The sequence below is a fragment of the Vombatus ursinus genome, unplaced genomic scaffold (assembly GCF_900497805.2).
Source record: "Vombatus ursinus unplaced genomic scaffold, bare-nosed wombat genome assembly UNPS02014813.1, whole genome shotgun sequence".
Lineage (NCBI taxonomy): Eukaryota > Metazoa > Chordata > Mammalia > Diprotodontia > Vombatidae > Vombatus > Vombatus ursinus.
Window position 1 is genome coordinate 17,674,756 of NW_020954591.1, and position 72,089 is coordinate 17,746,844.

Below are 72,089 nucleotides of genomic sequence, written 5' to 3' on the forward strand. Positions count from 1 at the left end.
ATTGACAATTAGGCTTATATGATGGATAAGGTTTAACATATTTTTTTCAAAGGGGCACTTATTTTTTACTAAGGTGTGCGTTGGTGGGGACAGGGGGGAGGAAGGTAACAAGTATTTATTATGTAACTATTATATGCCAGGAATTGTGTTAAATGCATTACAAATCTTATCTCAACTGATTCTCACAAAAACCCTGTGAAGTAGGTGATGTTATTAAGTCAAAAGAGTAAATCTCTAATTATGTACCATTAGGCAAACTGTTTCCCTTTCAAGTTGTCAGCAAACAATTGTTCAGTGCATACTACATGCACTTGCTCACATATTACTGATTGATGCTGGAGAAAATCATAAAACCACGCTGGTTGTGTCCACTACAAATTTGTTACATGATCCCAATTGGGCTCTAAGTAGAGTCATTCAGTTAATAAATATTTAGTAAGCTTTTACTCTGTGCCAACTACTGTGCTAAATTCTGGGGTTAAAATATGAAGAAAATGATCCAAGCCCCCCGTGAGCTTACAATCTATTAAGAACAACACACACACACACACACACACACACACACACACACACACACACACATAAAGTTGGGGGGCTTTGGAAATGGATACCAAGGGAGTGATGAATAAGTATAAAAGAAAGAAGCTTACAGACTTTTGAGGAAATTGAAGATATGGCTGACCTGAGCAGCTCTCCTTAAATGCCAGCTTTAGGAGGATTCTCTTTGCTTCAACCTCCTGAGGAGCAGAGGAAACTGATGAAGTTTGAACACGAAGCCTGTGTCAAACTAGTAGAAAGGTAAGGTTTGGGCAGGCAATCTTTTTACTCCTCCATAATTGATTCAAGAAGTATGGCAAGTAGCATTTCCATTACCGCAACTAGTAAGTTGGAGGAAATGAGTGAAAGTTCAACTAATAGTGAAAAAGGGTGACTAGGGAAGGTATGTTAAAGGGTATCATTTCTCAGTATACATAAGACTATAGAAGGAATGACTAAGGAAAAAAAGTTAAAGATGAAAACAAGTTTGTTACCTATAGATGAGATATCACAGAAAGCAAAGTGGAAGGTGTGGGTAGCTTTAGATTGGGATATTGATGGAGTAGAGTTGAGAATGATGGGAGACCCTTCAGTAGGATACAGAGAACAGGATTATAATATGACAGCTGGGGTTCAGAATACCTGGGATGGGGAGGGTAAGATGGGTGTGAGTATTTTAATCAATGAAAAAATGAGTTCAAGTGGGTTATCACTATTCCCAGTGGTTCAGGCTCAGAGTAATATCTTCCCAGGGCATCAGATAGCCATGTGTAATGAGAAAGGATGAAGGAGTTACCAGCAACATAGGCAGTAGATTCAGACAAGGCATATGGTAGAGGAAGTTATAAGAATGAGCAAAGGTTGCAGGGACAGAACTCAATGGAATGACTGGCCCAGGAAGGCTATGGTTATGAAGATTATTTTTTTTTTAGACAGAGAGGCCTTCAGGCAGCCATTTATTCTGTCTTTAGGTAATCCTGATCTTATCTACTAATGACCAATTGATAGGAAACCAAACAACCTCAGTATTTATAGCCACCTAAGAGATTAATCTAGGTCAACAGTTACCTTAATAAGGATCTTGTTTGGGAATCTCAGCTAAAAAATTTCCTAGGAGCCACACTCAGGAGTTTGACAAGTAGTTATTCAACTTTTTTTTTAGGTAATTCCAGTAATAGGAAGCTCAACTATCTCCCAAATTGATCCATTACACCTTGGGACAACTTTATTTACTAGGAAATTTTTCCTAATATGCAGTCTGAATTTGCCTTCTATCACTCACTAATCCTAGGATCTCTGCTGGAGCAATGGTTAGAGGTGGGTGGGTGTAAACAAGTAGATCATGTCTAATCCTTCTTTTACCCCACAGCCCTCCAAATACATAAATAATGTTATCAATTCCCTCTCCTTCCCCAAGTCTTCTCTTCTTTGGGCAAAACATCCCTAGTTTCTCCTAGATTTCAGATAACCCAGCTTTAGCCTTTACACTAGGAAACTAGAAACATATTGGCCAACCTAAACCATCTACATCAGTGACAAAATGCTCCATCTACCAAGCCCGTCACAGTTCTGATCTCTACCCATCCAAAACCCAACTCCTCCTTTTCCAGTAAAGTTGACTGGCAATATGGAGAAGCTCTGAACTGGAATCATATCTAGAGATATATTTTTAATTCAATTAAACACCTGATGGTTTCAGAAAAAAACTGGGAAGACATTAATTGATGCAGAATGAAGTGAGCAGAATCATTGTATATAGTAAAAAAATTGTAATGATGATCAACTATGAAAGACTTGACTACTCTGATCACTATGATGATATAACAGAATTCTGAAGGACTCATGAAAAAAATTGCTATCCACCTCTAGGAGAGAACTGATGAACTCTTGGTGCAAATTGAAATATGATTTTATTTTTATCTTTTTTGCCACATGGCTAATATGGAAATATTTTGCATGATTTCACATGTATAACTGATACCATTTTTGCTTGCGTTTTCAGTGGGGAGGGGAGGCAGGAAGATAATTTGGAATTCAAAATTTAAAAAGAAAATAAAGTTATAAGTAAATAAATAATTAATTAATAGGGAAAAAAGAGCCAGTAAGCAGTACAGTTTGACTAGAACAGACAATAAGTAAGAAGTAATTTTCAAGTAACAAAATAGAAACTATAAGATTAAAAAATATGAATTGTGGTCAGATTATGGAAGGCCTTTAATACCAGAGTAAGGAGTATCAAAAATTGAAATAGAGAAGAAAGGGGGAAAATGACAAAAAATCAAATAACTTTCAATTAACTATGACTAAGAAGGATAATACTTTTTTTAAAATCATGTACTTTAAAGCATATTGAATAAATGGATGAGGAAATTAATGAATAAAAATAATTTATTAAGTACTTACTATGTCCAAAGCACTATTTTGAGTACTGGGACATGAGTAGAAAATTAAACCTGAAATAAAATAGAAAAGTGAGACATTCCCTACTCCCAAGGAGCTCACATTCAAATGAGGAGAAAACACAGAGAGTTTCTCCTGCAAGTCAAATTGAAAGGTCTCACCATCATTAGAGTGACATAGAAAAACACATGATAATATCTTATTTTAATGCACTTTTACATTTTAATATCAAGTTAATTCCACTAATAAAATCATATCAGTTTATGATGAAACATTTAAACAGTGCCAAGGACTTTGGTAGTAAGAACTTTCTCTTCTAAGCCATCAGTTGCTATCTCTGCAGCACCCAAAAAAGTAGTTGACATGGGGGTTTTCTTACAGGGGTGATGATTGTAGGGTTTAGGTTCAAAGAATAACAGCATGGTGATAGAAGGTGGTATGAGACTTTGGGCCTACCTGTCAATCAGTGGCAGTTGTTGGCAATAGTGGTATGGGCAAGGAAGGTAGATTTCTTCTCCAAACTTTAAAATCGTAAAGTACTACATAAATGCTACCTAAGATTAGTATTCTTACGGTAAATTTAGTTTCCTCTCCTGTCAAACCTTTCCCTACACTTGGCAACAAGAATTCCATCCCTTGTCAATCCCTGAACAATAAAAGAAAAAGAAAGGGTAAGGAAAATCCATAAATTGGATAACTAGTCTCTGAATACCTGGAAGATAGTTATAAAAAAATTCAATTCAACAGACATTTATTACGACTCTACTATGCTTGTTGCATAAAGTTAAATTGCATTGACTTCATTTGAAATTTCATTTTTTATTCCAAATTTAACTAACACCCCCAAAATCATTTACATTTACAAAGTATTACAAAATAGAGTCCCGTTTTTGATGATTCAGTGAAACATGGATCTTTATCATGTATTGCTTACTTAAAAAAGTATTTAATAAATTCAACATGTAATTTTCAAAGCTCTCCTGCTTGTCTGTATTTCCTTCTTAACTTTCCTTTGTTTTCTATCAAATACTTAAAGTGGTTCAATGATTCTCTCTCCTTGATTTCTCTGTTCTTTTTTTTCTACTTTCTTTCCAACTTGTCTTTGTAGTTTCATAACATTTAGAATTTCAAACATAAATTTTTACATCTTTTCACATTGTGTCAATTCATTTGTCTAACTATAACAGGAAATTATCCTTCTTTTGATTAGGATATGGTGTTCTCTCTAAAAATATAGTTGTGATCAGACAAACTGTTCTTCTGGTTCTGCTCACTTCACTTTGCATCAATTAATACAAGCCTTTCCAGGTTTTTCTGAAACCATACCCTGCGTTATTTCTTACAACACAATAATATTCCATTGTATGTATATGCCATAACTTGTTTAGCCATTCCTCAATTGATGAGTATACTCTGTTTCCAATTCCTTATTACCACTGATAGATGCACTTTCATTCGTTCATGCAGTCATTCATTCATTATCCATCATCCTTTCTTTCTCTAGTCTTTTCCCTTTCCTCTTGCTTTCTGAGACAGAACATTAGTTAGAATTTCTTTTCCTTTAATTTTTTATTTCTCTAGTGTCTAGAGGAGGTATAAGGGAGGGAATCAGAGCAAAACCAGTTTTCTTTATTTGGAAATTTGGAAAGTACAGGTTTCTGTTCCTTCAGATCAGGATTTGGAAAAAAATAATAAATCCTAAATAGGCCACTTGTCATAATACTAAAAACCGTGATCTATACACCATAAGTTGTTTCTTAAAACAAAATAAAAAATCTGCTGTCTGCCTATTGTTACAGACAGCCTGATTGATTCTTTGAAGGGGCAATGACTGGGCCTGGAGGGACACGTACCACTTCCGGGGTCAGGTTACTTGAAAAAAAGTGAGGCATAAAAGAGATTTATTTTTAAGAGAAATTGAATAGATAAATAAAAGGAGGTTTAGGGCCTCTGGGTTAAAACTCCATATCATTTTTTGACATCAAGGACTTTTAAAATAAGAGTAGGACACTTGATGGGTCTGACAGAGATTTAGCATTAACCTTTCTTAACAAAGATTAATATTATTACCAAGGCACTGTCATTAGGTTAGAATCATGAATTTTGTTTCACAATCTATAGCCTTGCAGAATTTCCCTGTCCCTCCATTAAGCACCACTGAGGTATCATCAATGAACACCACTAAAATCTGATTTTCTCTAATGGGATTTCAGAGTCAATGATAGTGCATCTGTGTAATTCCTTAGGAAATAAATGTTGGCTTAAACTCATTATTGTCAAGGACTATTGACCAATTAGCTCCAATTCAATCTAATTGTGTAACACAGAAACTTAAGCTTTCCTAGATTGATAATGAACTAAGGCTCTTCATGGGATACAAGAGCAAATCAGAACCCAGCTGGCTATTTACAAGCTCAAGCCAATTTTCAGATATGAAGAGAGACTTTAGCCATAGCAGCTGGCTGTGTCTTGAAGGAAAACTTTTTCCTCATTCCACCTTTGGACAGCTCTAATTGTGAAGAAGTTTTCTTTGTATTGAGGCATAGTTGCTACTTAGTGACTTTAGTACTTTAATTCTATTTTTAAAGGCTCTGCCCAAATTTTGTGTTAAGTATATCCAAATAAAAAATGGGAAACTTTTAAACAGACAACAATATTTCTATTTTACATGCCAGAAATTCAATCACATAATTTTCTTTCTTTTTTCTCTTCTTTCCTTCCTTCCTTCTTTTGTTCTTTCCCTTCTTCCTTCCTTTTTTGCCTTTAAGACAGTAGTAGGAAGTTAAGTTTTGGAATTTAAATATTAATAATAATTTGGTATCAAATTTAGATTTAATCCATTCCTAAACCATGTTAAGGGCAGCTAGGAGGCACAGTGAACAGAGTGCTGGACCTGGAGTCAGAAAGACCCATCTTCCTGAGTTAAAATCAGGCCTCAGACACTTACCAGCTGTGTGACCATGGGCAAATAACCCCTTTTGCCTCAGTTTCCTCATCTGTAAAATGATCTGGAGAAAGAAATAGCAAACTGTTCTAGCCCTTTTGTGAAGAAAACCCCAAATGAAGTCATATAGAGTCAAACACAATTGAAGCAAAGAGTTGGACACAACTACAACTGAACTAACTCAACAACAACAAATGACTAGCTCCCAAGCTGATAAGCCTATAATGACCCTATTAAGACAAGGTAAAGTGAGTCAGAATTTCACAAAAAACAACAATATGATGAATGACTATTGTACTTTGAAGGAAAGTGAAACAAAATTATCCTGCAACAGAGATAGTGATACAATAAATTATAAAGTTTCCCTAGAGATCATGGAACAAAATTCCAGTAAGAAACTCCAAAACAGGTCAAAAGAGAAATAAAACCCTTAAAAGATGAAATCGTTGTGAGAATTATGTTGAAAATTAGAGTTCTTAAAACAGATTTAAATGAGATAAACAAAAGAGTAGACTTAAGAACACGATAGGTAATCTTTCTGAAGTAGTGGAGAATAACAAATAGAAGAAACTGATCATTTGACCGAAGAAAGGGAAATACAATAGCTTTGAAAAAAACAAAGCAATTTTCTTCAAACAAAAGCCTAAGAATATGCTTGTAGAGAAAATTTGAAGATCAGCAATCTCCAGGATAAATAAAGAAGTATGAATAATTAAAAGACCTGAACATTGTACTGCAGGAAAAAAAATGTTCCTCACCCCTAATATCTTGTAGTTTTAATGACAGATCACAAATTACTAATGTCAACAGTTCATTCATATATTGATAATAGAGGGAAACACAAGGCAGAGAGGGGTTAGATTTTAATGTTAAACAATGTATTTTTTTTCCCTAAGCACCCAGGAGAATCTCCTTCAGCAAAGAGAGAGCCAGTTTGAACATGACAGGGTTACTCTGAAGAAATGAGCAGTAAAGAGATCAGAATCTACTACTACTACTACTACTACTACTACTACTACTACTACTACTACTACTTTTACTCCTCCTCCTCCTCCTCCTACTCCTACTACTACTACTTACTAATGTTTATATCACACTTACCATGTGCCAGGCATCACTGTGCTGAGCACTTTATGATTAATATCTCTTTGATCCTCACAACAACTCTGGGAGTTAAGTGCCAATATTATCCCCATTTTACAGAGGAAACTGAGGCAAAGACCAGTTGAGTGATTTGCTCAGGGTCATACAACTAGTAAGGATCTGAGGGTGGCTTTGAACTCAGGTCTTCCTGATATGTTAGGCCCATGCTCTATCCACTGCACTACCTACATGCCCCATGATATTCCAAAGGACAAAGGAATTGGAGACTCTTCATAGAATAACACATCCTGCTCATCTTAACAGGTAGGTGGTACAGATGCCCCATGCCTCTGAGAAACATGATAAGATTTGAAGTAACTGATACAGAAGGAAAAAAGTACATCCAAAGAATAATACCCACATTGACCACAATAGTGTAATTGAAAAGAACATCAAAATAAAGCTGGATGTTTTATACTTGTACTGGCCAATCTTGTCCCTGGAGAAAATGAACCTTCCTTGTTCCTCTAATTTAATCATTAACTTTCAAATCTACAGACAGAGGAAAATAGCATGACAAAACAAAAGACAGAGAAGATCATGGGAGATAAAATAGACCATTTTAATGACATAAACTTGAAATGAATTTGCATGAACAAAATGAATGCAGTCAAAATGAGACAGGATGCAGCTAATTGAAGGCAAAATAATTACGGAAGTTTCACTGAAAATAGGTTTATTTTCAAATATATAAATAATTAATTCAAATTTATAAGAACTAAGAGCTATTCACCAATTAATAAATGGTGAGCAATTATAATGCTCCAATTTTGTTTGTTTTTATTTTTGAAAACAGTGTTTTTTTAAGTAGTATTCATATTGTTCCTTTGTCTGTCTTGGCAAGTAGGCTCACAAATCTTTTACATATTTTGCAGTTATTTTAAACAGGATTTTTCTTTTCTCTCTCTCTCATGCTGAGTTTTGTTGGTAATCTACCTGAATACACAGGATTTACATGCATTCATTTTATATCCTGAAATGTTGCTGAAGTTATTGTTTTAATTAATTTTAGTTAACTCCCTAGGGTTCTCTAAGTATAACATCACATCATCTACAAAAATGTTGTAATTTTGATTCTGTGTGGTATGGGTATATTCCTTCAATTTTTTTCCCATTTCTTATTGCTATAGCTAGCATTTTTTACCACTATATCAAAAAATAATGGTGATAATGGGCATCTTTGCTTTACCTCTTATCATACTGAAAAGGTCTCTAACTCTAATTTTATATAGTGCTGGCTCTTAATTTTAGAACTATACTATTTACTGTTTTAAAGAAAGGTTATTTACTCATATGTCTTTTAGTGACAATAACAGAAATGGCTATATATTTTAAAAAATCCTTTTATGAGCCTATTAATATACTCATACTATTTTTTTGTTTTTCTTGTTATTTATATGATCTATTATATTTATATTTTCCTAAGATGGAATCAGTCTTGTGTTGCTGACATAATTCCTATATACCCATAGTATATAATCTTTGTCATATGTTGCTGCATCCTCTTTGCTCTTATATTACTTAACATTTTTGCATTGATATCTATTATGGATGTTGGTCTGTGATTTTCCTCCTGTTATTTGACTCTCCATGTTTTAAGTATCAAAACCATATTAATATAAAAGAAGGAATTTATCTGAATCCATTATCTTTCTTTTCTTGTAGTTTATATAATAATTATATAATGACTGTAATTAATTATCCTTAGAACTTTTGATGAAACTTGCTGCTAGTCCCAGTTTCTTTTATTCTTTGGGAGTTTATTTCTTCCTGATCCTCCATCATAGTATTGTCTTTCCACCGAGATTAGCTCCAGTTTATCCTCTCTATATCATTTTCCTATAGATATTTGCAAGTTTGTACTTGGTTGTTTGTATTCTATTTCTACCATAAGACTCTCTCCTCCTTTTTATGTACTCAGAATTTATCAATTTGTCTGACATATACTAGGTGGTTAATAAATGCTTATTGACTTGGCTTGTTGATTTAATTTGCGGCTTGTTCAATTTCTCTCTTTTTGAGATTGGGTTATCTAAATTTTTTATTTCTTATTCCATTAATATAAATAAATTCATAATTTTTATAAATATCTATTAATTTAAGTTGTTATTTATATTGTCATATAGTTGGGAAAAAGTTTTGAATAATTTCTTTCATTTCTTATTCATTTGTAGTGAATTCTCCATTTTAATTTTTGACATTAGTAATTTTATTTTCCTATCTTTTAAAAATCCCAGCAGCTATCAATATATTTTATTAATTTTTCTTAAAAGCTCTTAGTTATATTTATTAATTATATGTTCTTTGCTTTCAATTATATCAATTTTTTTATTTTTATAATTTCTATTTTAGTCAGAATCTATTGGTAGGAATCTATTGGTTTTCTAGGTTTTTTTTAAAATTGTAAATCTAATTCATTGATCTTTTTCTCCTTTGTTAATGCATTTATGGATACAAATTTCCCCCTAAGGATTGTTTTGGTTGCATCTCACAAATTTTGATGTGGTGTCTCACTGTTGTAATTATCTTTTAGAACATTGCTTCTATTTTTTATAATTCATCATTTGACTCATTGATTCTACAGGATTAAGTAATGTATTTAGTCTCCTTTTTAAATCCTTTCTTCAATGATCCTTAATTTAATCCAATAATTTTGTTCCTTTGTTGTCAATAAAGGATAGGTTTAACATTTCTGCATTTGTTTGCAAGATTTTATTCCTTAATACATGGTCAATTTATTGTAAGATGACATAGTGCTGAGGAATATGCATGGTAGTTACTATTCTTATTTATAATCACTATAAAAATCTTATGTAGCTTTTCAGAAATTTTATTTAATTACTTAACATTTTTTGGTTAGAGTTTTTCCATGTCTACAAAGAACAAATAAAAGAGACTAATTATTGTAGTTTTATAATATACTCCTCATGGTAAATCATTTATCTTTTCCTTCAAGAATTTTGTTGCTATGATTTCAGTTCATATGTTTTAAAAATTAATAAAAATTCATTTTCTATGGTATTTATGCATAATGTAGATTTGCTGTTTACCTCTTTTAATCAAATCTTTTTTTCATGTTGCTTTGTCTAAGATCATAATTGCTATGTTGACTGTTCATGTTCTACCCAAGGATAAGAGATTTTGCTTTAGCTCCTCGTTTCAATTGTGTAAACTATGCTTCAGTTATCTTTCTTGTAAATAGCATATTTTTGGATTTTACTTTTGAATCCATTCTGCTACCATCTTCCATTTTATGGGTGAGTTCAACTCATTCATGTTCAGAGTTATGATCATTAATTGTGTATTTCCCTCCAACCCCTCCTATACACTCCCCCCCCCATCAACACTTTGTTATCTTTTTTTATCATATTTTTCCAGGTGCACGTCAGCAAAATTTTTAGATTAATTTTTACAAGATTTTGAGTTCCAAACTTTTCTTCCTCTCTTCCTTCCCTCTGTTCTTCCTAAAATGGTAGGCAATTTGATATAGGTTATGCATGTACTAACATATGAAACATTTCCATATTAGTCACAGTTGTGAAAGAAGGAAAAAAATAAAATAAGTGAAAAAAGTATGCTTCCATATGAATTCAGAGTCCATGAGTTCTTTATTTGGATGTGAAGAGCATTTTCCCTTGTAAGTCCTTTGTACTTATCTTGGATCATCATGTTGCTGAGAAGAGCTGTCATTCATAATTGATCAACACACAATATTGCTGATACTGTGTATAATGTTTTCCTGGTTCTGCTCATTTAACTTTGCATCAGTTTGTATCAGCTTGTTCATCATTTCTTATTGCACAATAGCATTTCACTACATTTATATACCACAGCTTGTTCAGCCATTCCCCAATTGATCAATATTCCCTCAATTTCCAATATTTTGCCATCCTGAAAAGAGCTGCTATTAATATTTTTTGCTCATGTAGGTCCTTTCCCCTTTTTTGTGATATCTTTGGAATACAGACCTAGTAATGGTATTGCTGGATCAAAGGGTATGCACAGTTTGATTGTCCTTTGGGCATAATTACAAATTGCTCTCCAGAATGGTTGGATCAGTTTACAACTTTACCAGCATTGCCTTAGTTATCATTTTCCTTTTTTTGTCATACTAGCCAATTAGAAAGGTATGAGGTGGTATCTCAGAGTTGTTTTAATTTGCATTTCTCTAATCAAAAGTGATTTAGAGCACTTCTTCACATACTTATTGATAGCTTTCATTTTTTCCTCTGAAAACTTACTGTTCATATCATTTGACCATGCATCAATTGGGGAATAGCTTGTATATTTATAGATTTGACTCAATTCTCTATATATTTGAGAAATTAGGCCTTTGTCAGAGACACTTGCTGTAAAGATTATTTTGCAGCTTTCTGATTTCCTTCTAATCCTGGTTGCATTGGTTTTGTTTGTGCATAAGCTTTTTAATTTAATACAGTAAATTGATCTATTTTACATTTTGTAATTCTCTCTAGCTCTTGTTTGGTCATAAACCTGCAATTCATTTAGCTCCTCCCTTAAGAATTTGGATGCTATACCACTTGGTGCATACATGTTTCATATTGATATTATTTCATTCTCTATGGTACCTTTTAGCAAGATGCAGTCTCCTTTCTTATCTCTTTCAATTAGATCTATTTTTGTTTTTACTTTGTCTGAAATCAGGATTGCTTTTATTTCCACTTCAGCTGAAGCCTAATAGATTCTGCTCTAGCCACTTACCTTTACTCTCTGTGTGTCTCTCTACTTCAAGTGTGTGTGTCTTTTTTTTTTTTTTTTGGTAAACAACATATTATAGTATTCTGGTTTTGGGTCCTCTCTGTTATCCATTTATTTTTTATGAGGGATTTCATCCCATTCACATTCACAGTTATGATTACTATGTATTTCCTTCCATCCTATTTTTCTTCTTGTTTGTCCTTTCTCTCCTTTCACCCTTTCCCTCTTCAACCACCTCCCTTGGTCTGCCCTCCCTTCTGTCAGTTAATTTCCTCTCCTCCTACTTCCTTGTTGGGTAAAGTAAATTTCTGGATTCCACTGATCGTATTTATTATTCCCTCTTTGAGCCAATACTGATGAGACTAAGGTTAAAGTGATGCCCATCACCTACCCTCTCATCTTTCTCTCCACTGTAATAGTTTTTTTGGGTATCTATTCATGTGAAATAATTTAACTCATTCTACCTCTCCCTTCCTTTTGCACCCAGTGTATTCCTCTTTCTCATCCCTTAATTACTTTTATGTCATTCCATCAAATTCACTGCATACCCTCTCTCTATGTATATTCCTTCTAGCTGTACTATTAATGACACAATTTTTTAAGAATTACAAGTATCATCTTCCAATGTAGGGGTGTAAACAGGTCAGCTCTATTGAATCCCTTATGTATCTTTTCTCCCTTTTCCACTTTTTAGGCTTCTCTTGGGTCCTGATATTGGAGATCAATTTTTTGTTCAATGCTGGTCTTTTCCTTATCAAAGCTTGACACCCTTCTATTTCATCAAATGATTACTCTTTCCCTTGGAGTATTATGTTTAATTTCACCAGGTAGGTGATTCTTGATGGTAGTTCTATCTCCTTTGCCTTCCTGAAAAATCATGTTCCATGACATCTGATGCTTTAATGTTACAGCTTCTAAGTCCTATATAATCCTGATTGTGATTCTCTAATATTTGAATTTTTTTTCTGGCCACTTGTAGTATTTTTTTCTTGACCTGACAGGTCTAAGAATCTGAGCAGTGGCTAGATTTTAGTAATCAGAGCATCTTAATGGAGACAAGATGGATCTTATATGCAGAAAGACTGTGGGAGGTATCTAGGAGTGGCCAAGTAGTTTGGGGTGACTGGAGGAGGGGTCTAAGGAGATCTGGATGGGAGTGGCCAGAAAACTGGGGTGAATATAACTCCTGGGAGCTAGGCAATGGAGCCTAACTAGGATTAAGTGTGGGAATCATTATCATTAAGGGAGAGGAGCAGAAAGGAGAGGGAAGGGAAGGGAATGGGAAGAAAGGAAGAAAAGTTGTAATATAATCCTTGACTTCAAGGAGGTTATATTCCACTGGGGGAATAAAAATGTAAAGAAACAAGTATGCACATGATAATTTGAAGACAGAAAGAACTAACAACTTAGGGATTCATGGAAGGATTCCAATTAAGAAATAGCACGTAAACTAAACTTTGTAGGAAATTGGGAATTCTAAGAGCCAGGATAAGGAAAACATGCATATGAGAGGCAGGAAACAGACTGTGAAGGCACAGAGGCAGGAGTGATATAGTTAGATTATTTTGGCAAGGATCGATTGATTGTAGAGAAGATAGACTAGAAGTAGGGCGTCCAATTAGAAAACTGATCCAGTTAAGTAGAGATGAGAAGTCTGATAGTTAATTTTCATTTTTTTTAATTCCAAACACCCCAAAAAGAGTATTTCCATGTACATGGCAGAACATAAAAAGAGAATTGTTAATACAACCAGAAATCTTTATTTTGTATTACTTGCTTTTATTCAAAGTGTATAATAAATTCCAGTATTACTTTCAAAATTATCTTGCTTTTTTGTGTTTCCTTTTTAACTTCCTTCTATTTTCTTTTTCGGCATTTTAAATAATATTTCAATGACATTTTTGCATCAATATTGCCAATTCCAGACTTTCTTTCTCAATCTCACAACTCCAAATTAAAAAAAAAGAGACAGAAAAGAAAAAAAAAAAACCTTTTTTTTTTTTTTTAGCAGTCACATAGTGACCATACTAAAAGAATGTTTCTGCATTCTAAGACAATTATCTTCCTGTCAGGAGGTAGATAACATTTTTAGTTATAGTTCTTCTGGAGACATAATTTTTTAAAAAATGTTTTGGTGGTATCTGCCTGTAAAACATATCACAAATACCTGGAGATTTGAATTTACAACAGGTTTCTTTTGCACCAGCAGTTTAGCAACTGCTAAAAAAAGATGATACATCTTAGGCTTCATGGATAAATAAATACATTTATTTATTATGTAAATGATAAATGAATATATTTTTATTAAGTCATTTATAAATCGTTCTGTTCTCTTCACTTTGTTACTTCATACTAACCAAGAATCTCTGTATTCATTTTTTTCATCATTTGTTAGTAGAAAATAATATTGCATTACATCCATTCCATATACCACAATTTGTTCAGCCACCTTTCAATTGATAGGCATCTCCTCAGAGAAATAAGTACACAGCAATGTACAATGAAGAGCTAAGTAGAATGTAATGAAGTGCCAAAATTCAGGCAGTAATTACTACAGATAGTGAGGAAAGGGAGTGATCAGTGTTGATTGAAGTAGCTACTGTCAGCTTCATTGAAGGAGCAAGATTTAAGAGGGAAGGAAGATTGGAGCTAAACAGCATCTTAGTCCTTCCAAAAATGACCACTGCTTATGGGATATGTCTAATGAATTGAAAGGTTTCAAACTGATAAATTGAACACATAACTCCAGGTGTTGTCTGACTAGAAGAAAGTAAGGGATGATTATTTCTCCTCATCCTAAGCTCTGTATTTTGATTCATGAAGCCTAAGATGACATGGGGCAGATAGGTGGTGAAGTGGATTGAGTGCTGGGCCTAGAGTCAAGAAAACTCATCTTCCTGAATTAAAATCTGGCCTCAGACATTTACTAGCTGTGTGACCCTGGACAAGTCACTTAACCCTGTTTGCCTGTTTCTTCATCTGGAAAATGATCTGGGAAAGGAAATGGCAAACCACTCCAGTATCTCTGCCAAGAAAAATCCCACACAGAGCCATGAAGAATAGGACATGACTAAAGAACAAGATGACATCTGTCTACAATGCTGGTGCAAGAGAAACCTGTTATGAAGTCAGACCTTCACGTATTTATGGCATGTACTGCAGTTAAATCAGATCCTCTCTGATCTTGTCTAATTCCTTTTAGAAATGACAGGGAAAACTGTACATTCATTCTTGGTAAACTAAATCTTGTTTTCTATCCCTTATTTCATTAGGAAAAAATTAAATATTGATTGTTGCCTATGATATTGTGTATCCCACTCAGTTTTGTTTTGTCTCACATTCCTGGAATGCTCTGCCCCTTCACTTCTCCTTTTTAAATTTCTCTGGCTTCTTTCAAATCTCAGCTAAATGCTACTTTCTTTAGGAGTTTTCCCTGACATCTCCAAACCAGCCCCTCACAGTTGCTAGAACCTTCCCTTCTCAGATTGCTTGCAACTCTATATCTTGTATCTAAAGTATTTACATGCATGTTGTCTCCTCTATTAAGATTTAAGCCCATTCTGATATGCATCTTGGAAGAGACTGATTTGAATTTCAAAGGATGAATAGAGGCCTTTGGGAAAATTCATGAAGTTCTCAAATATTTTTGCCATGATGAAACTATTTATAACTGTGCTGTGTAAGCCAAATGTGAGGTAAAAGAAGTTATATCGTGCTAGCACATAATTTTGTTCAAAACTTATTCCCAGAAAACATGATTCCTTTTTAACAGTTTTAATGCATAGTTTTAATTAAAATCTATATTTTCTTAAATATAAAATGAATATACTTAATTTAACAAATTTAGTTCAATTTTTAAGATAAAACAGGATTTTAGTCTAGCTTTTTTTCTCTCATTATTTATTATGAAATGCTGGTGCCCATTTTAATTGGTTCACTTTAAGTAGACTTTTTCTAATACCAATTATCCTTGGATAATAGACTTCTTGTTTTTCATAGAAAATAATAATATGAAATATAAATGTATGAGATTTATAGAGAGAAGGAACCTTAGAGAAGTTCTAGTCCAGTTTTTTCTTTCTATAGATGAGAAAACTGAGGGGCAAATTCCATGACTTACCCAAAGTCACATAGATAGCAGCCAAACTGTGAATTGAACTTAGGTCTTCTGATTTTAAATCTAGTTCTCTTTATAGTATGCTAGAATACCGTATTTGTTGTTGTTCAGTTGTTTCAGTTGTATCTGACTCTTCATGGCCTCATTTCTTGGCAAAAATAATTGGAGTGTTTTGCCATTTCCTTCTCTAGAACACTTTATAGATACAGAACTGAGGCAAACAGGGTTAAATGACTTGCCCAGGGTCACACAGCTAGTAAGTATCTGAGGTTAAATTTGGGCTCAGGAAGATGAGTCTTCCTGACTCTAGGCCTGGCACCCTATCCACTGTACCACTTAGCTGTCCCAGCCTACCCTATTTGGGCTTGATTAAAGTTTTCCTTTCTTTTCAAATTTCAGATTAGTAGTTTAAGTAAGTTTGATTTAGGAGAAGAAGGAATAGACAGTACCTTTCTTTGTCTCCCTATGAAAACTATGAGGTTCATTGGAGAAAAAGAAGGAGAGAAAGGCCTGAAGCCCTAGGGATGAAAGAGAAAGGTAGTGGAAGGATTTTTGATAAATTGTCTCCTGCTCTGCCACAGGCAAGTAGCTGTTCATACTTTTAATTTAACTCTCAGGCTATCTCGGCTGAACAATTTCTTTAGAGAAATTTCTGCCATAGGAATAATTGCTCTGTCTTAGTAGGAAGAAAAAAATAAATAAAAATGAGTCATGAAGAAAAGGATTTATGTGAAGAAAATATTTTTCTTTATTTTCTTCTAAAAGGATTATAGAGAGGGACCATGTGGAGAGAGGAGGACATATTTGAGTAAATAAAGTATAGTTAATTGTCTTAGATCCAAGAAGCAGCCAAACAGTCATGAGTAGAAGTGTACATTAGCCTTGATAATCTCTAAATCACTGAGAAATCAAATTCAATTGATAATGTCAGGGAAATGAAGCCAACTAGAGTCACTGTAGGGAAATAAAGTTTAATTAAATGCCGTATTAAAGTGAACATGTACTGTACTGAAAATCTGTCCCTGAATAAATGCCACACAACATTTGCTCCTGGCTATGTTCAAACATTTTATTTTTGAAAGAAGACAAGTTAACCTGGGAGGATTCTGGGATAAAATGAAAGTTCATGGCCTCTTGGCTGCTTTGAGTTCTTTTCAGGTTAAATCTAACACTCTTAATCCTCTCTGCTTTCAGACCTGCAAAAAGGATGAGTGTTAGTCACTCTGAACTTCTTAGTTAGAGATGGTGTGTTTCTATATCAGAATATTTCTTAGAATAGTGCTTAGAAAACAATTTCTTTTCCCACTGTCTGTTATAATTGCTAATACTCTTGAACTACCTAAGGAGACCCAGTGAGATATGAAGGAAAGAATTCTGGATTTGGAGTCAGGACACCTCAGCTTGAATTTCAGCTCTGATACTTAGTAGTTGTGTGGACGAATGACTCTACCACTCTGTGCCTTGGTTTTCTCACCTGTGAAATGGGAATGAAAATAATATCAACCCTACCTCATAAGGTTGCTGAGAGAAAAGTACATTATAAAACTGCAAGGTACTATATCATTATGAGCCATCATGGTGCAATGGACAAATTAGGAGGCAGAGAACTGTGATTTGAATCATGGCTCTGTGTGACATGGAGCAAATCATTGAACCTCTTTGGGCTTTCACTTCCTCATCTGTCAAGTGAGAAAGGTGGAAGCCAAATTCTAAGGGTTGCTCTACCTCCTTCCCAGATCCCATTATCGAATGATTAAAAGAAATCATGATTTAACTTCACCACCATGACATATATGAGCATGTTACTTCTGTGCCAAATTATGTTCTCTTAGTGTTCAGAGAGATAGGCTAACAGGACATGCCAATTTGCTTACAGCAGCCATAGTCACTGTTTTCCTTACAAATTCCCAAGGAAATTAAGTCCATTAAAGCTTGGAGCAAAGAGAAATGGAGGATTCTTGAGTTCTACATACTCATTTACATTAGGTCAGCTTGGATAATATTAACAATAATAACAATAATAAAAATAACAACAATATTTAAGGTTACGAGGCTTTCCTAAAAAGAAACCTGTAAAGTAGATACAACAAGCGTTACTATTTCCATTTACACATAAGGAGATCAGGGACTGTGCTTTGTTTTTTTTCCTTTCTTTGTATCCCTAGTGCTTAGCACAGGGCATGGCACATAGGTGCTTAATAAATACTAGTTGACTGGTTAACTGAAGGAAACTGAGGCTCTGGGAAATAAAAAGATTTACTTACAGTCACATAGCCAGTAAATTTCACAGCTGAGAGTTGAACCCTTGTTTCCTGATACTAAACAGTTCTTTTTGTGGTTGTTTTAATCACTGCCCTATGCCTGCTTTCAGAATAGGTATTTGGGGTCCTGGTGAACCTCTGCTTCTGGGAGCCTAGATGGTGGAGTAAAAAGTAAGTCCCTCTCACCCTCCTGTATCAACCTCTGAAAGCCCAGAAAATATTACCCTAGGAAAAACCTTGAAACAGCTGAACTAGAAGAAAGGTGGAATGTGGCAGACCAGTAGCCCAGGTAGCTTGAGGGATTAACAGAGAAGGCCCCTTTTGCCCAGGGGTGAAGGTGAGAAGTACAGAATGGGAGGCATCCCAGCAAGCTAGCAGAAAGCCCCACCTCAGCATACCAAGAGGAGATCTTGAATCTCAGGTGGTAGAACAGGCAAACACCAACACCTAGACCCCCAAGTGCCTCAGTGAGGGGAGGGGGACAAGTGGAAACCAGCTCAGAAAACCACCAGGTGCCTCAGCATTCTACAGCAGTCTCCCAGTGCCTCAGCAAAAATCTGTGAAGCTCTCCAAGGGGCCCCAGGCAGAAAAACATCCCACAACATCCACCTGAAAGGAGCTGAAGAAAATGAAAGGAAAGGAAGAGCATGAAACATCCATGGGTCAGACTGCCCAATCCTACCCTTAGAGTTCTAGTGTTGCTGATTTCAGCCCAACACCAGGCAAGCTGCCGGAACCCTACAGCCTCCAATTGCCAACATTGGAGGCCCCAGAACACAAAGCCAGTGACCAGGCCCAAGGCTCCCAACATAAGAAACTTGGATCAGTGCCCTCTGTTCCCCAGCAGGAGAGCTCAATCTCTTTAAAGGTCAGGAAATAAGCAAACACCATGAGTAAAAAGAAATGTACTGTAGATTGATATTATGAGAACAGTGAGGATCAAGGCAGAAAGTCTGAAGAGGACAACATTGTCAATAAACCCACATCTGGAACCTCAGAAAGGAATATGAACTGGTCTGAAGCCCCAAAAGTCTTCTTAGAAGAGCTCAAGAAGGATTTTAAAAGTCAAATGATAGAGGTAGAAGAGTCCTTAAAAAATACAATTGACTAACCGGAAAAAAAAAGTACACTGAAGAAAACAAGTCCCTAAAAAATAAAAATGAGGAAGGAGGTACAAAATCTAATAGAAGAAAACACTTTGTTAAAAATTAGAATCGGGCAAATGGAAGCTAACGACTCTATGAGAGAGCAAGAATCAGTCAAATAAAAACAAAAAAAAATGAAAAAAATAGATGAAAATGTAAAATACCTCATTGGTAAAACAACTGACCTGGAAAATTGATCCAGGAGAGACAATTTAAAAATTATTGGTCTACCTGAAAATCACGATGAAAAAAAGAGCCTGGACAGTATCTTTCAGGAAATCATAAAGGAAAACTGCCCTGAGGTCCTAGAACCAGAGGGTAAAATAGCCATAGAAAGAATCCACCAATCACCTCCTGAAAGAGATCCCAAAATGAAAATTCCAAGGAATATAGTAGTCAAATTCCAAAATTACAAAGTCAAAGAGAAAATATTGCAAGCAGCAAGAAAGAAACAATTTAAATATCATGGAACCACAGTTATTGGACTTTGCAAAGGACCTTGCAGCTTCTACATTAAAAGACTGTAGGGTATGGAACATGATATTCCATAAGACAAAGGAGCTTGTATTACAACCAAGGATCAACTACCCAGCAAAAATGAGTATGATATTTTAGGGGAGGAGATGGATATTCAATGAAATAGGGGACTTCCAAACCTTCCTGATAAAAGACCAGAGCTCAAAAGAAAATTTGATCTTCAAATACAAGACTTGAGAGATATAAAAAGGTAAATGGGACAGAAAGCTACAATATACTTTTAATGAGGGTAAACTGTTTACAAGGGAAGATGACACTTGTAACTTGAGAACTGTATTGTTATTACACCATGTTAAAGGGATATACATAAAGGGGGTGGATTTTGATGTAATGCCAATAAATTTGACAATCTTAGTGAAAAGGATACCTATTTGAAAAAATATAAATTACCCAGATTAACAGAAGAGGAAGTAAAATACTTAACCCCATCTCAGAAACAGAAATTGAACAAGCCATTGATGAACTCCCTAGGAAAAAATCTCCAGGGCCAAGTGGATTTACAAGCGAATTCTATCAAACATTTAAAGAACAATTAATTCCAATACTATGTAGATTCTTTGGGAAAATAGGTGAAGAAGATAGGTCTTACCAAATTCTTTTTCTGTTACAAATATGGTGCTGATCTCTAAACCTGGAAGACTCAAAACAGAGAAAGAAAATTATAGACCAATTTCTCTAATGAGTATAATTGCAAAAATTTTAAATAAAATATTAGCAAATAGATTACAGCAACTTATCACAAGAATAATACACTATAACCAGGTAGGATTTATACCAGGAATGCAAGGCTGGTTCAATATTAGGAAAACTATCAACATAATTGATCAAATCAACACCAAAACTAACAGAAACTACATGATCATCTCAGTAGATGCAGAATAAGCTTTTGACAAAATACAACCCCCATTCCTATTAAAAACACTAGAGAGCATAGAAATAAATGAAGTCTTCCTTAAAACAATAAATAACATCTTCCTAAAACCTTTAGCAAGCATCATATGTAGTGGGGACAAGCTAGAAGCATTTCCAATAAGATCAGGGGTGAATCAAGGATGTCCATTATCACCACTGTTGTTCAACACCGTACTGGAAATGTTAGCATTAGCAGTAAGTGAAGAAAAAGAAATTGAAGGTATTAGAATATGCAAAGAAGAAACAAAGCTATCACTCTTTGCAGATGATAAGATGATATACTTAGAGAATCCTAGAGAATTAAGTAAGAAAGTACTTGAAATAATAAAAAAACCTCAGCAAAGTTGCAGGCTATAAAATAAACCCACATAAATCATTGGCATTCCTATATATAACCAGCAAAGCCCAACAGCAAGAGATAGAAAGTGAAATTCCATTTAAACTTAATGTAGACATTATAAAATATTTAGGAGTCTACCCACTGAAACAAACCCAGGAACTATATGAACACAAATGCAAGACACTTCTCACACAAATAAAGTCAGATCTAAATAATTGGAAAAAAACAACAGTTGCTTGTGGGTAGGCCGAGCTAACATAATAAAAATGACAATTCTACCTAAGCTAATTTACTTATTCAGTGTCATACCAACAAAACTACCAAAAAGTTATTTTATAGAGTTAGAAAAAATATTAACAAGATTCACTTGGAAGAACAAAAGTTCTAGAATATCAAGGGAACTAATGAAAAGAAATTCAGGAGAAGGTGGCTTAGCCATTCCAGATCTTAAATTGTATTATAAAGCAGAAATTATCAAAACTACTTGGTACTGGCTAAGAAATAGAGTGGTGGATCAGTGGAATAGTTTAAATATGCAAGACACAGTAGTCAATGACTACAATAATCTATTATTTGATAAACCCAAAGACCCCAGCTTCTGGGATAAGAACTCACTCTCTGACAAAAACTGTTGGGAAAACTGGAAAAGAGTATGGCAGAAACCAGGCATAAATCAGAATCTCACACCATATACCAAAATAATGTCAAAATGTGTTCATGATTTAGATATAAAGGCTGATATTGTAAGCAAACTGGGAGAGCAAGGAATAGTTTACCTGTCAGATCTATGGAGAATAGAAGAATTCATGACTAAAGAGGAGATAGAGAACATTACGAAAAGCAAAATGGATCACTTTGATTATATTAAATTGAAAAGTTTTTGCACAAACAAGGCCAATGCTACCAAGATTAGAAGGAAAGTAGAAAAATAGGAAATAACTTTTACAACCAGTCTCTCTGATAAGGGCCTCATTTCTAAAATATATAGAGAATTAAGTCAAATTTATAAGAATACAAGTCATTCCCCAATTGATAAATGGTCGAAGGATATGAGTAGGCAGTTTTCAAGTGAAGAAATTAAAGCCATCTATAGTTATATGAATAAATGTTCTAAATCACTATTGATTAGAGAAATGCAAATGAAAACAGCTCTGTGATACCACAACACACCTATCAGATTGGTCAACATGACAAAACAGGAAAATAATAAATGTTGGAGAAGATGTGGGAAAATTGAAACCCTAATGCATTGTTGGTGCAGTTGTGAAATGATCCAAACACTTTGGGGAGCAATTTGGAGCTATGCCCAAAGGGCTATAAAAATGTGCATACCCTTTGACCCAGCAATAGCACTTCTAGGACTATATCCCAGAGAGATGATACAAATGGGAAGAGGACACACATGTACAAAAATATTTATAGCAGCTCTTTTTGTGGTGGCAAAGAATTAGAAATTGAGAGTAGGCCCATCAATTGGGGAATGGCTGAACAAGTTGTGGTATATGAATGTAATGGATTACTATTGTGCTGTAAGAAATGATAAACAGGTTGACTTCAGAAAAACCTGGAAAGACTTGTATGGTCTGATGCAGAGTGAAATAAGCAGAACCAGGAGAACCTTGTGCACAGTAACAGCCACATTGTGCGATGACTAATATTGATAGACTTAACCCTTCTCAGCAATACAAGGATCTAAGACGTCTCCAAAGGCCTCGTGATGGAAAATGCTATCCACAAAGTAGAAAGAACTATCGAGTTTGAATTCAGATCAAAGCCTACTATTTGCTATTTTATTTTCTTTTGTTGTGTTTTGTTTCCTCTTTTTGGTGGTTCCTCCTATTGGTTCTAATTCTTACTTACAACATCACTGATGTGAAAATATGTTTAATAGGAATGTATATGTATAGCCTATATCAGATTGGTGGGATGTCTAAGGAGGGAGATGCGGAGGGAGGAGGAGAAAAATTTAGAATTCCAAAGCATATGGAAGGGATTGTCAAAATAAATTAATAAAAAAAAAAAGAATAGGTAGTTGGGATTTGCATGACAGCCTACAAGTATTTTTTTCTATAGGCTGTAAGGAGTCTTCCTCAGCATTTCTTAATGTTTTTAATTAGCCATCTTTTGAAATGCAAATTAATTTACATGTGTCTGTCTATCCAGTTTTCAGGAAATCAGTTATACTGGCTTTAATGTACAAGAAAATAGACACTTATGGTAAATGATACAAAAGCTGTATCTAGTGTACTAAATGTAATAATCAATGATTTAATAAGCCAAGTATTTTGGGTTATTTTAATGACAAGCAGATCATTACATTGATCCATATGATACATGTACACACACATACGCATACATATGTATGTATATATATATATGTGTGTGTGTGTGTATATGTATATATATACATACATCTCCATACTCAGTTAAATATTGAGCTTTTAGTGTATGACTTAGAATACATAGATATTGTCTAATAACATTTCTGAATAAATGCATTTATTTTTCTCTTTTTCATTTTTAATATATTTATTTAATATTTTATTTTCCCCCAATTACATGTAAAAACAATTTTAACACTTTAAAGAATTGAGTTCTAGGGGTAGCTAGGTGATGCAGTGGATAGAGCGCCGGGCTTACAGTCAGAGGACCTGAGTTCAAATCCTGCCTCAGACACATAACACTCACTAGTTGTGTGATTCTGGGCAAGTCACTTAACTCCAATTGCCTCACCTAAAAAAAAAAGAATTGAATTTTAAATTCCCTCCTTTCCTCTGCCTTGCATTGAGAGGACAAGCAATTTGTTACGGTTATACATTTGCAGTCATACCAGACATTTCCATTTTAGTCTTTTTGTGAAAGAAAACACAGACCGCCCCCCAAAAAACAACATCCCAAAACAAACACAAAAAAATAAGAAAATAAAAAAAATCCTTCAATCTGCATTCAGATTCCATCAGTTCTTTCTCAGGAGATGAATAGCACTTTTCCTCATAAGTCCTCTGGATTTCTTGTGGATCATTGCGTTGCCGAGAATAGTTAAGTCATTTACTGTTGATCATCACACAATATTGCTGTTACTATGTGCAATGTTCTGGTTCTGCTCATTTCAGTTTGCATCAGTTCATGTAAGTCTTTCTGTGTTTTTTCTGAGAGTATCCTGCTTGTTATTTTTCATAGTACAATAATATTCTATCACAATTATAAACCACAACATTTTCAGGTATTACCCAATTGATGGGCATCCCTTAATTTCTAATTCTTTGCTACCACTAAAATTGCTGCTATAAATATTTTTGTACATATAGGTCCATTTACTTTTTGTTTTTTTTTTAATCTTTTTTGACTTGAATGTAGTAATGGTACTACTGGGTCAAAGGGATATTAATGATTTTTTAGCCCTTTGGACATAGTTACAAATTGTTCTGTAAGATGGCCGAATCACTTCACAAGTCTGCTAACCATTCATTAGTGTATCAATTTTTTATGCATTCCCTCCAACATTTATCATTTTCTTTTTCTGTTCATATTAGCCAATCTGATAGATATGGGGTAATACCTCAGAGTTGTTTTAATTTGCATTTCTCTAATCAATAATGATTTAGAGCTAACTTAATTTCTTTTTTAAATAATATTTCCCCCCAATTACATGTTAAAACAGTTTTTAACATTTATTCTTTTAAAGTTTTGAGTTCAAACTTCTATCCTTTCCTTCTTCTCTTCCCTCACTATTCCCTGAGACAGTAAACAATCTGATATAGGGTATATATATGCAATCATGTAAAACCTTCCCATAGCTAACTGCATTCTTAAAAAAAAAAAGGTTTATTGATGTCTTTTATTTTCATATCACAGACATCTCTACTTATAAGTAAACCATTTCTCCTGCCAAAGTTATTTCTTTCTATAGTTGAACCTGCTTGTGTAACAAATATAGATAGTTTATTAAAAAGAAAAGAAATCAGGATAATGACTGCGCTTGACAATGTGTGCAACAGTCTGCCTCTGTAGTCCTTCATCTTTCAGCTGTATTTAATTTTCTATTTTTTTAATGACTCAGAATTTAGTTTCTTTTTAATGTTCATTTTATTTACATTGCTGTAGTCATTGTACATATTGTTTTTCAAGTCCTATTAATGTCATTCTTCATCTGATTATATAAATCTTCCCATCTCCTCCTAATTAATCATATTCATCATTTATTATAATACAATAATCTCTCTTTTCATTCATATACCACTTTTCCCAAACCATCTTGATTCAGAAGAAACTCTCTTTGTTTCATATCATTTGCTATTGCAAAAGAGCCTACTACAAATATTTATTTATTTTTATCTTTTGGAACTTTCTGTTGTCCACATGCTTGGGGTATATTTTGGATAATGGAATGACTAGGTAATAGGTTATGAAAAGATTAGTATCTTTCTTCCCATTGTTATAAAATGTCCAAATTGACTAAACTAATTCAGGGGCTCCTCCAAAATAGATGATGATAATTAATAATAATAATAATAATGATGATGATGATGATGATGATAATAATTCCAAACATTTAAATAGTGCTTACTGTCTGTCAACTACTGTGATAAGTGTTTTAAAAATATTATCTCATTTGATCATCACAAGAAACCTGGGAGGTTAGTTTACCCATCTCTCCACAGGTACTCCAACATGACTTTGCATTTTTTGTTGTTGTTGTTCATTTAGGAGGTGTGAGAAGTAATGGAAAATTATGGAATTTTTCATCATCATTTCTCTATCTTACCTAATCATTTGGAACATGTGTTCATATGGTTATTGATAGTTGGCAAACCTTTTTAAAACTCAAAATCATTTAACCACTTAAAAAGCCTCTTAGTCCAACTAATTTCTGCCAATTTTCCTTGCCTTAGAAAACAGTGATATTTGAGGCAAAAAAATTCCCTGCTCAACAGTTTTCTTTTCTTATTCTAATGATATTTTTATTCATCATCATATTTTTAAATTTTACATAGTTAAAATTGTTTATTATGTTTATAATGATTTTCTACCTCCAATTGTTAAGAACTCTCTTTTCTACCTAGGAAGTCTTCTTATTATTTTTGTTATGATTTTTTACATTCAGATCCCATATTTATTTAACACTTATTATCAAATATAAAATATTGGTTTCATCCTATTTTCTGCTAAACTGCTTTCCAATTTTCTCAGTGGTTCTTGTTATAGAGTCCTTACCACAGTAATTTATGTTCTTGTCTTCAGTGTCAAATACTAGCTATTCTTTTTGTTTGTCTCTATTTCTTTCTTAACTGGTCTGTTCTACTTAACTATTTTTCTATTTTTTAACCAGTAACAAATAATTTTAGAATATTACTGTTTTATTAAAGCAATATATTAAAACAATATAGGTAAAGCAGTACCCCATTCATTCCAAATATTCTCCATTATTTCCCTAGAGATTCTAGACATTTTGTTCTTTCAAATTAATGTTGATTTTTTTCTAATAGTATAAGGTTTAACCTTGTTGGGTTTGATTTTTACAATATAAAATCTGTAATTTAGAAAGTATGCTTATTTTTATTATATTGGAATGGCCCAGCCACAAGCACTTAATAAGTGTCTAATTATTTTTTATATTTTATTTCTAAAAACAGTACTTTCTAGATGTCATAGAAATACCATGTGTGTTCTCAGATATTAACATCAAGATATTCTATATATTTTCTGGTTCTTTTGCTTGTAGTTTCTCTTGATATCTCTTTTTATTGTTACTATATAGACATACTTATGACTTTTTTTTATTTTTACCATAAGATATTAAAAAGGTATTAACCATTTTAGTTTCTTCACTGATTCTTTGTAATTTTCTAAATAATCCATTACGTTGCCTCTAAATTAAGATAATTTTGTTCCCTCTTCGCTAATATTCATGTTCTAATTTCTTTCTCTAAGCTTAATGTTAGAGGTAGCATTTCTAGAATTAGAAGATGATGGGTACAGAATGTATCCTTGTTTTACTTCTGTTTCTACTAGTAAAGTTTCCAATTTTTCTCAATTATAAACTGTAAGAGCTCATATATATATAATATTCATATTAAACATCTTATATATTAAATACATATATATAATGTATATTCATATTTAAAAGGCCTTCCATTCTTTCTTTCCTTCTTTTTTTCTTTTTCTTTTTTTCTTTCTTTCTTTCTTTTTTTTTTTTTTTGGTGATGCAATTGGGATTATGTGACTTGCCCAGGGTTACACAGGTAGTAAGTGTCAAGTGCCTGGTCTGAGGTCAGATTTGAACTCAGATCCTTCTGACTCCAGGGTTCTGACTCTATCCACTGTGCCACCTAGCTGCTCCTCTTCCTTCCTTTCATGTGAATGAATAAATACTACATCTAGTTAAAGTTTTTTTTAATTTTTTTCTTTTTAGAAATAGCAATCATGTGGTTTTGGGGTATTTCTTTTCTATCTTATTAATTATGTTGACTATTTTTCCTAATATTTAAGTGTTCTTGTATCCATTGAATGAATGTCATGTGCTTATAGTGAGTTAGTTTTTCACATACTGCTGAAGACTCTTTTTTTGAATACTATTTAATATTTTTGCATCAATATCCACTAGTGTAGAGGTTTACTTTTTTATGTCCTCCTTTACATTTTCCATAGAGATCTCCTCAATATATTAGTGGTCTTCCTCTGAACTTTTTCACATTTGCTGGTCACCAATGTTACATGTGATCCAGCTTCTATTTCTCTTCATATACTATCACCCACTCTCTTTTCCCCACATTAAACACATTCTGAATCATAGCCATTATGCTACTTCATGCTTGTTGGTAATATGCTATTGACTAAGAGTACCCATCATAGTCTCTCTATTGCCCTTTGGTTTACCTGAAATTTTGATTCCTCAGAGATTGTAGTATTCCATAACTTGTAACCAAATAACAACAGAAAGAGAATATTGTTTTTTTTTAAAAAAAGTGTGCATGTGTGTGTATGTGTAGAAGAAGGAGCATCTTGGGATTGTTAAATGCCCTGTGAATTTTTCCAAAGTAATTCAGAAATCACACTATATGTCAAAATCATATAGTCTGAAATTTCATTATTAGAAAATAATTTCTTTTGGATAAGGCATTTTGTAAATCACTCTATTATAAGATAAAATATTTTGTATACCATTGTATACCATTAATTTGCCCAGTGTTAATTAATGCCATAGGAGTTGGAAGAGAAAAAAAAACTTTTTGGGAAATAGAATAGTCAGGTTTTATGGGAAGCTTGAGGAGCAGAGGGAGAGATTAAGAACATGAGGTACTGCTTACGAAGATCTGAATGATGCATTGCAATTAGTGTTCCTACACAACATAGAGTGTGCATGACAATAGGAGAGTGTGTCTAAGAGGTTTAAGGATGTTGAACAGGAAATTGGGACATTTCACTGACCTCATGACTTTATCTAGGCCTGCCTTGCTCAGATGAAACAGAAAATACCTCCAAATGAGAACAATAAAAACAAACCAAAACAAATAAGTAGAAAAATAAAGAATTTAGCCTTTAGGTCACTCAATGACCCAGGTGATCAGTGAAGAAGTGACTCTGTGATGATGAAGGAATGGACAAATATGTTGGAAAAAAGACATAGGAAGGAATTGATAGACATAGGGATCATTGAATGTCAATGATAAAAAAGCATTATAAAAATGGAAAGGATTAATGAAAAAATGGATAAAGAGTAAAACTGTGATGTGTAGATAAAAGTATATCACTACAGAAGAACTGGTTCTAGTTCCAATGTGAGCATTGGATGCCACTTAATCTCAGGGTCTCAGATGTCAGGATTTATGAGATTATCTCTATGGTCTCTGAAAACACCAACTTTCTATGATTCTATAGGTAGTCTTCTGATGTGCTACCTTTTCATTCAGGTTCTGGCAACACAATAATGAAAAATAATGGATTTAATACAAAAGAAAGAGAAAAATTACACTTACTCATCCAAATGCATAATGCTTTTGTTTGATAAATTTAATGATGGAAAAATGAACAAAAGAACAAAAAGATTGAGTAGGCAAGGGGGGAAGAATGGAACACTCTACTGTAATTATATCTTCCACTGAAAGAGAGCAGATGTTTGTTGAGAAGCCCCTAAGGTCCATGCTACTTACTATGCTGTGGCTCATAACATGACAGCATGCATTCCCTTTCAGAATTGAACTCTTGTGCAAAGAGATGGCAGTCATCAATTTTTCTGTGATTATTGTGACTAGAATCCACTAGAAGTGCCATGAGGGGTATAGACAGAAGATTCCTTTAAAAGACTTTTTCCATTCTTGACCTAGGAATCACATTTCACTCTAGAGATGATTCTGCATGATTTTAAATTTGGATGCCAGTTATACTACCTAGAGGCTCCTAAACATGCCCATCAGCTTTCATACAATGTTCTTGAGACATTGGCACACAGCATGTTTTGTGAGTCGTGCAAATGTTGAAGACTCAGGGGAGTTCCAAAAAGTAATACAGCCAGGCTTTAGGTTTTAGAAGGAAAGCGAAACAGGAGTCAGACAAATGGTACATTTTCCTTTTAAAACCAATAACCAAAAAGTCTATTTTATGGAAAGTAAGAAATATTGTTGTTCTGCATGAATAAAATCCATAATACTCTTTATTTGTACACAAAAGAAAAGAGATTACTTACTATAGAATGGAGGTGATGTGAGACTCCGGAATTGCTTCAGGGTAAATGTGAAGTTTAAAAAAAATTATTCAAACAAGAATCTGTAATGAAGACACATAAAAAATTGAAAAGGGGATAAACAGAAAATGGAAACAGTGTCAAACAAGCCCCAGGTCCCTCTGGTACTGAATAAAAACAATGTGCTAATCCAGAAAAGAGAGCTAGGGTATCTATACCACACAGAGCTCACAAAACTTACTATGGAAAGGGAGCAGGGATGTCCTTGAAGAAACAATGGATCAAAGCAGGGAAAGACATAGTTGTAAGATTTGCTCACCTATATTGCAGAGACCTATACCATCAAAAAGCAACCTTCATGGGAGGAACATGGCACTTCATATTGGTTCTAAAGAGAGTCAGACTCTGGACTAAATCAGGGTGATGACCTCATTTTCATGACTAGTGTAAATCTCATAACTCACTCTCTAACATGGGTGTAAAAGAGAAATGCAAAACATTTTTAGGCTCCTATCAGTTCAATAAAAAAGTGGGCTGCCCAACTTTCGGAATATATAGTGAAGATTATTCCCTTTGATCCATGAAGTTTTACCAGAAATGAATCTTACTGGTATAGTAGAAACGTGTCTCCTTGGTTTCCACCTGTCATGTCCCAACATCATATTTAAATAAAACTGCATGCATTCATTCATTCATTCAACAATTGTCAAGACCCTTAGTTTACTCATAGAAGAAGCACTGGACTTGAAATCAGGTGGTCCTGGGTTTGAGTCCCAGCACTAGTCTTGTAAACTTTATGGGCTAATCACATAAATCCTCTAAGCCTTAATTTACCCATTTGTAAAATGGGGATAATAATACATGCACTATCTTCCTCAAAGAGTTGCAGTGAATAAAGCAATTTGCAGATCTATGAGGCCTATGTATTTCTGAGTTGTTATTAATAAATAGTAATTAAGTACTAACTATGAATACATAATGTACTACGCTAGACACTGGGAAAAAATTAAAACAGTATTATTTTCTCTTTGCCTTGTAGACCTTGAAATCTAGTAGAGGATTGAGGAACATAAACATGTATATATGATACAAATTAATTTTTCTATGCAAATTCATGCAATAAAAACCACAGGGTTTATGGCTTATGGGGAAAATAGATTTACAGACATAACACTCAAAAATTTCATCTATGACATGTAGAAAGACAGGACACTAATGAAAATGGTAACACAGTTTCACACATGTTAAATGGTTAAGAAATACATAAATACTACAATAGAAATAGTGTCCTTGGCGTTGGGCTGCTGCTCGCCTAGTTCCCACAGGGCAGAGGTTGGCAAAATCTAGTCATAGCTGAGGAAGGGCTGCCACAGCAGATTTTAAGTCATCGTGGAATGTCAGAGAGGGAGTAAGAACAGATCAGCCCCACTCAGTCCACAGCTCCTTCTGCAACAGGAGATGTACAATAAATATGGCACATTTTTCCTTCATCTTAAATCTATTTCTCTCCCACTCCTTCCATCTACTCACTCTTATTGAAACCTGGCTTTCCCCTGATGACACAGCTTCTCATGATCACCCTTCTGAGAATTCACTGCACCTTTAATCATCCTTGGCTCACTGGTTGAGGCAGGGGAGTTGGAATATTCTTTCTTCCCTCTTGTCACTTCTAGGTTCTTCTCCCTTTCTCCTTTATTCAATAACCTCTCTTCTTTTTCATGCTATTCATATCTACCACCCAATCAAAATTCTGGTAGCTGTTATATATAGACACCCAGGGCACTTTACTTCATTCCTTAGTGAGTTAAGTATCTGGCTTATAATTTTCCTTTCCTCCCCAACTCCTGCCCTCATACAACAGGACTTTGTACATGTTGATTCTTTCAAATACCTTAACCACTCAGTTTCTCAAATTACTCACCTCTCATACAGCAAGATGGTCAAACCTTTGATCTTGCCATCACCCACAAATGTACCACCTTAGTGTTCAAGAATTCTGAAATTCTCTTATCCAACCATAATCTATTGTCCTTTCACCTCTCCCTCTGCTTTCCCCTACATAAGCCACTCTTCATCCTCACCATGGCCTCCAATTCCTCCGATTCTCCCATTCCATCTCTCCTTAATTAGCCACTCTTTCCTCTTCTCATCATATTGACTTCTTGGTAAACCAACTCACCTCTATACTGTCCAACTTTCTTGAATTCCTGTCCCCCTCATCATATCACCATTTACCCTTAGTCAAGCCTCAACCTTGGATTATTCCCACCATTTGTCACCTTCATACCTACATATGTGCTGATGAATGGAGGTTCTTACTAGATCCACTACAAATTTATATTACATAACCTCAACTGGGTCTTCACTGCTTCTAGGTAATCCTACCATATATTCCTTATCAACTCACTATCCCACTCCTCACAGTGGTTCTTTCAAACCTTTTCATTCCTCCTCAAACTCCCCATGTTTCCCTACCTCCACTCTCTTAGTGAAGAAGTTTACCTCATATTTTATAGGAAAAAATTGAAACCATTCACCATGAACTTCCTCTTCTCCCTCCTTCCTCATCTCCTGGCTAGGGGTAATTGGTGATATCATAAGGGGGATAGGAATTCAAGAGAGTTGGACAGTATGTTCAATGAATTAGTTTCCAAAGGAGTCAAGATGAGGAGAACAGGAAAGAGTGGAAGGGGAGATGGCATGGGAGAATTGAGGAGTAAAGGAAATGGAAGTCATTAACATTATTTTCCTAAAACTCAGGTGTGATCATGTCACCCTCCTACATAATAAACTCCAGTGGCTTCCTATTTCTTCAGGAACAAATAAAAAAAAAATTGCTCTGTTTGGCCTTCAAAGCCCTTCAATACTTAGCCCCCCCCCCTTCAGTCTTTTTGAACCTTACTCAACATGTGACACTGACCTCCTGCCTGTTACACTAACAAAACACTCTACCTCTGTTCTGGGCATTTTCTGTGTCAGTCCTCTAGGCTTGGAACACTCTACTTTCTCCACTCTGCACACTGACCTCCCTGGCATATTTTAAGTTTTAATTAAAATTCCACTTCCTAACTTCTGGGAGCCAAGATGGCAGAGTAAGCAGTAACTCTCCACTGATCACCTCAGGAAAGAGATCTCAACTCTCTCATATTCAGCTCCAAACAAACATAAAATAGCTTCCCAATCCTTCCAAATCCTGGAACTGCAAAACCAGCAAAAAGATGGGGTAAAACAAGGTTTGAGCTCAAGACACTTGGAAGATCAGCAGGAAAGGTCTGTTACAGTCGGGTAAAAGGGGAGTGCAGTCCAAAACAGTAACTATCACAGCAAGCCAGCAGCAAGCCCCACCTCAGCAAACTGGTGGTAGGAAGCCAACATCAAGAACCCCCATTCCTCAGCATAGCCAGGGCAATGGTCAGACTTTAGCTCTGAGAATCACTATGTGTTTCAGCATAGCCCTGAGCAAACATGTAGCTGCCAGTGGCTAGATCTCTATGTGCTTCAGTGTTTCCATGGGGAAATGCAGAGAAACCCCACTGGCCACATTACATGCTAGACACCACCACTAGAACTCCAGTTAAGCACTAGATAAGCTGCCAGACCTCTACAGCCTCCAGAAGCACCACTACACTCCTTTAGCATAGTATCAGATAAGAGGGCAACATCAGTGCAGCACCAGGTAAATAGCCAAGGCCTGTAGTCCCTGGAACAAGAAGACTAAGACAGTGTCCCTTCCACCCCAGGAAAAGAGCTCACATTTAGAAGAAAGAAAAAATGCCAAAAAAGATGAGTAAAAAGTAACAAAAAAGAATCTGATCATAGAAAGTTATTATGGAGATAGGGAAGATCAAGACACAAACTCAGAAGAGGCCAACAATATCAAAACACCTATGGACAAAACCCCAGAGAAAAATGGGAAGAGATTTATAGTCCAGAAAGAACTTATGGAAGAGCTCAAAAAGAAGCTTAAAATAATAAAAAAGAGATAGAACAAAAATGGGAAAAGAAATGAGAATGATGCAAAAGAATTATGAAAAAAAGTCAACAGCTTGGAAAAAGAAAACAATTGCTTAAATAGTAGAATAAGCCAAATGGAAAATGAGATACAAAAAATCCACTGAAAAAAATACTCCTTAAAAAGTACAGTTGGCCAAATAGAAAAGAAAGTACAAAAGCTAATTGACTAACATGATAAGAAAAGGAAAATGATAAATGCTGGAGAAGATGTGGGAAAATTAGGACACTAATGCAATGTTGGTAGAGTTATGAATTTGGAACTATGCCCAAAGGGCAACCAAACTGTGCATACCCTCTGATCCTGGGATACCAATACTGGGTCCATATCCCAAAGAGATCATAAAAAGGGAAAAGGGCCTATATATGCAAAAATATTTATAGCAGCTCTTTTAATGGTGGCAAAATATTGGAAACTGAGGGGATTCCCATCAATTGGGGAGTGACTGAACAAACTGGTATATGAATGTAATGGAATACTATTGTACTATAAGAAATGATGAAGAGGCAATTTTTAGAAAAACCTGGAAAGACTTGCATGAACTGAAACAAAGTGAAATGAGCAGAACCAGGAAAACATTGCACATAGTATCAGCAACATTGTGTGATGTTCAACTATAAATTACTCAGGTCTTCTCAGAAATACAATGATCCAAGACAAGTACAAGGGACTCACAAAGGAAAATACTATCAACATCTAGATAAAGGACTGATGGACTCTGAATGTAGATAGAAGCATACTTTTACCACTTTATTTTTTGTGATATTTTTCCTTTTGTTTTGTTTCTTTTTTCACAATCGTGAATAATATGGAAATATATTTTACATGATAGCATGTGCATAACCTATATGAAATTATCTACAGGCAGAAAAGTTTGGAACTTGAAATCTTGTAAAAAAGAATACTAAAAATTGTCTTGACATATGATTGGGAAAAATAAAATGCTATGGTAAAATAAAGTCTATTTTGTTTCTGAAAATAAAAAAAAAACCCCAACAATCCCATGCCCTATAGGAAGCTTTCCCTTACTTGTCTTAATACCAGTGTTTTCTTTCTTTTACTTTTTTCCCATTTATCCTGTCCATAGCTTGCTTTTCACATATTTGTTTGCATATTCTCTCCCCAATTAAACTGTAATCTGCTTAAGGGTAGGGACTATCCTTTACCCCTTTTTATATCCCCTGTCTGTAGCCAAGTGCCTAGAACTTATTAGGTTCTTCATGAATGTTTATTAAATGAATGAATCTTGAAAAAGTATCTGAAGTTTGCTTGTGGATGAAAGTATCAGAAACTTGTGTTATTGTGAAATGGTGCATTTTTCTGTCTTCTCTCACTTTTTGTCATGGAGGAAATTGTGGATAAGCAAACACAAAATTTGAGTTATACTCAAATTATTCCCAAATATAGCAATCAAATTGAAATGAATTTATATTTTAAAAATAAGTGTTATAGGAAAACTTACTTGTGCAAACAAATAAAATGGAATGGTCTCTGTCCTCAAGGAGTTTACATTCTTATAGAGGAAGACAATTCATAAACAGAGCTAGAGTTGAAAAGAAGGAGTATCCAAGATATGCAAAGCATGGCATAATTTGGCCAGGAAGTCACAGTAGTGGCTTGCCTTACTGAAAAGGTAAGGCTCACTTCTCAGAACCCAGGGTTGCAGGAACAAAAAGTTCCAGTGGGAGAAAGAGGAGTGCTAGAGCACAGGTGTCATGGTTTCTAAGGTCTCCCACTTCATCCTGGGCCATCTCCAGTCATTTTGAAACATATCTGGCCATTGGACCCAGATGGCTCTGGAGTGGAAAGTGAGGCTGGTCACTTTGCACAGCCCTCTCTCACTCAAATCCAATTCAGCTGCAAGTCATGTCATCATCTCCCTGATGTCATGGTCCTCTTTGAAAACGAAGGACAAACCACAACCTGTGAATAGTCCGAGCTGCCTGAAAGGGCACCCTGCTGAGCAGTTCCAGTTGGGCAACTCGTCTGTCCTCTGCTCTCCTCTCCTGGGGTATCATGACCTTACCTGAGGCTGCTCTGCCCAAAAGAAGGTAAATGTTGATGATAGAAAACTACTTAGTTAACTTGGGGCTTACTGGCTAGATTTCTTTCCCAAAGTCCATGCCTTAAATCCAATTCACTCTGGTTCTCATTGACTGGACAACAATAGTTCCCTGCCCAAGCACCACATATTGCTTATTTTGGGGGCTCTTCTGGCTCAGAGTGAATGTAAATTAGTAACTGTTTCTCTTTTGGCCAGCAACCCTGAGGATCTTCCCCTCCCAGTTTGATTTTTTTTTTTATTGAAGGGGCCATCCCTTGGCTTAAAGAGGCCTATTCACTAAATGAGCATTGCCTCACTCAAAATTAAAAGCTGAGAAGACCTTTGTTCTTATGATCCAGGATAGAATATACAATACTGTGGTAGATCTCAGGCTGGGTAGGGTAAGATGAAGTGAAGAACACAAGTCGAGAATTGATGGTAGAGACACATAATGCCTAAGGAATATAGGTAAAATTACTTCATAATTATTTATGATATTATTTGCATTTGGGCCAGGAACTAGGTCACAAGAAAATGTTCTGGGGCAAGAGCAATAGACTTGTCCAAGGTATAGTTATGAAGTCAGTACTATATTAACATCAGAGGGATTAGAAACAAAGGTACTCTCTGTGTAACATAGTCAGTTAAGGAAATTGTGATCAAAGGGTAGAATTTGAATTCAATACTAAAATCAAAGCAAATTAAAGTTATTTGAGATTAAAGTAATTTTCTTCTTGGAAGAAAATGAAGATAGAGAGAAAATTCTGCGTGGCCATCTAATATCCAGGAGATAATAGATTTAGCTCTTTCCATTGGAATGCATGTTGTCTATTAATTTGGGGAATTCAAAGCTATTTCATCTTTCTAATCCACTTCACTTCGAATAACCAATTGTGTTAGAATTCCTCACCTAAATTATGCCATGGGAGTGATAAGGAAGGCCATTGAAATAGAGATAAAATTGATAGGACTTGGCAATTGCTTCAGTATTGGATGAAGGAATTTGAGTAGTCAGAGATGACAATAAAGCTATTAATATAGATTAATGGGAGAACAGCAAAATCACTGAGACTCAAGTTAGGAAGAGTTTTTTTTTTTTTAAGTGATGAGTTCAGCTTTACTTATATTGAGTTTGGAATGATGGGACATACATGTAGAGATGCTTTTCTATTCCGGCTATCACCTCCACTTCCTCCGCAATAGTAACCTGTACTGTAGCCCAGGAATCTAGTTTCCAATAGCCTGGTTTTTGGTCCTGTGCCTTTGTAATGCAAAGACAAAAAATAGTTTCTGCCTTCAAAGAGCATACATTCTACTGTAGGGCTATTTGTTGTCTAGTCATTTTTCAGTCATGTCCAACTCTTCATGACCCTTTTTGGTGTTTCTTGGCAAAGGTACCATAGTGGTTTTCCATTTCCTTCTCCAGCTCATTTTGCAGATGAGGAACCTGAGGCAAATAGCATCAAGTGACTTGCCCAGGGTCACATAGCTAGTAACTGTCTGAGGCCATCAGGAAGATGAATCTTCTTGACTCTAGGCCCAAGACTCTATCCACTGTGCCATCTAGCTGCCAGTAGGGAGATAGATAGATGGATAGATATATACATGTACATACACACGTCTATATGTACATATGCATACACATATTTCAAATACAAGGTAATTTGAGAAGAGAGAACAATTGTGTGTAGGCAGAGATAAAGGAGTAATTAATGTGAGATATCTTGTGCACAGAGATAGGAGTAAAAGTTTCAAATTTAATGAAGACCTAATGGTTCAGTTTTCAAGGAAGGTAGACTGCATGAAGACGGAGAATGTGAAATAAGGCTGAAAGGCAAATCAATGACAAAATGTAGAGGGCATCGAATGATAGGCTAAGGGATTTGTATTTTATGTTCGAGGACATAGGATTTTGCACAGGGGAGTAATGTTGTCAGATCTATGCCTTAGGAAACTTTCAGCAGCAGGGTGGAAGATGGATGGGGAAAGTGGGACTAAAGGCAGGGAGACCCATTTGGATGCTTTTAAAATAATCTAGGAGTAAGGCAATAAGGAACAGAATCAGTAATGTGACTATATGAATAGAGAGAAAGCAAGGTAGGCAACAGCTTTGGTGTTAAATTGAAAGGGCTTAGAAGCTGATTGGATTTGGGCATGAGGGATATGGAACAGTCAAAGATAATATTGAGGTTAGGAACTTGGGTGACTGTAAGCATGGTAGCATCCTTGATAGAAATAGTTCTAACACCTCTTCTTCCATAAGGTCCCAGAAAAGTTACTCCAGGTTACACGTACTGAGTGGATCACCATTCACTAAAAACTATATATCTCATGATCTACCATGGATATGTTGAATTTTATTGGCCTTACAATAGATACAGAAGTTCATAATAAAAGGCATTTGGCTACATGGCAACACCTCCCCCACACTCATACACACGAGTTACAGTCTTTTACAGAAGAGCACAACAGCAAGGGGAAAGGGCACAAAGAAAAAATATCAAGGACCAGGAAATATGGAAGGCTCATATATAGGGAACGTATACAGCCAGTTAACATATATTAAAAGGGCACTTCTTAGGAATCCATGTGGCAAATACACATACATGGAAACAAATACATAGTCACTGGGAAAATGAATAACGGTCACTTCTAATGATGAAAAGCCATCCATATCCTCTGATAGTATCATCACTATATTCCCCATTTCTCTCTCCTGGGTATGTTGTCTTTCTTGGTCATTTCTGTGCATACTGTGGTCTCTGAGTTTATATCTGCTAACCTCTTTGGGGTTTTAGCTATTCAGTATTTGCTGCTGTGGGGACAACGAACTTATTCCTGATAAAGACAATATGGGCTTGCAGTCCTATGTGGATTCATTAACTTGTAAACAAACAAACAAACAAACAAAAACACCTATATCAGACTTGCCAGCTCCCCTGATCACAAGGGGACCTGTGATTAGCCTTGGAGTGAGGCATAGTCAGATGCTGAATTTCCCAAATAACTTCAGAAAGTAAGTCCAAGAATGATCATTTCAGGAGAGAGCCTCTAGCCCTTGTATTTAAAAATTATTTGTATATTTCTCAAGAACTTTAAATTTGGCTGCTGCAAATTGGGTCACAATATTTGCTTCTTCTTGTCCTTATTGCTTCTGTTTCTCAACAACCTGAATTCAATTCATTTCAGCAAATGTATTGAGCATCTGCTTGAAAACAACACTGAAGCCATATTAAAAAAAATACAGAATCAGGAGTATCTGGAGATTGTGAGAAAAACATGTAAAATGTGTGTGCAAAGTTATCAGGCTTTGAGAAAAAAATGTCTATTGATTGAAGTCTATTACTTTCTTTTTAAAAGTATTTTTTTTCTACAAACCAACAAACCTAGGTGAACAAAAGCTAGCTAGAGGGTTCCCAGGTTGTGATTGTTTACTCTTTCTCCTCTTTTCATTACCTTCATCTTTTAACTCTTTGTTTTCCCCAGGTTTCACTTGGCTGGCTTCCTCTTATTAAGCAGCATATAGCCCTCTCTTTCTTGGACCACTGTAGTTGTTCTTTAATGTTTCGTATTTCCCCATTAGTTTGTGAGTTCTTTGAGATGCAGGACTGTCTTCTGCTTTCGTTGTATTCACAGTACTTAGTACAGTACCTGGTACATAGTAGGCATGTTATAAATGTTTATTGATTGATTACCTGTGTCTGGTGCTGATTCAGTCAGTCAATCAATTAAAAAAACAAACAAACAATTAATAGCTGTGTGACCCTGGGCAAGTCACTTAACCCCAATTGCCTAAAACAACAACAACAAGAACAAGAAAAACAAAAAATACCACAAACAAACATTAATGTGTCTGGCACAGTGTTAAACACTGGAGATACAAAGAACAGTTCTTGTCCTTAAGGAGCTTACATTCTGATGACCATAATAAACACCTTCAGTTTCCTCAGCTGATTCTCATAGCTTGAGGTCAAGGTCCTTCACCATTCTGGTTTTTCTCCTCTGGAAGCTATCCAGTTCATCAATTCCATCAATTCCATTATCCTGACAACTATCTGACCTGGTTAGAAAATTCCTTGTAATTCCTATTTAATCCTTAAAGGGCATCCTGTTTAACTCCATTAAAACAAACACACATATTTTAAGGACTCTAATACCCCAACACCTCAAACCTGATGAAAAGAAGCTTTGTATTGATTTGGGCAATGAAGCCCAGTTTAAAGCCAAGATCATCTTTATTCGGCATACAAATAACGAAGAGCAAAAACTAAGCAAAGAAGATATGGTCATTGTTTTCCAAAGGCCTGGCCCACAATCCTGACTTTATTATATATAGTTATCAGTAACAATAACAACAAATATGGCTTTTGTGCAGTTTTGGGGCCAACATATAAATTAATTATCTCCTTACTCTAGGAAGTTTGGAGGAAGTGAAGCTGGTGCCTGAGAAAGAGCAATCATACTCAAGTAGGGGAAAAAAATCAGGAAAGGGCCATGTACTGGAAATCAAAAGAGGTCAGAATATCAAGTAGGAGATGGTGGTAAGTGCTATTGAAGAGACTAAGAGAGATCAAGGCAGAGATCTAAGAGGCAGATTTAGGATTTTTACATCTATCATTTCGTTTTATCTTGTTAAGGATTAGTATGAAAATATTTCTTTATTATACATATTTAACATTATTTTTTCACCATAAAACCAACAAAATTTCCACAAAACTACTATCAATATCTTATTAAATATAATATATTCAAATGGTTATTACTTTGTTTTTTCTGATCCTCTTCCTCCTTTTTTTTTGGAACTACATAATAAATACTACATGTTATTTTAAAATATTTCCTGTTTGTGCTTTCTTCTGAACACTTTTTTGTCTGTTTCATATAAGAATAAGGTTCATCTGAAGCTCATTTCCTCCACCCCTACTTCCTTTACTCTCCTTCCTCCATTTTAGGATCAGGAAATTTATTTTTCTTTCAGCTATTCCCTATCAGATATTCTATTTCAGATAAGAGTGAATTTCATCTGAGGTTTACTCTCATTACCTCTCTTTCTCTCTCTTTCTCTCTGAATATGTGCACACACACACACAAATACACACATGCACACACTTCTCCTGTGTGTCAATTTTGAGAAATAGCATATAAGTTATTTCCTTACTACTGTAAACCTTTTCCTCTTCTTCTTTGTCTTCTTCTTTAATGCTTACCATTCCATCTTATGATCTGTTTTTTTTTTTTTTAAACTCCCTCAAATACCCTTTGGAGACATTGAAATTCTGAAGGAACCCTTATTTCTTCTACATTACAATGTTAGCCCTACACCATTATATTGATTAATCCAGTTGCTGAAATAAACTTACCTTTCATTGTATTTTAAAATTCCAAAGAAGCTCTTATACTTTTCATCAGAAAGTTATTAAAAGGCTCAGTCCCACTAAATGTCCATTTCTCCCTCATAGGATTATACTTCAGCTCTGCCAGATAAGTTATTATTGGTTATATATCTATCTCTTTTGCTTTTTGGAATATTATATTCTAAGATATTCCTGTTATTTTTGGTTTAGTCCTGAGCTGTCCAGGTCTGAACCTGTTCACTTCTGTGCTGGGCTCTAAGATAGCTGGTAATGCTTCGTCACTTCCCAAGTCCCTACTTAGGGGCTTTCTAATCAGCCTTATCAAAGCACTGCCCTACTCTTGTCTCAGGACACATAGCCTAGCAAGCTACTTGTGTCTTTGGCAGTCTCTGGTCAAGGTGGGAACCATTGACTTCTCTCTCTCTCTCTCTCTCTCTCTCTCTCTCTCTCTCTCTCTCTCTCTCTCTCTCTCTCTCTCTCTCTTTTTCTCTCTCTCTCTTTCTCTCCCTCTTTCCCTCCTTCCCTCTGTCTCTCTCTCTCTCTCTCTCTTTCTCTCCCTCTTTCCCTCCTTCCCTCTGTCTCTCTCTCTCTCTCTCTGTCCCTCTCTCCCTCTCCCTCTCTCCCTCCTCCTTCCTTCCTTCCTTCCTTCCTTCCTCCCTCAGATTTTCGGCTAGATTTTGTGTAGTTCTGGGGTTAAAAAAAGTCATTGTGCTTTCTCAGGTGAAAGATATATGTGTGCGTGTGTGTGTCTACGTATATATGTATATATATATGTATGTATGTGTGTATACATGTATTTGATCATCATTCAGTCTAATGTGAAAAACAGGGTATTTCTTTTTTTTTTTAATATGTGGGAGCTGGCCAGTTTGCCTCTTGTTCAAGCCTCATGCTCTTGTCAGGATGCCCCTCTCCGCTTTACTCACTTTCACTAATAGTGACTCAACTGCTAATCTTCATATTTCTTAGACCTATATAACTAATCTGTTCCTCACCCCAATCACCATACAACCTTTCTATCTACCTTCTGTATTATGTCCTACCATCATGTCAGACATGATTACCACTTTCAAGATGATATTTGGTAATTACTTTACCACTTCAGGAATAATCAACAATTTTAGGCAGTCTCCTTTCATATATGATTATTTGTTTTTCAAGCCTGGAATCCACAGAATCTAATATTCTGAGCCTAGTTTCATTATCTATGAATGAGGTGGCTAGGCTACATTATCACTAAGGTCATTTCCAGCTTTGAATTTTATGAGAAGGATTGTTATTTATGTATGTTAGAAGATCGAAAGATAAATGAGTCAGCCATGTGCTGCGATGGCCCCCCACCCCCAAAAAAGGAAGCTTATGAGAACTTAGGCTTCTTTAACAGAAGTTAAGAAGAGGTAAAATGTTTATTTTTTCTATTCAGATTTCATAATTTTAAAACTAATCTATACTCATCCTAATTCATTTTTCAGATTGCAAGATTGATCTTGATCTCTAAAGACTATATACTTCTGCTTTTCCCCTAAAGCATTTTTGCATTCTTTAAACTTCTTACAACATTCTTGAAAGAGTAACAGATTTTTTTCCCCTTGTTCTGTGCTTAGCTCAGTGAATGACACATATTAGATACTTAATAAATACTTGTTGATAACTTGATTTGATGACTATTTTATCATACTCTTCATGTCTTCTTTTTCTAATAGGAATTTCCTCATCCTCCTCATGCCATTAGTAATTTTGAGAAATAAAATTTAGCTATTATTATTGCATGATCAAAAAAGTAGCAGCTTTCACTTTATACCCCACAACTTCTCATATCTTACATGTTAGCCTTATAAGTTCTACTGGACCATTTCTCTCTGGGCATTTTCTCTGGCTGTCCCCCAGGCCTCAAATACCCTCCCTAGCTTCCTTTAAGTCCCAACCAAAATCCCACCTTCTACAAGAAGCCTTCTCCAAACCCTCTTAATTTCAGTGCTTTACTTCTTTGGATTATTTCTTATTTATCCTGTACATAGCTTGTTATGTATATATTTGTTTGCATGTTGTGTCCTCCATTAGATTGTAATCTCCCAGAGGGCAGGGACTGTCTTTTTGTATCCCCAGTGCTTAGCCTCGTGCCTGGCCCACAGTAGGCATGTCAGTGTTTATTGAATGAATGAATGGGAAACAAGGGCCTAATTATATTCTCGACAACAAACACATATATAAGGATCCTTTAATCCTTTTTTTCTTACATATTAATCCTGAGTATTTGACTTCACAGATGACATTCCATTCTAGTCTATTTTTCTGAGATGCAGTTGAAATCTCTCAAAAAAATCACTCTTCTTATTGTATACCTAGAAAATTGGATACAATTGAATATTTTAAAATTGTCGTATTTACTTTGTTGAAAAGCAAATGCATTCTCTAGTATGTTCTTTTTTGTTCCTGAGTTTAGACTCATGATTATACGTCTTTTGACCTGGAGATAAATTTTTCAAAATATGTATGTTCTGTTAATCAAAACTTCCACCAATGTATGTCTCTCTTTTCCTAATAGCCAAGCTTTAGAGTATCAAACTCAGTCCCTTCGTGAATAATGTTACCCTCTTGTTCTTGATCTATGGTACAATATCATTCTTTCTTTTCTCAGCATTACATAGGCTCTGCTAGCTTGTTGTTAATTTTTATACTATTCATAACTAATGACCTTACTTCAAGCTATTTTATTCATGTGTGTGATTTTAATTGTTTTTAATGTTTCCTTCCCCTTTTTCACTAACTTCCCTCTCTTTCATCTTCTTCTCTTTGTTGCAGACTGCATTATTTCCTCTTTTCTTTATTTCTACTTTTTGGACTTTAGTTCCAATTACAGTGGGCCCCATTCTATTTCCCTTATTTTTTTTTTCTATTTTTCTATCGACCTAAGACAAAGAGATTTTTCCTGATCCAACACTATACCATCTCCATTCCTCAGCAAGAACTATTTTCTCCTCCTCATTTTCTGTTTAACTTTTACTTGTTTTCCAACACTAGGTATAACCTCCATTTTTGCTTCTATCTACTTAAATAAACATCTTCAGTTTTCTCAGCTGATTCTTATAGCTTGAGGTCAAAGACCTTTACCATTCTGGTTGTTCTCCTCTGCATATTAACCAGTTCATCAATGCCCTTCCTAAAATGTGATACCCAGTTACTATTCTAAGATCCTTTTTTTGCTTTCTTTTGTCCAAGAATTCTAGCTTCTTTATTTTCCCTAATCTTTTCTAAAGATCTCATTCATTTGCTTCCCTTTCTTCATGTTATGGGTTGTACTAATTGAGGGGCTCTTAACTTTTTTTGTGTCGTAGGCCCTTTGGTAATAATTTAGTGAAGCCCATGGACTTCATCTTGAAATACTTTTTAAACCATCATAATTGAAGGAAAGAATAAATTTCAGTTAGAGTTTAGTGAAAATAAGTTAATTTTACCCATAACATTTCACAGACCCCTCTGAAATCTATTCATGGTCTCTTTGCTCTGTTTAAAATATTTTTATTGTTATCTTTTTTTTTTTACATCCCATATAAAAATAAAGAAAAAAAGAAAGAAAATAAGAAAAAAGAGAAAAAAGTTGTAAAATTGATCAAAATATCAAGGAAGTCTGAAAATAAGTGCAATGTATCATTCCCATAAACCTCCTACCTCTACAAAGGAATGGGGTAAGAGTCTCTTCTCATGTCTTCTTTGGGACTATGATTGTTCCTTTGAATTCTGAAAGATTCATTGTTGATCGTTTTGCTGTTCTTTCCTTTTATATAGTTGTTGTCATTTACATTGTTTCCTTGGCTCTATTTACTTCACTCTACATCAGATCATGAAAATCTTTCCATGACACTCTCTCTGTAGGCATCATATGCATTATTTCTTACTACACAGTCATATTGCCTTATATTCATCTACCATAATGTTCCATGGATTCTTTGCTAAAGACCCCCAGGATGAGATAGACTCAGAAAGGCCTTTCCAAGTGATATTTTATTATTTCTTAGCACGTTTGTTTCCGTATTTATTTTGGGTTCATAAGACTCAACTTTACAACTTCCATTCTATTCTGGTTCTTTGAAGCTGCTCCAGCTATGCCTGGCTCCATTTTGCTCTAACATTCTCTTAGTTTTCACAGGTATATCTTTTTTGCCAAAATGGTAAGCACAGTTCTTCCTCACTTTTACTTATTTATTTTTATAGAAGGCATATCAATGTTTTTCTCCTACACACCTGAAACATTGTCCTTGAGACACATCATACTCTAATAATTTCTTGGGTTACATCTATCACATGTCTTTGGTTGTTCCCTGTACCAGCAATAATGAAAACCACATGGAAGATAATTAAAATTTCAAGGGTATCTGCCCCTTTTAACACATTACTAACTGCTAATACATGACAAAGTCTCGAACCTGGTTATTATTTCTCTTATTGCTTCTGTTTCATTCCTGAATAGAATGAAAAATGAATAGGGTCTTTGGTCCACTTGGGTTAAGTGGAATTACTCAAAGAATTCCTCCAGCAGTTCTGCCCCCTGTTCTCTGGATGCTTTCTGCCAAATAAATTCAATTTATCTGTTACTCTGAAGCTCCTATCCAAGTCTTTACTTCCAGGGTTTTGAATGACTGCAAACACTTGCTTTAGGATCATCTCAAGTGAAAAGACAATTAGAGTCTCCATTTCATCTTCCAAGGCTGGGCAGCAGTTATATTCATTCTACCTTTTTGGAGCAGATCCTAGCCACTAATGCTCTTTTGAAAGGATACTTCCATTGTCTTTATTACCCTATAGAGGCAATACATGTTCTTTTCTCCATTATATTTTCCTGACCTGTGTACCTAATGTGGAAAAAATAGCAAACCAGCCTTAACTGCTTTCTTTTCTTATTATGTTTCAGTCTTCATTCTTTCTCCCCATCCTCCATTTTGTTTCTTTCTCTATCAGTCGGTCAACAAATATTTATTAAGCACTTACTATGTGCCAAGTACTGGAGATACAAAGAAAGGGAAAAATGAAGTCCCTGCTCTTAGGGAGCTCACATTCTAGTGGAGGACACCACATGCAAACAGCTATGAATATACAAGGTACAGCTTAAATGAAAGGTAATCTCAGAGGGAAGATACTAGTACTATGCGTGTCTGTGTCTGTCTGTATATGTGCAATGGGAATTGGAGGGGGGAGGGTTGGTGGAGTGAGGTGGGAACAAAAATACAAAAAAGGCCTGGGATTTTGGCTGAGTCCTGAATGAAGCCGGAAGACAGAGATAATGAAGAAGAATATTCTTGGTATGGCAAACAGTCAGTGAAAAAGCTTGGAGTTGGGGTAATGGAGTATTTTGTGTGGGGAACAGGAGCCCGCAGAAGGTCAGTGCTGCTGATTCATGGAATACAATGAGGAAAAGAAGGTTTAAGATGAGTGGAAAGGAGTCAGGCCCTTTCAAAGTTCCGATTTGCAGCTGAGACCTAGTATTCTGCTGATCCAGCTATATCCTTCAATCATAGGACTGCTCTCAGGGCCCCCAGGCAAATATTCTGTGCAAGCTCCAGTTTATGTCCACATATTGATGTAACAAATATATTATAAAATTCATGAACCCATGTGAGGCATACTTATTTTTTGATGACGATTTGGAATATTTGCCTTTATATAAGAAATATTGTAATTTAAAACAGAACTGTACAGAGCTGAGATGACTGTCTATATTTGGGTTACTCCTCTAGTAACCTCCTCTAGACCACTCAAATTACAATCCTGTGACTTATCTCAGGGGTCACCATCACTTGAAAAGATTACTGAAATAGCTTCCTTGTTGTTCTTCCTGCATCTAGCACTTCCCTTCTCTAAATAATCCTGCAGACAACTGTTGAATTTATATTCTTAAAGTGCAGCCCTGACTATGCCATTCCTTTCCTCAAGAAACTTCAGTGGTTTTCTACCAGCCTTAGCATCAAATACAAAGCTTTCTTTTTGGCAATTAAAGCCTTCACAATTTGGTTCCAGCCTATCTTTCCAGGTTGGTTATATATGCTCCTCATACATGACATCCCATGGCATCTCTCTGTATCTTTGCATAGGCTTTCCCTGATGCCTATAATTCTCTCCTTCCTTACCTTACTCTTGGATACTTAGTAACTTCCAAGTCTCAGCTCACATCCCACTTCCTTCAAGAGACTTTTCTGATACTCTAGTTGTTAGCCTCACTCCAAATCATTATTTATTGATTTTGAATATAACCCATATTTACTCATCTGTGAACACATTACCTTCCTCTAGTAAAGTGTCTGCTTCCTCAGGACAAGGACTGTCTCATTTTAACATTACTATCTCCCTCCAGCACTTGGAACAGTACCTGAAACATTTGGTGGTTTTCAGTCGTGTTTGACACTTTGTAACCCCTGAGGTTTCCTTTGCAAAGATACTGGAATTGTTTGCTTTTTCCTTCTTCAGCTCATTTTACAGATGGAGAAACTGAGGCAAATAGGGTTAAGTGATTTACCCAGGGTCACATAGCTAGTAAGTATCTGAGGCTGGATCCAGGCATAGTGCTCTATCCAGTGCGCCACCTGAAGCATAGTAGGCTCTTAATACATGCCTATTGTTTGGTCTTGAAACCACAAAGATAAAAATACAGTTCTTGCCCTTATGGGGCTTGTGTACAAGTAATTATATTATAGGGTACATTATGACAAGCGCAAGGGCAAGATACAAAGAGCCCAAGACAAATTTAATTGGGAAAGAACATACAGCAGGAGGATGGGAAAGAGATAGCACCTAAGTATGTAGAAAAGGAAGGTGGCAGGAAGCTCCTGATTCCTAGTTTAGGTGGATAGTTGCTGCCTCTGTGCCTTTGAAAACTTAGTTAGGCAATGAGGTCTCTAATCCTACTTCTTTGAGAATGAAGAATTAGATTTATTTGAATTGGATCTTCCAAAGTATCTGGCCCACAGGGGTGCAGAGCCCTGGCTTGCCAAGATTTAAGGGTTTTAGTTCTTTCACCAGATTCTGTGTAGTGTGGGTCTACCATCCTTTGACAATCCTCCATTGTTCCCACCATCCCCTGGAAATCCTGTATAATGCTCAGCCTCCTCTGACAATCCTTCATGGTCTCCACCATCCTCTGAAAATCCTCTACTGTCCCCACCTCTTCTTGAAATACTGCCATGACTGTAGCTTCCTACTTTCCTATTTCCTCTTAGTGGCTATATTGCTTGCTTTTTTCCAGCATAAATGATCCATTTAACGAATGCTTGCTGAACATTCCCTCATATACTGTACACATATTTCCATGGAACCTCAGAGCATGATAGTTGATAGACCTCTTGTTTCAACCCCTTTATTTTTATTTTTTTGATTTTTAGGCAATTGGGGTTAAGTGACTTGCCCAGGGTCACACAGTTATTAAGTGTCAAGTGTTTGGTCTGAGGCCGGATTTGAACTCAAGTTCTTCTGACTTCAGGACTGGTGCTCTATCCACTGTGCCACCTAGCTGCCCCCAACCCCTTTATTTTTAAAAGTGGTTAAGTTAAGACCTGGAGAAATGAGATGATGTTACTAAAGTCACACATAACCAGGATTCAAGCCCAAGACTTGATTCTAAATACAGGGTTCTTTATTTTTTAATAATATTTCATATATTCTCAATTGCATATAAAACAATTTTTAGCATTTATTGTTAAAATTTTTGAGTTACAAATTCTCTCTCTTCCTTACCTTCCTCCTATCCCTAAGATGGTAAGCAATTTAATATACATGTGCAATCAAGCAAAACATATTTCCATATTACTCATGTTGTGAAAGAAAACACAGATTAAAAAAAATGAAAAAATAAAGTGAAAAGTAGTGTGCTTTGATCTGCATTCAGACCCCATCAGTTCTTTCTCTAGAGGTGGATAGCATTTTTCATCAGGAGTCCTTTGGAATTGTCTTGGATCATTGTATTGCTACAACAAATGACATGAAACTCAAACAAAAGGAAGGTAGAAAGAAGAGGTAACAGGGATGAAATTTCACATCAGCCTTTTGAGCTCTGTTCTGTGCTTCAAGCCACAACCCAAATCCTATCACTTCCACCAAACTTTCCCTGATCATTCATCCATAAGCTATGTTTTCCTGTGCTTGCATTCCAATAACAGTTTTTAAAATGTCATTTATTTGCATTTATCTTATATTGTCCAATACTATAGTTATTTATATTAATATTTTATCTGTCTGTATAAATTCCCATGGTCTGGAATGGGACCAGCTCTTATACATCATAGAAAGCCACCATTTCCCCCTCAACTCTCATCACTTAGCACAATGCTTTGTTCCTAGAAGATGCTTACCAAATATTTGTAGAATCTATGAATCAAGTTTTCATTAGACCCTGAAATTTACCCTGAATTTCCTTTGATCATTTTTAGTACCTTGTTAGGTGGACTAGCACTTATTTTCACGGTTAGATGATTGTATCCGCAAAGGTAATTAATAGTGAGTCAGATAAAAATCATTAATTGCCTCAAATGAAACATTTGTAGATGTAAATTATTTAAATTAGTTATATCAAGAGTCATCTTGCACACTTAAGTTGAAGTTTTACTGGGTATAAAAGTAGACCACTCAATGATCCATAGGAATGCCTTCTGGGATATTTTATCTAAATGCTCAGTCTCTTAAAAATGTGAAATAAGTATGGTAATAACATAGACTGATATATTTGCCATTAGCATTATAAATGTTTTAAGGAGTTTTCTTGATAATTTCTGCTCTGCTCATGAAATTTTGCATTAGTGACTTATTCTCATACTATCAATTTTCTCTTCATATCCTTTCTTCAGTAGATAAATGGAATCTTCATTCTTCTTTAGGCTACACTCTTCAATTTCCTGGTATTTTTTCCTTGCAAAGACCCCATTCTCCCTCTTCCTTTTCAGGTTCCTTTTATGTTCTGTTTTCCCCTTAGAATGTAAGCACCATGAGGGCAGGGACTGTCTTGTATTTGTATTCTTAGGACTTGGCACAGGGCCTGGCACACAATAAGCACTAAATACTTAAGGACTTGACTAGTAGAAAATAATATCACTTCAAATTAGTAGTTTACAAATGTTTTACTGATGGTAACTTTGCAACTATTGATACTGATACAGTATCAATTTTACTATTCTCATTATACAGATATGTAAATTGAGGCTCAAAGATGAGATTTTTTTTTCTTGAACCCACCTATAGAGATGTTCACTGGTAGCAATGCTATTACCACATATTTCACTCATATTTTAAATCCTAGGTTGGCTTGTAATGCCCCCAGTTGTTCTTTTTCCTTACATACAAAGCAGCAGGTTCAGAAATGCATCATTTAGATATACTGAGCCTGATCAGCTTACCTCATCAATCTTTTGCTCCCAACTGACATAATAACATTGGAGGGCACTGGGACATAATTCCTCCAGGCCTAATAAGCAGGTAGGGTATGCCAGCCTCTGGACTTACTTAGTACTCAAAGGCTTCCTGTTATATTCATGGTAAAATATAAAATTCTTATTTTGGTTTCTGAAGCCCTTTAAAACCTGACTCCCTCCTACCTTTCCAGACTTCTTCAAACTAATTCCTCTCTAGGACTCTGTGAGAGACATCGTTCTTTTTCCTTTTCTTGCACACAATACTACATCTCCTGACTCCATGACTTTCTGTTAGTTTTTCCACACATCTGGAATCTTCTCTTTCCTAGTCTCTGCCACTTGGCTTTCTTCAGGTTTCGACCCAATTCCTACCTTCTACAAGAAGCCTTTCCTGGTCCTTCTCAATACTGTTTGAGGTTACCTCCCATTTGCCCTTTATCTGTCTGACATGTACATTGGTGTTTAAATGTTGTTTTTCCCATTTGAATGTGAGCTTCTTGGGAGCAAGGATTATCTTTGCCATTCCTTGTTATCCCTAGTGTATGCTAGCACAGTGGCTGCAATATAATAAGTGTTTAATAAATACTTGTTGATTGACCAATATTTTCTTGAAGTTCCTCAAACTAAGGCTTAAAAATCATGGGTAAAATACAGCAATCAATCAAGAAGCATTTATTGGGTACCTTTCATATGCCAGCCACTATATTAGGCACTGGGGATTAAAGACAAATAAGGAAACAGTTCCTTCCTTCAAAGAGCTTACACTCTCCAAGGGGAGACATGTACATAAATGATATACAAAAGTGTATGCAAAATAAATAAAAAGTAATTTGGCGTGGGGAGGTAGATGCAAATCAAGCCTTGCAAGCTCCACTCAATGATTTTCACTAATGTTCACACTAATGTTTTTCCCTTATTTTCTTGTTCTGCAATTCTGTAACTCCCTTCTCCATCCATTGGGTCACTTCATCACAATCCTTTTCAAATACAGGTTCATAGATAGGAATAGAAGAGACATTAGAGACTATTTAGCTCAATCCACTCATTATACAGATGAGGAAATAGGCAAAGAAAAGTTAAGGACATCATTGGAAGTCATCCAAAGGTAGTGAGTGAGAGAGCTAGAATTTGAACCCATGTGCCTTGACTCTAAACCTAGTGCTTTTCTTACTGTACCACACCGTTACTATAAAATCATTGAGGACAGGAGTGTCTTTGGTAAGAAAATTGTGTATCGAAGCATCTATCTGATGATTTATGGGACAAAGATAACTATTTAAACAGGGATCCTTTTTAAGATGACTGTGTGAGGTTAGGATTCTGGTTATTGCAGTAAAACAACTTAAAGCAAAGTGTTTTAGACTTAAGTGTTCCAGTATTGTCATATTTTCCAGGGCAATTTCCTAGGAAACCCTCAGATTACTTCCAAGAGAATGTGGTACATCTTGGATTACCCTTTAGCACAACCATTAAGTAAGTGATTGGCTCCTTGGTTTTCACTGAAGAGCAGAAATGAATGCTCTATTTAGTTCAGATATACCTAAGAAGCTAGAAATACAATAACATTAAATCACCTGGAAGGCTTATGAGTTGTCATGTGATCATTTTAACCCTTATAGCTTTCAAATAAATACTGTATAGCACTACAGAACTTTAGTAATTGTTCTTTTTTTTTTCTAATGATGAATGTAAGAAGATTGCTGGTATAAGATTTCCAAAGCATTTTTTCCTGAAAATGAGTCTCTTAGGTAGTCAGTAAAGAAAATATTATTTGCCTTAATTTTCTGTATCTGATCAGGAATCTTTTTTACAACATCCCCAATAAGTGGTCATTCCCTACAATGCTGAGCTGTCCTGATATAGAATGGATGAAGGATCCAAGGATCTCTTATAAAGGACCATGAGTATCATAGAACTTGATGTAAAATGAAGGGTCCAAATAGAGAGAAGCCTCTTGCCAGACCATTGTGATTCGCGTTCTTCTTCTTCTGCAGCCTGAAAAAGATGATACTTAAAATTTCCTGGTTGTATCCGTAACTGTCTCTGCTCCGACCCTCCTTTCAGGTTTTTCCTTGTTTGTACTCTCTCATTCTTAGGTGTCTTAATTTTGACCTTATGACTTTCCTTATGTTGGCTAAAATGGGGCTACAATACTTGCCAATTGATTTTAGTGTCACTGGTTGGTCTGCCTCTTCTGTGAAATGTTGTGAGCTTCCAATAAAATACTTCAATTCAAAACAATGAAATTCAATTCAATGCAATGCAACAAATTCAATAAACATTTGTCAAGTGTTTAATATGTAGAGGGCACTCTTTGGGTGGGGATACAAAGAAAAAATATTACAAAAACAAAAACAAAATAGTCCTTGCCCTCAAGAAGCTTACATCTTACTAAAGAGGGTGAATTAGCAAACAAACAAATGTGGTACAAAGAAAATTGAGAAGAAAGTGATCTAAAGTAACTGAGGGAATCAGAAACGTTTTCTATAAGAGGTGGCATCTGTGCTGAGCCATGATAGGATTCTGAGAGGGGGTGATAAGGGAGAGTGCATCCCAGGTATAAGTAATGGCTTGTGAACAGAAACAAGAGATTCCATTCTGAGTTCAAGGACGAATTGGAGAGGGGAGAGACTAGAAGCAGGGAAACCCTATTGGAGGCAATTGCACTTATCCAGGTGTGGTGATAAAGAACTAAAGTAGGATGACGTCTGTATAAGTAGAGAGGAGAAAGAAACATAAATTGAATCATATTATTAAAAGGATGTTTGGTCAGCATTTATAAAGTACGAGAGATCATTAGGGAATGATTTCAGCGAGTCTTGCCTTGCTGAAGATCTTGACAGATTAACCTAATTTCCTTTTTGGACAATATTACTAGACTGTTACATCAAAGGAATTCTGTAGATATATAGTACATGTCTAGGGTCCTTCAAAGAAGTTGACAAAGTTGTTTATGCCATCATTTTGGGCAAGACAGGGAGATATGAGCTGAGCTAAAGTACAATTAGTCAGATTCAAAATTAGGCTGAATAATTAGACCCAAATAGTAGTCACTGATGGCTTCTTGCCAGTTTAGAGGGAGGTCTCTACTGATGGGCCCCTGGGATCTGCCCTTGGTCCTTTACTATTAAAACATTTGATCTACTATTTGGATAAAGAATTAAGATGGAATGCCTATCAAATGGGCAGATGATAAAAGTAAGACGAATAATAAATAATGTTGAACAACAGAACCAATATTCAGAATAGAATGGTTGGGCTACAAAAATGGGCTACAACTAAAAAGATGAAATATTTTTGTAATTCTTTTAAATTTTGAATTTAAATACAAAGTAAGAAAAAAAGAGAAACAAACCTAAATACTAAAACTAAAATAATACAATGTAAGAAAAGAAAAAAAAGCATTGCTGTGTGCATTGCAAAATGTAAGAAAGGATTCTAAATATACAGCAATAAATTTCCATTTCAAGAAAGATTATATTATAAATACTTACACAGTTGAGAGCTGTCCATCTTTCCTTTGCTCCTTTTAGGTTTTCTTTTGTTCTTTACAGTGTACTTTTTACTTTGTTCTTTTTTTCCCCTTTCCTCCCCACTCCAGAAGGTTAGAATTTATATATATATATACATATATATATATATATATATATATGTGTGTGTATATATATGTGTGTGTGTATACACACAAACATACATTAAGAATATACTGATATAGACATATACAAACAAATATATACATATATACACATGTACCCATACATACATACACTTACACATACATATTCTTAGATATCAGTAATCATAGTCCTATATAGACATCTATGTTCATATGCATCTATGTAAGTCCATGCTATATTAATTTGTTCTTCTCTGAGGATAGATAACCTGTTCCCTCATAAGTGATGAAATTTAATAAAGGCAAAATCTGATATAAGTTCAATACCTAAACTTCATAAGTGAAAGAAAGGTGTTTGGATAAACATTCATGTAAAATACAGATTTAGAAGGGGACAGATTTTAAGGACAATATTTTTTTGGGGGCTGGCCTATTATTCCGTTGGTTGTTTCTGTTATTTCATCAGGAAACTCCTAATGAGAAAACATTCTCCAACAATACAGTTCCTTACCTACGCTTCAACTTCAAGGGTTAGAATGCTTTGGGGGCACTGAAGGGAGGGAGGGAGAGAATAAACATTTATATAGTACCTACAAAGTGCCAGGCACTGTACTAAGCATTTTACCAACATTATCTTATTTGATCCTCACAATCCTGCAAGGTAAGTGGCATTATTGTCTCCATTTCACAGATCAGGAAATTGAGGCAACCAGAGGTTAAGTGACTTGCTCTGGGCCGTGCATTGTCTGTTATCTAAGCTGGTTTTGAACTCAGGTGTTTCTGATTCCTAGACCAATGCTTTATCCTCTGCACCACCTGGCTGCTTTAAGGGTGACTATTGTGTCCAGTGTCAGCTGTTATGTGTCAGCAGTGGTACTTGAACCCAGCTTTTCCTCGATCTAAGACCACCTTTAATATACCTTGGCAGTGTAACATAGCAGCTGGAAGAGCTAATATGTTCTTAGTTTATTTAAAGATATACAGTGTCTAGAATGAGTGCTACTGTACTCTGATGTGCTGATTCAACCATATAGAAAGTATTACGTTCAGTTCTGGGTTGCCACATTTTAAGAAGAACATTGAATTCTTGGTTACTAGTATTCCATTAGAATGTAAGCACCTTGTTTTTATTTCTTTATTTCTCTATTTCTCTAGGACTTAGCCTAGTTCCTGGCATGTAGTAAGACTTGATATAAATGCTCGCTGAGTGATTGGTTGATGGGCCAGTGATGAACCTAGCTGAGTTTGGAGGTTCATTATACAGTGTTTTTGTTTTTGTTGTTTTGTTTTTTAGCTAATGCACCTTTTGAAGACCATCTCATAAATTGGGGATGGATTCTAAACTGTGACAGGGATAAAATTACAAATCCAAAACTTATTAAAAAACTGAAGGAATATTCCACAGAAGGAATAGTTGGGTCTCAAGTTTATTTGAGGGTTCATTTGCCACTTGAGGGTTGTTTGGAGGAACTGAAGATGTTTAACTTGGAGAAGAGGAAACTCAGGGGAGATGCATACTAGTTAAATACTTGGAGGGCTTTCATATGGAAGAGGAATTAAGTTTGTTTTACCTGGTTCAAAAGTGATGAACTATAATAATGGGTAGAAATTACTGAGAGAAAGTTAGGCCCACAATAAGAAAAGCTTCCTAATTATTATGGTTGTCCAGGAATGGAATGGTCTCTCTCACTCACTGGGGAGTTTCAAGTGGAAACTAAATCTTGTAAAAATTGTTTCCTGGGACAGCTAGGTGGCATAGTGGATAGAGCACCGGCCCTGGAGTTAGGAGGACCTGAGTTCAAATCTTGTCTCAGACTAGACACTTGACACTTACTAGCTGTGTGACACTGGGCAAGTCACTTAACACCAATTGCCTCGCCAAAAAAAAAGTGTTTGTTACTCAGATTTAGGTTTGATTGGTTGTCCTCTGAGTTGCCTTGCAAGTCTGAGATACTATGATAGTAAGAGCCAGAGCAAAATCTGACCATTTATCTAAGTCCAAAGCACTTTCTCCTATACTACACAACTTAATGAATATATTGAATGGTCTCATTTAACCCTTCATTTATGTTTTGTTATATATAAACTACCATCAAACCACTTTGTAGTGTGCATTTTTTAGATAAGTAACCCCCCTCTTCAGCAAAGGAAAATTATGCAATTGTTATTATGCTATATAATATATAGAATTACTCTTTTTATTTTTAACATGTGTTTTGTAAACTTTGGGCTACAAATTTTCTCCCTTCCTCCCTCCCCACCCACCCTCATTGAAAAGGCAAGCATCTAGACACAGGTTATAGATGTGTAGTCATGCAAAACACTTCTATAGTAGTCATGTTGTGAAAAATTAAGTATATTTCCCTTCATCCTATCCTACCCCCCATTTATTCTATTCTCTCTTTTGACCCTGTCCCTCCTCAGAGGTGTTTACTTTTGATTATCCCCTCCCTCAATCTGCCCTCCCCTCTATCAACCCATTGCTTTCTTGTCCCCTTCCCCCCTTATTTTCCTGTAGGGTAAGATAGATTTACATAGCCAATAGGGTATGTATGTTATTCCCTCCTTAAGCCAAATCCTATGAGAATAAGATTCATTCATTCCCTCTCACCTTCCCCCATTTCTCCTCCACTGTGAAGCCTATTCTTGTCTGTTTTATGTGAGATAATTTACCCCATTCTACCTCTCCCTTTCTCCTCCCAGTATAATCCTCTCTCCTTAATTTTATTTTCCAGATATCACCCTTTCATCTTCAACTCACCCTGTGCCCTCTATCTATCTATCTATCTATCTATCTATCTATCTATCTATCTATCTATCTATCTATCTATCTATACATACATATAATTTTCCCTCCCAGTACCCTAATACTGACAAAGGACTCATGAGTTATAAATATCATCTTTCCATCCAGGAATGTAAACAGTTCAACCTTAATAAGTCTCTTATGATTTCTCTTTCCCATTTATCTCTCATGTTTCACTTGAGTCTTGTATTTGAAGGTTAAATTTTCTATTCAGCTCTGGTCTTTTCCTCAAGAATGCTTGAAAGTCCCTTATTTCACTGAATGACCATTTTTTACCCTGAAGGATTGTACTCAGTTTTGCTGGGTAGGTGATTCTTGGTTGTAATCCTATCTCCTTTGCCCTCTGGAATATCATACTCCATGCCCTGCAGTCCCTTAATGTAGAAGCTGCTAAATCTTGTGTTATCCTGATTGCGTTTCCACAATGCTTGAATTGTTTCTTTCTGGCAACCTGCAATTCTCCTTGACCTGGGAATTGTGGATTTTGGCTGCAATATTCCTAGGAGTTTTCCTTTGGGGATCTCTTTCAGGAGGTGATTAGTGGATTCTTTCAATTTCTATTTTGCCCTCTGGTTCTAAAATATTAGGGCAGTTTTCCTTGATAATTTCTTGAAAGATGATGTCTAGGTTCTTTTTTTTTGTCATGGCTTTCAGATAGTCCAATAATTTTTAAATTCTCTCTCCTGGATCTATTTTCCAGGTCAGTTGTTTTTCCAATGAGATATTTCACATTCTCTTCTATTTTTTTTTTCATTTTTTTGGATTAGTTTTACAGTGCCTTGATTTCTCATGAAGTCACTAGCTTCCAATTGCTTCATTCTAATTTTTAAGGAAGTATTTTCTTCAGTAAGCTTTTGGACTTCCTTTTCCATTTGGCCAATTTTGCTTTTTAGGGCATTCTTCTCCTCATTGGCTTTTTGGACCTCTTTTGCCATTTGGGTTAGGTTATTTTTTAAGGTGTTATTTTATTCAGTATTTTTTGGGTTCTCCTTTAGCATCACTCTCAGTTTTTCCTCTACTTCTCTTATTTACTTCTCAAAATCCTTTTTGAACTCTTCCATGGCCTGGGACTAATTCATATTTTTCTTGGAGGCTTTGGATGTAGGAGCTTTGGCTTTGTTGTCTTCTTCTGGTTGCATGTTTTGATCTTCTTTGTCACCAAAGAAAGATGCTATGGTTTGACTCTTTTTGTGCTACTTGCTCATGATTCCAGCCAAAGCCAATTATTTGAGTTATAAACTCTTTGTTAAGCTGGGAGTCTGTTTCCAGTGTGGAGAATGTACTGCCCCAAGCTTTGGGGGTTTTGTGCAGCTGTTTTCAGAGATATTCTAGGGACCTGTAAATTTTCAGTTCTTCCCAGGTGCTATGATCAAGGGCCAGGTGTTTACTCCTTTCCTGGCCTGTGTTCTGGTCTATGAGTGACCACAAGCACTCTTTTCTGTCTTGGATCTGTGAGGAGGATTTCCTCTCCACTGTCACTACAAGTTCCACTACGCCAACACTCCTCCTTACCTCAGGAGTGCCAGCCAGACTTGCAACCCAGATCTTAGCCCAGGCAAAGCAAGACAATCCTGCACCAGCAGAGAGAGCCCTGCAATCCCCCTCTGATCAGCCACTCAATTTCCCCTCAGTCTGTGGGCCTGAAGCTCAGGAGGTAGCTGCCACCCTGGGGCCAGGCTCTGGGACTGGATCTGAGACCACCAAGCTTCTCTCTCTCACTGTAGTCACAGACTTTTCCCACTGACCTTCTAAGTTGTCTTTGGCATTCGTGGGTTGAGAGTTCTGGAAACTGCCACAGCTGCCTGTGATTCAGTCGTCTGAGGCCTGCTCCAGGTTAGCTGCAGCCTGCGCACCCATGCCAAACTGTGTTCCTCTCCCAGCCCAGCATGATATATCTTTCTGATCAACCATCCAGGTTATCTTGGGCTGGAAATTTGTTTCACTTTGTCTTTTTGTGGGTTCTGTTGCTTTGGAATTTGTTTAGAGTCATTTTTCTAGGTATTTGGAGGGATTCGGGGGAGAGCTCAAGCAAGTCACTGCTTTTACTCTGCCATCTTGGCTCCACCTGTCTAGAATTACTCTTAAATAAAACTTTTTCATTAGCTGGCATTTTGCATTATTGTGACCAAGAAATAAAGCAGCCCTAACTTAAAGAAATGTTGAGAGTTTATTTTTCTTCCCTCATCTATACCCAAACTCTCTTAGAAAAGCAAATAGTTTAGGGGGTTCAGGAAGAGAACAGTGGTTCTAGGTAAATTTGTGAAGTAGAACCAGGACTCTTTATCTTGGGCATCCTCAGCATGTTTTTCCTCTACCCTTTTCCTCTTGTCTTTCCCCTCTTTCATTTGGTGAATGTTTTTATACTGTGACCCTGCTACATCTGTCAAAAGGTACTACCAGAATAGATCAAGGTGCACATTGTCACTTATAACCTTGCAAAATTTAAGTCAATGTTTTATGTCTTCATGTGACATTTATATCATAAGCCTTTATGTTAGGCTAATTGTCTAGTTCTGCACTCTGGAACTCTTTGCTAGGCTCTGCAATGTTTATTCACATAGTCAGTCAGCAAGCATTTATTAATAGAAAGCTTATTACATGCCAGACACCAAACTAAGTTCTGGGGATACAGAAAAAGACAAAAGGCAGTCCCTGCCCTCAAGGATTTTATATTCTAATGGGGGAGGCAACACTTAAACAACTAGGTACATACAAGTTGTATACAAAACAACTGGAAACCAGTTTGAGAAAGGAAGGTATTGGTGATTGGGGAACAGCAGGAAAGCCCTCCTGCAGAAGTTGGGATTTGAGCTGAGTCTTAAGGGAAACTAGATAATCTAAGAGTTGGAGGTGAGGGATAGAAAATTCCAGGCATTGAGGATGGCATAAAGTTGAGGGAGATATCCAATGTTGTAAATAACAGAATCAAGATTTTAAAATTTCTCAACCAGATGAAATGGTGGATTGAAAAAGTCAAGAAGAAATTTACCAGGTCAGATTTATCAAGACCAAATTTAAAGATTTCATGTGGCATAATTTTCAAAGGAATTAAACAAGTCATGGGAAATCTGACTTGATAGTAAGACATTTCACAATGTTATGGAGGTTTGAGTTGACCATAGACTTCACTTGAGCCAAAAGCTTGGTGCACCTGCTAAAAAAGAATATGACATCATCTTGGGCTATGAATACATACACACACACTTACCTGCACACATATACACACATATATCCATATATAAATATGGATATATGTGTGTATATGTGTGTGTACCCCAGGTTGAAAATAAGTAATAGTCTTCCTATATTCTGTAATGTTCAGACTACACTTATAATACTGTGCTCAATTCTAGGCACCCATTTAAAGTAGGATTTTGATAAATCATTCATACTACATGTCTCCTATCTCCTTGCCTGTGATCAAAAGGAAATCAAATGTTCCCTCTTCCTTCTCTCCTGGTGTTCTTGATCTGGGGGAAAAAGAACACTGAAATATCTTGCTAACACTAAGGGTGAATCTACATAGAGCCACTGGCTTTTTATCACAGGTCTGCAGAAACAAAAATATTTTCTATGGAAATAATTTTTTGAGGGGGTGAACCCATCCATATGCTGGAATCATACTTTTGGTTTTGTCAAGCCTGAGTAAACAGTCTGATGAGTATCAGGTAATTGATGTATTCACAGAGTCATCCATTGTTTTTCCAAAGATCTTCCCTGAGGGTGTTAGGCGAACATGTCAATCAAGTTTAGCCATTGGTTAAGCAGATGGCCAGGAGCCTAGACCAAAGAAAAAAGAAAAAATGAAATATCGGAAAAGATTTTCTGCCTTACAATTCACTCTGATGCGTTAAGTGGACATCAAATTTAGGTTATTCTAATCATAATCAGCTGCTGACTTAACCATTCTTTATTTCCAAAATGTTTTTGAGGGTTTATGTAGATGCAGCTTTTTGGGGTCATCCTAGGAAGGGAAGTAGCATTTTTCTTCTGTTGATTGATGCAATATCTGAGAAAAGTCAACTTATTTTTCTTTAAACAAAACTTGCTTTATTATTTATTTCCTTTTCAAGCTCTTGTAATAACTAATGACCATTATTAACAATAAAAAGATGGTTTCTAAACTATTTGATAATTTTTTCTTAACAAATTTTTCAGACATTAAAATCTTAGTAGTTATACTCTAAGTATATTCATTAACTGAGAAATTTCATGGTGAACAGTTCAATTTTAGAGAGCTAGTCTCTTGAATTTACAACCCTAGTTATGGGTACTTAGTTCAAGTGCTATCTCTGACGCTAACTGGCTTTGAGACCCTGAGCAAGGTTCTTGACCTCTCAGTGTTCCTTGCAATTCTGTAAAACTATATGTTGTAGAACAGCTGCTGTTATTTGTTAGTAGAGGGAATTTTCACACCGGAATTTCCATACATAGCCCTGCCCCTCCTCCACTTCTTGAAATATGTAAGTCACTTGCATTCCAAGAAAAAAAAAAAGGCTGCCCTTTAGGAGTTGATATTCTCCCTTAAGCTGTTAAAGTTTTAAACTGCACCAAGAATTATGGGACACTATAATCTCAACTAGACTGTCACAGTAGCAAGGGGATCCTTTTAAACCTCCTTAATCGGTTAGCTATCCCAACTATCACAGTGGTTATCCAAACTTTTTGATTCCTCCTCTACTCTTCCTTGGCATTCCTTCGCTACCCCACTTTCAGGTGGGGACCATGACTCCTGTACTTCATTAGAAAAAAAATGAGACTGTTTACCAAGATCTTCCTCTTCTCCCTTCTTCCCCATGTCATCTCTCAGATGTCTTCCCTCACCCTTTTCCCATAGGAAGAATTGTACCTTCTCCTTGACAAGGCAATGCATCCTTGATCCCATGTCATCCTGTCTTTTCTAGCAGATTGCCCCTCTGTCATCCCTACTGTCTCGTTAATCTCTCTCTATTTACTGACTGCTCCTCTGTTGCCTACAAACAAGTCCAAGTGCCCATTATCCTTAAAAAATAATAACAAAATGTCCTTGCTCAACATGACCAACCACACTACTAGTTTCCTATATCTTTCCTCCCTTTTGTGGCTCAGTTCCTTGAGAAAGCCATTTATAATCAGTTTGTCCATTTCTTCTCACATCCTCTTCTAAAATGCTCTGGAGAGTCTGGTTTCCAACCTCATCACTCAACTGAAATTGTTTTTTTTTTTCTTCCAAAGTTACCAATGATCTCTTAATTACCAACTCTAATGAACTTTTCTCAATTTTCATCCTCCTTGACTTCCCTTTTTCTTTTGTCATTGTTGATCACCCTTTTCTCCTTGATATTCTCTCCTCTCCAGCTTTTTGCAGCACTGCTCTCTCTTCATTCTCCTACTTGAGTGAAAGTTCCTCAGTCTCCTTTGCTGGATTTTACTCTAGGTCATTCCTATTAACCATGGGTATTCTCCAAGAGTTTTCCATCTACACTCTTTAGTTTAATGGTTTCACCAGTTCCCATGGGTTTAATGATCATCTCTAGGCAGAGAATTCTCAGATCTTTTAATCTAGCCCTGATTTTCTAGGTTGTCCCTCAAAGTCTGGAATGTACTCTCTCCTCACCTCTGCCTCTTGTCTGTGCCCATATTTGTCAAGTGCTTAGCACAATGCCTAGCACAATGTAAGTGATTAATATATGCTTACTCAGTTCCCCTTTTTCCCTTCCCTATCTACCCTATCTTCCTTCAAAATTCAGCTTCTGAAAGAGACATTTCTTGTTCCACCTTTCCCCTTTCCCTCTGGGATTACTTCCCATTTATACTAGATATAATACACTACACTATACTATACTATACAATACCACACTATACTATGCTATAATATAATATAGGATATGATATGATATAACAAATTATATATACTATATAGTATATGTATATATATATATATACATCATATCACATACATATCATATAGTATACATAGTATACTATATAAACTATATACAGTTATCCCTTCCACATCATGGGGGTTAGGGGTGTGGAGCCTTGCTAACAGGAAGATCCATACACAATTTTTTGGCCCTTCCTTTGTACCAGAGAAGAAGTTTCAATTATTATTGTATTAAAAGATAAAATATGTTGATACTATACAATACTATACATATATACATATACACATATGCATATGCATTTCTGAGTTTCTAATTTTTTTTCTGTGTCACCTGCTGGCCTTCATGTATCACCTATGGCTTCCCCCAAATTCCAACAAAATTTTTATTTAATTTCTTATGCTGAACCAAGATATATCGAAATCACAATGGGCAAAGTTGCAATGTGGAAAGGAGTGCCCACACACACATGCACACACACATACATAGCAAATGGGAAGTAGAGGAAAGGGGGGGAAGCAAGAAAGGTTTCTTTCAGAAAGTGGGTTTTGAGCTGAGTTTTGAAGGAAGCTAGAGTAGACAGAGAAAGGAAAGGGGAAAGGAGTAAGCATTTATTAATCACCTACTATATGTCAGATATGTGTATGTATATATGTATATGTAAATAAATGTGTGTACATATATGTATATATGTACATATGTATATGCATATGTATATATATTTGTTTGCATGTTGTCTCTTTCAGGACAGGAAGAGTATTTACCCTTTCTGATTTATTCCTAATAGTTAGGGTAATGCCTGGCAAATAATATAGTAAACACTTCATAAATGATTATTGTTGACTGAAAACAGTTGTCCAATCTTGGTAAAGAATTTTCTTTTCTGAGAGTTCCCCATATTTGTGAAATTACAGGATCATACCTTTACTATTCTCCAATTTAAGAAAAAAATCTGTATTTTGTAAATCACAAGAGAATTTGGAAGTAGTAATGCCTTTACATGCAGGTTGTGCTTATTCATTCTGCAAAAAGGTTTGTTGGCTTATTTATTATACTGAGTCACATTGCATATTTCATCAGGGCTAAATAAAGCTCCAAGTGGCAATGTTTGGTGTGTATATGGAATGGAGTACCTCTTATACCAGCTTTCTCTCCTCCATGGCCCCTTAGGGAGCCTTGGCCCAGAGGTCCAGAGCCACTGCTCTGAAAAAGAAATAGCCAAATTCATTCATTTCTTTTTACTCTGAAAGGATACATTTCTGGGGGTCACAACAAATGAGAATAGACTAAATGAAATAATTAACAATGCTACAAGGAATTTATTTCTGCTTCTATAAGCAGAAAGATTTCTCTGGGGGCACAGGCTAAATCTCAGCTGGAGCCACTACATGGTGACAACTTCACAACAGAGAATGCAATAAGAATATATTATACTGAAAAGAGTGTTGCTCCAAGAGACAATGTTAATCGCTACTCTCCTAATTATTAAATGACTCCATGACAGGTCCATTGAACTCTATGGACTTCAGATGTCTATATGTAAGATGAGGATGATAATGCCTTACCTGCTGGACGGCAAAGGTCACAGTGAGGAGGTAATTTATTCTAGGTCCCTTCTAGCTCTAGGGTGTTGCATCACAGGTGTAATAACTAGGTGGGACAACTAAGGCTTTGTCCCAGAGAGCTAAAATCCACAAGGCATGCCTCTTCTTTGTAGCCCAGATCCTCATATCCTTGGGAGTTCTACTTTGTGGTTCTCTACTGATTTGCCACTATATATCACCCAGCTCCAAGGGTGTGCTGGAGCCATCTTATAGTATTTCTGGAGAGCCAATAGTTAAAGTTTTCAGTGTGAGAATTTATACCTTGGAAATTGGCAAACACTATAAATTTGGGCTTGATTTATTGTTTTGTTGAATTCTAGACTTAATAAAGTAATAAGAAATGTCAATAATGCAGATTAAACTTAAAATTGTGTTGATCATACATTTTTATTTCTTTATTTTAGAAAGCTGCTTGTTAAACATTTACCAGCCCATTCCTGTCAGACTCCCCCACCCTAAACTCACTCCCAGAATATATTCTCCATAATGCCTCTTCCAAGGGATTGCCTTCGCCATTCATAAGCACAGAGGTGCGTTTTGGCTCTTTTGGCAATGGACTACTTCTCCTATCATGACTGCATCAGCAATTGGACCATTTCTGCATTGCTATCCTCACTTCACAATTGTTTTTGCCCAAGTTGAAAGACATCCTAGTTATAGATCAGTGATACTTGCTACAACACATTTAATACCATTTATTCTATTATTTTAAAGGACATCTTCTTTCATGCTTTTACCCAGAACACTGCTGTATCTCTTTGGAGAATTTTGAGTGAATTGAAGTGCCCTAGGATTCTGTACATTCAAAACCTGCCAAGATCAACTAGGAGCTAACTTTCTGGAGACAGTGAAAAGTTCATTACTGAGGGCAAAACTAGCATCCATTTAAGGAGAATTTCCTGGTGAATGGCAGTCTGAAATAGATGATTTCCTATGATTTTCCTCTAGTACAACACAATTTTCTTTCAACACCACTGAGATGACGCTCCCCTCTTTTTCTTTTTTTTCTCTATTTTGTTTGTTCAGGTGTGATAGTACCTCTTTTTTGTTGTTCAGACCCTAACAGGGAAATGAAAGTTCTGGTCAGACCTGGCTCAGGTTGCCAGTTTTTTATTGTGTTGAGCTAGCAGGCTATGTGTAGAGAGGAAATTGTAATTGTGACACAAGGGAGCACAAAAATGGAAGGGACTGAGGGAGCTGTTTGTGCCCCAGTGAGAAATAAAGTGTGAAGTATAGAGGCCATGATGATTAAGTTACCCAGCCCAGCCTTCTTCCTGTGAAGTTAGGGATTTCTCCAGGAAAAAAAAGAGAAGGTAATTGGAAATAGATGCATGTCCCAACACAAAAGTGTTTACTTCATGCAGAAAATAGCTGAGAATGTATGAAGCTGAAGAGCCCCAACAAAGCAATTTCTAACCAATTAATGTCAGGTAAATACAAGAGGTTTTGATTTGTTATTAGGGCAAAGAGAAGAGCCCATGGAAGCTTGAGCTTACCTCTGTCAGCAACAGCCACAAGAGGAGAAAAGAAGTTAGCTAAGGAATTTGGCAGTCCCATTCTTCATTTTTATGTACCTGTGGGTAGACGTGTATTTCCAGTTTCTTAAGCTTTGTTACATTTATAGTGGTGCCTGTTGGGGTCTGTAAATCTGAACTTTGGAAAACATTTCCCTTTCACCTTTCTTCCTTAAATCTGCAGATAAACATTCTTTCTATCCCACATGGTTCATACTGAAAACCTATAATTATATCATTTGTAACAAAAGGAGACTTACAAGATATTTGCCAATTGTTATGGAACCAAATACTATATTCTCATGCAAAAAATTCCTCCCTAGAGTATAGGTGGTAACAGTCATAAATCACATATAATTAGGCAAGTATTCTCCTCCATATTCAGTGTAAAAATGAATAAGGTAAATGTGATAGGTGTTTTTTCATCTGTATATTTTCCCCATAGCTTAAATATTGCTTCTTAACTCCTTTTTCTGTATCTCTGCTGTTGTTGGGAGGCATATATAACTGATCTTTAACTGTTTTTGCAAAAGGATAGGTGGACTAGGGAGGAGGACTTCTCTATTTCTTTGTGTACAACCAATATATATATTAATTTGTAGTTTTAGGGAATTACCTCAGGTACAAGGATAAGTGACTTGCCCAGGGTCACACAGCCAGTATGTGGGATTCTGAGACCACCTTTCTATCCAGTAAGGTACATTTCAATATTATAGGAAATGCCAAACCTAAAATGAAAAAGCTTTCATATTATACTACAAGAAATAACACAGGGAAATTTCCCAGAAGTTTCACAAACTAGCAACAAGATATTAATTGATTGATCCTACATTTAACTAACAGAGAAAAAAAAGCAGCAAATCGAGCATGACATTTGAAGGCTTGTAATGGTTAAATTTCAAACTTCTAATATAAAACAATAAATATTACATGCCAGCAGAAAGCCTTTCCTTCAACTATGAAGCATAGAAATTTTTAATAGGCCACGATTATTCTGAACCCGTAACAAATCAAAATAGAAATCAAAATGAAGGATTCCAAAAAAGCAAAGAAGATTAAGGTGTATCTCTAAACAACATATCTTGCAAAGCTGAACCTAGTCTCAACTGAAAAATGATGACTCTTCAACAAAAGAAGTATTTGAGTTCTTGAAAAAAGACACCAATGATGAGACAAGCACTTGACTTGAAAAACCCAGCAATCTGAGAAAGAAAAGTAAAGAGATACCATTTCAAGAAAAAGACTAGGCAACGAAATCAATGCTCTTACATTTCTAGGTTATTAAAAAGGACCTATATGTGAGCAGAGGAGGAAATATAATTTTTTCAATATCTATTCAAACTTACGGAGCTTTGGGAAAGGATAAAACCATTGGAAAGGAAGGATTGAGGTGTATGAGAGGAGGAGGGATGCTTAGCTATTATTACCTCAGAAGGAGAAACCAAACACTCTTTAGAGAAATAAAGTAAGACTTAAATAACAGGAGGAATATTTATTTTCTCATGGTTATGCTGTGCCAGTAGTATAATAAAAATTATAATATTACCTAAATTAATGTATAGATTTAGTGTTATAACAATCAAACTACCAAGGGATTACTTTTAGAGAGCTAGAGAATATTATAGCATAATTCATTTGGAAGAAAAAATTATAATGAAAACAATGAAAAAATAAGTAGGAATGAAAGGGACATAATGCTTGCGGACTTCAAACTATATTATAGAACAGAAATCATCAAAACTATTTGGTAGCAGTCAAAAAAAAAGAAAAGGGAATAAGTGGAATAAAACAGAAAAGCATATATTAGAAAGAATCAATCTTCACAACCCAAGGTTCCATTAAGCTAAAACATAAATGACTTGGGAAAATCCCTCTTAAAAGAACTACTGTAGAAATTGGAAAACAATTTGGCAGAAAATAGGGTTAGATGGGCATCTTATAACATGATGATTTTCCAAATGAATTTGCAATGTAAATATGAAAGTTCACGTTTTACAAATAATGTAGAAAAATGGAAGGCAGTACCTTTCACAATTATGGCCAAGGAGAATATTCTCAAGAAACAGTGAATATAGGAAACTATCAAAGGTAAATATAGATCATTTTTAGAATTGAAAAGGGAGACAGCATGGTATAGTTGAAAATTTGTTGAATTTATAGTCAAGTTACTCGGATTCAAATCCTGGATGTGCCACTTATCTATCTATATGACCTTGGGTAAGTCATGTTCCCTTTCTAGGCCTCACTTTCCACATCTGTAAAAGGGGTTATATTGGATGACCTGTAATATCTCTTCCACCTCTAAATTTCATAGGACTTGATTACATGAAATGTTTTTTTTTCATTAAAAATACAACTTGAATAAGAAAGGAATCTGTCAATCAGGAAAGAAATAATTTTTACATAAAGTGTGATAAAGTTTTTATATCCAACATATGAAGGAAATCAGCACAAATATATAAGAACAAGGGCTGGGGTGGTTGCATATAGCTTAACTCTGCTGCCCCAAACTATGGCTGCAGGGTCCCTTGAGCTTGAAAATTCAGAGATGCAGCTGGCTAGGCTGATCAGGCAACTGCACTACTATGCTAAGTCAGACATCATTGGGAGCAGGGAATCTCCAGGAGGGGCAAGCCAGTCAAGGGTGGAAATGGAGTAGATGAAGCTCCTATGCTGTTTTTAAGAGGGATGAGTGGCCTTTCCACTTTCAGCCTGGGCTGGATAAGGAGACCCAAGCTCAAAAACAAATAAACAAATAAATACACTAAAAACAAAAAGAAATGCCTAGGTTAGATGGAAGGAGAATATGATTGCTATCATTACACATTTAAAGTGCTGTTATATTTAACAGGGATTAGACTTGTTCTATTTGGCCCCAGAGAACAGAACCAGGAGCAAATGCATGGAAGTTATAATGAGGCAAATTTTGGCCTGAGGTCAGGAAAAAAAATCCTAGAACTATCCCAAAGTGGAATGTCCCCATCCTTTCCTAGAGGTCTCCACTTGGAGACTGGATGCATACTTTTTTTGAGTAAAGATTGGACTATATGGTTGCTGGGGTCCCTTCCAAATCTCACATTTTATGATTCTGTCATAATTAAAGGATATAAACAAATAACTGTAAAGAGCTGCATTTCTACTTTACCTGAAGAACTGCAAATTATTTCCAATGATAAGAAAAATCACTCTAGAGTGCCATTAATGGGAGAAATGCAATGTGAAACAACTGAAGTTTCTTTTTCATTACTGATAAAATGTCACATCCATGCCATAGAGGCAGCATGGCATTGTGACTATATTCAGATCTGAAGCCTGGAATGCTTGGGTATGATTTCTGCCTCTGTCATTAACGAGTTCAATACTTGGATAACAGCAAGAATCTGAGTTCTTGAAAGTTCACATAATTTGCTGGCACTAAAGTTCTTGTCCCTTTAGTCATCCCCACCTTTTAACCTTGCTCAAATTAGCTGTAGCTCCCACTCCTGACAGCTAACTTTTACTAACAAGCACTATTATAACCATTGTACATACAAGGACAAAAATCTAGGTGGTTTATGTAAGTGTTCAAACGATCTTGTGGCTGGGAATCAAATCCAGGTTGTCCTGTAGCAAATCAAATTCTCTTTGCAGTAAATTAATACTTTACATAGTCAACTTCTTCACAAGTATAGTAGTGTCTGGGAATCATTGCGATCTACTCAATAGATAGCCAATTTTAATGCATTCGCATAAACTCATTTTATTAGCAGGGGTGTGCTGGAGCCAGGTTTGATGACCTCAAGAGAGCTGATTGTTAAATTTCCAGGGCGGTCACTTATACCTCACAAACTGGTGAACACTACAAATTAGGACTTGATTTCTTGTTTTGTTATTTGTCTGAGCTTAAGAAAAGGATGGAAAATATGTTAATAATAGTGACTAAACTTTTTTTGTTTACAATATTTTCTCCAATTACATGTAAAGATAATTTTTAACATTCACTTAAAAAAATTGAGCTCCAATTTTTATCCTTCCCTTCTTTCCCTTTCCCTCCCCTCCCCCTTTGCCTCCTTAAGATGCTAAGCAATTTGATATAGGCTACACATGTGAAATCATGCAAAAGATATTTCCATATTAGTCATGTTGTGAAAGAAGAAACAGACCAAAAAAAAAACTTGAAAAAATAAAGAAAGTGAAAAACAGTATGCTTAAATCTGCATTCAGACTCCATCAGTTCTTTGTCTGGAGGTAGATGGCATTTTTTCATCATGAGTACTTTGTAATTGTCTTAGATCATTGTATTGCCAAGAATAGTTGAGTCATTCACAGTTAATCATCATATAATATTACTCTTACCGCGTACAATGTTCTCCTGATTCTAATAATGATTAAACTTAAAAGCATGCCAGGCATGTACATACACACATATGTATGTATGTATTCAGAGAGTTCGTTGTTAAATATTTACTAGCACACATTTGCCCCTGGACCATGTCTCTTTGTTCTGTCTTCAGATTATTTGTATGCTAGTATAAGTGGGTCAGTGGATAGAGTGCTAGGCTTGGAGTCAGGAAACTCATCTTCATGAGTTCAAATGTGGCCTCAGACACTAACTAACTGTGTGATCCTGGGCATGTCATTTAATCTTGTTGCCTTAGTTCCTCATTTGTAAAATGAGCTGGAGAAGGGAATGGCAAACCACTCCAGTATGTCTGACAAGAAAACCCTGAATGAGATCATAGAGAGTCAGAGACTACTGAAAAATGGCTAAACAACAACGACATTAATCCCTACTTCCAGTCTAGTTACTGCCTTCTGTCTTTGGCCCCTTTGTTTAACAGCTGAGATTCATGGACACAAGCTTTGTTTTACTTTTGTTTTATTTTTTTTTGTCCCCATAATCCATTCTATGCTATCAGAGCAGGAACTGTTGAAGCAGCTACAGTCTTCCTCAACTCCCTTCACCAGGAAATTAGCACCAGCTCACTCCAAGTACTATCCCCAGTCCCGTCTCAGAGCAGGAAAAGAAGAGCAAAGGAAGGCTGCTTATCTCATGGGATTGTTATGAGGCAAATTGTAAAACTATATAAATGTGTTATTACTATTACTTCATGTGTGGTATTGCTACCAAAGTGAAGAAATTTGCCATCTAGTGGTGACCTGCTCAGTATGCACATCCTCAATTACTGCTCTCTACCTCTGCAAATTGTTTTTTATGTATTTATAGCCTTTTAGTAGAATAGAAGTGCCTTGAAGGCAGGGAATGTTTCATTTTTTTCTTTGTATGCACCATGCCTAGGACAGTTTACAGTATGGTCTTTGTAGCCTGATGGAGTGTTGGACATGGAGTAGGCCAAGAAGATGAATTCAAATACTTACTAAGTTGTGTGATCCCGGGCAAGACCTTTTTTCTCTTTCACCCTCACTTTCCTCACTTATAAAATAGGGATAATAATAGCATTCACATCAAAGACTTGCTGTGAGGATCAAATGAGATTGTATCTCTAGTATGTTTGGCAAATTTTAAGGCACTATGTGAGTGTGATACTGAGAGTTATTATTATTATGTACAAGTTATTATAATAATGTGAGTTATTATTAAGGCACAAAGAAGATACATAGTATCTTAGTATTCAATTTTAAATTGAATTCAATACTTTGTCCCTCAAGTATAGAGAATTAGAGGTTTTGACACAATAGTAAACTACCTAATGTGACAATAATAATCTAAGCACACTCCCCTCTACCCTCAAAGCATCTCTGAATCTTATCTCTTTACTATTAATCTTCTTCAGCCTCTCATCTAAGGTCCTCAACTGCATTCTGATTGTTTCTTCTCACTATACACTTTAAACATCTTGACATTAGATTCAGTCAAATATGTTCCTGATATCGTTCTAAATATAACACTTTAGATTTTCATCTAAAAACCTAGACTGCCTTCCCATTTCTCATAGTACCAGGCACTTGTCTCTTATAATAGCAAACTGCCATTTCATTTCTTTCTATGCTGCCCCTTGTAGTGTTAGTAGTGGAACATCAGACAGGCTAATGGTCTCCATACAGAATTATAAAAATGCATTTCAAAAACAAATTCATTTTTTCCTACTAAGGATTATCTGGTCATACATTACTATAATTCTTATCAAGAGCACCTAAATTTTCCACAATC